Source organism: Coffea arabica, chromosome 2e (assembly GCF_036785885.1).
Source record: "Coffea arabica cultivar ET-39 chromosome 2e, Coffea Arabica ET-39 HiFi, whole genome shotgun sequence".
NCBI lineage: Eukaryota > Viridiplantae > Streptophyta > Magnoliopsida > Gentianales > Rubiaceae > Coffea > Coffea arabica.
The window spans coordinates 66,764,189-66,836,277 of NC_092313.1; the positions used below are offsets into that span (position 1 = coordinate 66,764,189).

The 72,089-nt window shown below is 36.2% G+C and overlaps 3 protein-coding genes, 1 long non-coding RNA gene and 1 other non-coding gene across 5 annotated transcripts; 3 read left to right on the forward strand and 2 right to left on the reverse strand.

The window, feature by feature from the left end:
- Nucleotides 1–239: 239 nt before the first annotated feature.
- Nucleotides 240–3,072, forward strand: LOC140036422 (zinc finger BED domain-containing protein RICESLEEPER 2-like). The gene is made up of 3 exons (XM_072077822.1): nt 240–265; nt 739–2,923; nt 3,031–3,072. Exons 1-3 carry the CDS (start codon nt 240–242, stop codon nt 3,070–3,072), a joined length of 2,253 nt encoding a protein of 750 aa, XP_071933923.1.
- A 6,887-nt stretch (nt 3,073–9,959) lies between these two features.
- LOC140036423 (uncharacterized) lies at nt 9,960–14,164 on the reverse strand. The gene is made up of 6 exons (XM_072077823.1): nt 13,814–14,164; nt 13,334–13,693; nt 12,647–12,799; nt 12,267–12,411; nt 11,253–11,786; nt 9,960–10,285 (listed from the first exon to the last, which is right to left on the reverse strand). The coding sequence occupies exons 1-6, from the start codon at nt 14,162–14,164 to the stop codon at nt 9,960–9,962; spliced, it is 1,869 nt and encodes a 622-aa protein (XP_071933924.1).
- A 14,493-nt stretch (nt 14,165–28,657) lies between these two features.
- LOC113729335 (uncharacterized) lies at nt 28,658–30,947 on the reverse strand. Its single transcript, XM_027253642.2, has 2 exons — nt 29,129–30,947; nt 28,658–28,854 (listed from the first exon to the last, which is right to left on the reverse strand). Exons 1-2 carry the CDS (start codon nt 30,945–30,947, stop codon nt 28,658–28,660), a joined length of 2,016 nt encoding a protein of 671 aa, XP_027109443.1.
- Nucleotides 30,280–30,386, forward strand: LOC113733523 (small nucleolar RNA R71). The gene has a single exon (XR_003459035.1). It is a non-coding gene; the product is annotated as a small nucleolar RNA R71 (small nucleolar RNA).
- A 17,654-nt stretch (nt 30,948–48,601) lies between the features above and the next one.
- Nucleotides 48,602–49,405, forward strand: LOC113729336 (uncharacterized). The gene is made up of 3 exons (XR_011841275.1): nt 48,602–48,710; nt 48,788–49,188; nt 49,284–49,405. It is a non-coding gene; the product is annotated as an uncharacterized lncRNA (long non-coding RNA).
- Nucleotides 49,406–72,089: the final 22,684 nt, after the last annotated feature.

Consider the following 72,089-nt stretch of genomic DNA (forward strand, 5'->3'; position numbering starts at 1 on the left):
AAAGGTCTGAATGCTGCCAAGGCACGTCAACAGCATGATACCCAGCAAAAGCTAAGAAACAACCATATTGATTAATGAGCATTGCTGATTTCATATTGTTCATGTTTCTAAGAATGGAACTCCTAAAGTTTTTCTTCAGTACGTGTCATCTGACCTCCATGTTAGCATATCTAGAACAATATTTGAACTTCCTATAATTGGTTTAGTTGGTCCTAGCTAACAAAAGTATAAAGTTAGGGATGAAGCAACACAAGTATAAGGGCAGGTATGTATGGATTTGCCAAGTATGATAAAAAGCAGGGATGAAGCAACACAAGTATGAAATTTCTTTTCCCTTTAGCGCAAGTCAAAAGATATTTGAGACAGTTGAAAGTTGTTTTTATTTTAAGCCTTTGAAAAAAATGTAGGAAGAGTATATCATAGCATCTGATTACTGTGATTAATACAGATTTATACATTTGTTGATGATCAAAGTGTGATTAATGAAATGTGGCAGGTTTAATCTTTTCATTACTGAAAAGAATTATCAGCAGAACCTCAAAAAATGTATTCTTTATTTAATTCATATGCCTAAAACTTCTCTAAATAATTATCAGAGCAAGGTTTTTTTTTTTAAATAGTTTGTTTACACCCTAAAAGTCTCTGAAATTCATGGTGAAAGCCTCCGTTAATGGATGTGTCTTTCTTTAGCTTGAAAATTTCCTTGCCCTGATTTGAAAATTTGTTGTCTTTCTTTAGCTTGGAGCCTTGGACTGCATGTGTTTATGGACTGATGTCAACCCAAGACAAGGGCAGTCAACCCGAGATTTCTTGTATCCCACTGGTTTCCAATGCTGATTCATGTACTCCATTGATATTGGACAACCCAATATTTGTCTCCAATGAGTCAACGATGAATCCAGGAGACGTGATGACTAATCCAATTACACAAAGTACTCCTTTGGGTAATATACAAGAAGGACAAGAAGCTGTGGTTGCTGACGATAACAATGAAGAAGGAGAAAATGATAAATTAGATGAAGATGATGAATTCCATATTCCAAAACGGAATAAAACTTCTGAAGCTTGGGAGGACTTCAACGAATTTGAAGAAAATGGCAATTACTATGCCATTTGCCGTTACTGCAATAAAAAGCTATCGAGGGGTAAATCAAAGCAAACAACTAGCTTGTGGCGGCACCGAAACTCATGTCCATCTAGAAAAGCAAGTTTAAGACAAGCTGCACAACAAACGAAACTGAACTTTCAGCCGGCTGATGATGCATTTCCTACTATACCACCTTTGCATACCGAAAAATTTGACATGGAGAAAATGAGAGAAGCCGCTGCACATTGGATTGTGATGCACGAACATCCCTTCACCATTCTTGAAGAAGAAGGTTTGAATATTTTCCTAAAGCGTGGCATGCCCGAGTGGCAAAAGATCACTAGAGGAGTAGCAAAAAATGATTGTGTGGCAGTCTATGAACTTGAGAAAAAGAAGCTGAAGAAAAAGTTGAGAAATGTGATAAAGGTGAGCCTCACAACCGATCTTTGGAAATCCAAAAATCAAAAGATCGAATATATGGTTATTACTGGCCATTGGATTGACTCGGATTGGAAGCTACAAAAGAGAGTGCTCAACTTTGTTCACATACCACCTCCTAAACGAGGGGTTGAGATTGCTGCTTCACTCTTCAAGTGTGTGAAGGATTGGGGTATTGAGCAAAAAATATACACAATTTCAGTTGACAATGCTTCAGCCAATGATGTGGCTATTAGAGTTTTGCGGGATGATTTTAGTAGATCGAAGAAACTATTAGGTGGCGGCAAGTTGTTTCATGTTCGATGCTGTGCGCATATCTTGAACCTTATTGTTCAAGTCGGCCTTTCTGAGATTGCGGACATTGTAAACAAAATTAGGGACAGCGTCGATTTTGTCAATCGCTCGGAGACCAGATCATTGTTGTTCGCTGAGATTGCACAACAACTTCAAATACCCGGGAAGAAGTTGCTTTATGATTGTCGAACAAGATGGAATGCCACCTTCGAAATGTTAAGCTGTGCTATGAAGTTCAAAGATATTTTTCCTCGTTTTCAAGATAGAGATCCACTCTATGATTCCTGTCCAGCTTATGAGGATTGGGAAAAAGCAGAAAAAGTGTGCTCTGTGTTAGAGAAATTTTGGGCAGCCACACATGTGATATCCGGGAGTGAATATCCTACGAGCAATTTGTTCCTTCAAGAGGTTGTGAAAATTAAGAAAGTCTTAGATTCTCGAGCAAATGATGAAAATGACTTCATCCGAGCTATGATTAGAAAGATGAAGGCCAAGTTCGACAAATATTGGGGCGAATGCAATTTGTTAATGGCTATTGCTGCCATTTTAGATCCAAGGCAGAAAATGAGAGTTGTTGAGTTTGCCTTCCCTCAAATGTTTCCATCTTTTGAGGCACAAGAACATATTTTCAGCGTGAAGAAAGCTTTATTTGAGCTTTATGATGAGTATGCAGATTTGAATGCAACTGGAAATGAAAATGCAGTCCACTCATGTGCTTCAGAAGGGCCACAAAAAAATGCAACATCTTCTTCTAGGTGGGTTGACTTTGATGAGTACTGTGACGAAATGGAGACTACTGAGCCACAGAAATCTGAATTGGTGGATTATTTAGAAAAGGCTAGCCTAAAGACTGGTTCCAACCCAAATGCCTATGATTGTTTGGAGTGGTGGAAAAGCAATAGGGTTGCGTATCCAATATTGTCCGAAATGGCGGCTGACATCTTGGCTATTCCTATAACTACAGTGGCATCTGAGGCCACATTTAGTGCCGGAACTCGAGTTATTGATAGCTATCGTGCTTCGCTTCATCCAGATACGGTTCAAGTGTTGTTGTGTGCAGGGGACTGGTGTAGAAAGCTTCACGGGATCTCAAAGAAAGTGAAAGTAAGTTTTATTGTTTTATCATTCAACTTTTGTGGCCAAGTTCAACAAGTTATGACTTCTTTTCTTTCTAAATTATTTGCCTTGGGTGGTTTTTATTGTAAATGCAGCAAGCTAAAATAATCAAAGAAATTGAATTGCCCAAGATTTGAAGGTCTATTGCAAAGGGCTCATTTTGAATCAGGTTTGGCATTGTGGTTATCTAGAGTTCTCGATAATTTTGTACCTTAATTTGATTCATTTTTTGTCTTTGGTGATATTTGACAGGACTTATATTTTTTTGGTTGGCAATAGGTGTTAGAAACTTGGAATTTTGGAATCTGAACTCTATGCAGTTAACATCTCAAATGACTTGTCTCAAATCTGTACAGCTATAGTGAATTTGGTGACTTTTTTACTCAAGCAAATGTTGACACTTGACAAGCTGTGGTTGCCAGTTGTGTTTTGACTTTTTTGACTCAAATCTGTACAACTTTGGTGAATCTGGACATTTTTTTGACTGTTGACAAGCTGTGGCTGCCAAGTTGTGTTTTGACTTTTGACTTTGGACTCAAATCTGCATAGCTATAGTGAATCTGGTGATTTCTTTGACTCAAGTGAATGTTGTATAGCTACTACCAGGTTGTATTTTGATTTTTGACTAAAATCTGTACATGAGTTGCTGTATAGAATCTTGGCAATGGATCTTAATAGAATGTTGTATAGAGAACTTGATCTCAAATCGTACAGAGTTCAGTGTATTGTGACTAAATGCTATTAATATCAAGTTCTCTATTTCTTTTGCTTACATGGCTATTTTGGCTATTGAGAAACTATCATTTTTTCTATCATATTAACTAGTTTGATACTGTTGCTTTTAGAGTGCTTGAATCACATGGTTGGCATTTGCGTTGAAATGAAGCAAAATGCATGTTTTAATATGAATTGCTATATTGAAGGATAGCACAGTTTTTTGCGCTCAATTTTTGCTGAATTCTCGTCTAGAAAACAAATGTCTTCGAGCTCATTTTACGAGCTTAGTTCGAGTACTCGAGCTCGAATCTTATACGAGTCGAGCTCGAGCAGTACTCATAACCTTCGAGCTCGAGCTCGAGTATGGTACTACTCGAGCTCGACTCGGCTCGACTCCACCCCTAGTCTCAGGTGACCTCTTATCATCACTTTGATTTTCATAAGCTTCTATTTCTTAGTCATGGCTTAGGAACAAACATCTGAACCTTATGGAGAGAAATAAGATTCTTCAGGTATCCACAACAAAATCTGGTGAGATTAGAAAAGATGTATTTAGCAAAAACATTCTAATAAACTATTTATTGAATACTATTCTGAAATAGCCATCCTATTACATTTTCTCAACAAACTGTTCTGCACAAAAGGTTTGTAACACCTTAGTAGGAAAATCTCGACAAAACACTCATAAAAATCATTACAAAAGTTCAAGAGCCGAAACACTCATGAAAAGGTGCTCTGATTTTAAAAAAATGGGTAAAGTATATTCAAAGACGAGTAAAATCTTTGAAATAACTTACATAGACACATTAGACGGGTCCAACAAGTCCACGTGTACATAATACGAAAAACAACTCAAGCTCCAAACAATTCATATTACTCAAACTTATCTCTCAAGCAGTGTTTTATCAATGTGGAATTGAAATTTAAAACAGAATCAATTTGATCCAGGTAATAATCATTACGGTATTTCCAAAACCATGACTAGAAAATCAAACATGAGGAATCAATAAACTACAGATGACTCTACAAAACAGGAATTACCTGTGTGTAGCAAAAACTTAAAATTGCTATCACAAAAAATGCAAAACCTTACATCAATCCACTCATATAAATAAAACTTAAGCAAGTTTGGTAAACAAAGTTTTCAAACTAGTTTGGATAAGACGTCAGCTGGTACAAGATGTTAGCCATTACACTACTTAAAACGTAAAACTGGACTGACTATCTGGTGACTACTACAGACTCAAATGATAAACATAGATTCAGTGGTAAAGTTAATCCAGCAAAGATGGAAAAGAGAAATATTCTGTGCCATACCTTATTTTCCAATTTGTCCATTCATACCATTTCCACACAAATGAGCTCTTCAGGGACTCTCAGACAATATAATCCACCTGCAATGATCCATTTACAGCTTTCAATACTTAATGAAGGGACTTGAAAGCAACTGTAAAACCATATCAAATAGCTTAGAAATGTTTCCTTCAGTGAAAGCCACATCAAGTAAAATAGAGAGAGTGGATGAATGCAGCACGAGACCTTCTGAAAGCATTTCATGAATATGCATTCTTGTGTCAGCATATCTATCCTCTCTGAGATACCTACGAGCAGTAAGCCCTATGCAGAGACTTTGGATGGACAAGTATATGCTTCCTTTTGCTTAAGATACTCTTTAGCTTCCTTGATCAGTTCCATTTCATAACGGCCATGTATCATCATCATACTGCAGCTACAACATCAGGATGCAATTCTTCATTCTGAAGACTTACAATGTACTTCCCCATGGGGATTGGGAGGAAACTTTAGAACTGTATCAAGAAGATTAATTCCTTCAGTGGAAACTAAATCCAGTAACACTGAAACAGTGGAGGCATCTGGAGAAAAACCTTTCCCAAACATTTCCTCAAGATGCATTTTTGCCTCAGCATATCCACCGCCTTTAAGAAATCCATGAACAATAGTATTGTATGCACGGCTATCTAGCAAGTAACCATCAGCTTTCATTTTCACAAGAAACCCTTCAGCTTCCTTTAGCTTTCCTGTTTCACAAAGTCCTTTAATCAGTGTTGTGTAAGTCACAACACTAGGATGCAATTTTTTACTATGAAGACTGCAGAAAACACTTAGTGCAATGTCCAGTTTCCCACTTTTGCAATATCCATTTATGATGATGGTGAACATAGCAATATGAAGTTCTACACCATCACTTTCCATCTTTTGTAATAATAGAAATGCTTCATCAATATGGCCATTTTTGCACAAACCTTCTAACATGACACAATAAGTGTGAAAACCAGGTTTTAGTGCAGCAGCTTGAATATCATCGAAAACTTGTTTTGCAGTGGCACACCTTCCTGCCCCATATAAACCTTGCAGCACTATGTTATAAGTAGCAATATCAGCTTTCAAACCTTTAGATGGAATTTCTCTGAAGAGCTGCATAGCTTTGTCCACTTTCTTTTTCTTGAAATATCCGTAGATTAAAATACTATAGCTGTGAATATCAATACCCGGTCCTCCGGCATTCATTAGATCAAAAACTTTTCTTGCCTCACCCATTTGGCCCTGTAAACAATATCCATCTAGCAGTGTTGTGAAGGTGATGGTAGTAGGATTTTCACCACGCTTAATCATGACACTAATAATGCCCTCCGCACCTTTAATCTGTCCCTCCTTACTAAGCATATCAACCAACATGTTGTACATACAAATATTTGGAGAAATATCAAAATCAGTCATTCCATCCCAAAGCTTTTTAGCCTCCTTCCATCTGCCATTGTTACATAGGCCTTGAATCAAACAAGTATAAGTGATGACATTTGGGGAAATGCCCTTATCAATCATCTCAGCAAAAAGGGCAAGAGCATCATCAACCATCTTATCCTTACACAAGCTGTCAATGATAGTGCTATACACGATAGTATTGGGCTTACACTTTCCTCTTTCCATTATCCTAAGAAATTCAAGGGCAACGTGAATGTTCCCAACCTTGCACAGCCCATCTATTACAGTCCCAAACATAACCTCATTGGGTTGGCATAGTCTTTCATATATTATCTTCTTGAATAATTCTTGTGCCTCGGCAACCCTTTGTTGCGCAAAGAGCCCTTTAAGTAAAGTGGTGAAGGTGGTCACATTGGGTGCATAACCGCGCTTGAATAAGGATCCCAAAGCATAAAAAGCACAATCCACCCAACCCATCAGACAGTAACAGTTAATCACTATATTCAAGGGATAACCATCAATAGGAAAGCCCAAGAAACACATATCCTTGTAAAGGGAAATTGCAGCAGAGTATTGCTTCATCTTAACTACTCTACCAAGCAATTTGGTGAATTGAATAACAGATGGCAGAGGCCTCATGCCGACCATATGCTTGTATAAATCCAAAGCATCATCAAGCCTGTCAATATTATCAAGTAACCCAGATTTAAACAACCTCCGATTGCTAGACTCAATACTCCTTTGAGACTGAAGAGGGGCAGGAAAAGCACTAAAATTTCTACTCATATAACTAAAGGGTAACCAAAAACGAGGTGGGCTTGGGGAGATATGCTCAACAGAAATACCTGCTGCGACATTGCGATCGAAAGAAGTGATGACTGGTGCTCTTCTCGCTCTAGCAGCCATCCGAGAAGTGTCTCTCCATCTTTGTCCGAGACGTAGTGAATAGTGATACATCCCTGCTCTGCAAATCAGCGATTTCATTTGCTGTTACAAGAAAGAACGGATAGTTTCAGAAACCTCCTCGAGGTTTCCAACGATTACACCTAACACTCTTGAGATTTTTAATGGGATACTTTCAAAAATCACTCCTGAGGTTTCTGGCAATTTTGCTTAGCTCTCTTAGGTTTGAAAAATTACACTTATCTCCCTTAATTTGATAGTTTTAGTAACAAAATCTTAAAATAATATTAACTTGATCAGATTTTTAAATAAATACCTAAAAATACCCTTGTATAATGAGTTTTAATTTATTTTCCTATACAATTATAAGATTATCTAGTATAAAAGGTGTCAAATGTTTTATGTCCATATCTAATATTTGATAAACAACTATAATAATAATTTTATCACTATGATAGGATACTTTTGATAATATTTTATTATGAATTTAGATTTATAAGATAGAAAATAAAATATTGAAATAATTCATTTAGAATTTATGAATTTTTCGAGTAGTGAGATTACCATAATTTAGTAGCGGTTTTAGACCATTTATTTTTTATTTATTGTTAATTTTAACACCAAAAAATAGAAAACAAAGATCAGCAAAAATATTGGATTACATATAAGTTAACTCATCAAAAAAAATTATTAGTTTGGCATTTGGTTATAATAGAAACTAAAGGCACTAGTGGTAGTTTTACAGTTTTATTGGCAAAAATTAAAAAAAAAAGAATAAGAAGAAAAAAGAATGAAAAAATTAATTTAAAAGTCATTCTAAATATAAACATACCAAACAAGGGAATTTCATTAAAATATTTAAAGATAGTATTGTCATTTTAAATAACAAGAGAGGTATGTGTAATTTTTAAAACCCAGAGGGAGCTAAATGAAATTGTTAAAAACCTCAAGGGAGGTTTCTAAAATTATCCCCTTTTTAATATTACACATACTTCGCTTGACTTTATGAAATGACCATAATAACCTTAACTTATTAATATTTTTTCATGCAATTAAATAATTTGCTTCTAATCTTGTGCATATGAATGCATCACACAATTAGACATTTAATAAAAACAAAAATAAAATTCACTTGTGGAATAACTAATTATGTTCTAACCACAATTTTAACACATTGCAAAATAATTTTAGCTTTGTTTGGACAATCTAGAAATGAATAGAAAAAAATGTAAGTTGAAGGTTTAAAAAGGATGGGGTTAGTGTTGATATTCTAACATTTGAGGGATGGAATGTTATGTTACTACAGTTGGTGAAATTTTTTGAGTTTAACAATGCTAATTTATTTTTTTTCTTTATTAACTTAGATTGAGATTTTAGAATTTAGAAATTGATGGTTGTAATGGTCATGATGATAATGGTACTATTTTGAAATATGGAGATATGAAAAATTAAACTAGTAGAGGTAAGAGTTAAAAGTGGGATTGAGATTTTATGTTCTATACATATATTTTTAAGAATTTTATAAGAAGATAAAATAAAATTCACAATTTCATGAGAGCCTTTTGGGTTATTCATGCAAAATTTTGGCCATTGAATAGTTTTTGTTGCCAATACAGTACATTTAAAAGAGGTATGTTTAATTTTTGAACTGCAAAAGAACCAAGTGAAATTGTCGAAAACTTTAAGGAAGGTTTCTAAAATTATCCCTAAAACGAAAATGGTTTTTTATGGAGTATTCGGATTTGGGAAATTTGCCAATTTGGTGCTTGAACTTTTACTGTAAGATCTTTTCTGTCCTCGTGGTTTTTTTTTTTACCAATTTAGTTCTTAAACTATATTTTTTATTTTAAGACAGGACTTCTATGGTGGCACAGCCACATTTTTATCTATTTTCCACCACCAGTTAGGGGTATTTTTCGAACATCAAATTAGATTTGCTTCCCCCATTCCCAAAAAGATTATCGCTTTTCAAGAGAAGTGCTTTTTATCAACAATGAAGACAATTTGATCCATTTTATATTATTTTCCTATTATGCCCTTACAGAACATACTCGCTAGCAAAGAAATATCTAAAAGTCACTCGATCATGCATGTAAATATGTGTGGGATTGATACGAACCTACTCGAAGGTATGAACTCGTATCCCACGTAATCCCGGATCTAGACGAAAAAAATCAAGTTGAGTTGCGGAATAACACTTGACCCTTCTAATCCTAGATTGCGAACCTTGAAATGAATCTCAACCCACAATCAATCGAGTAAGTGAACCAATGTTAAGAGTAGGAGAACGCTACAACCAAAGTGTGTACTTGATTGATAAGTTCGAGAAATACTCTCGAGTAATTCTCAAGTATTCAAAAGAGACTCTCTTGGACAAGAGAAAAGGTGTTTAACACACAAAATTTGATATATTCCAAAACTAGAGAAACGTTGGGAGTGTTTGGCTATTTATAGCCTTACATATACTCAAGGCCTAATGTGATTTGAAACCACTTATTACTTAAAGTGAAATGACAAAAAGTCGGCCCATTGGACTCCTAATCTTGGCCGAATTTATTAGATCAACTAACACTAAATTAAGCAAGGTAAGTTAACATTTAAACCTTTGCTTAGACACCAAACAAACGACTTAAATGAACTAAAATAGAAATTGAATGCTCCAAATTTGGAAAACTCCCAACTAGACTTCACTCAGCTCAAAGACTTGAATTAGGGTGTAACGAATTATTTCTTCCTTCTCAAGCTCATGAATAACGTTTGCATGGTCAACTCCATCATGTATGGTACGAACTAGGGCTTGTATTGATTCCTTAAACTTCTTGGCACTTGCTCTAGGCATTGGACCACCTAACTCCGCTTGGACTACACTTGAAGTGTCTTGGTCAACCGTCCCTCTTGCATCATTCCCCTCCTCTTGAAGGCGATTTGTCCTCAAATCAAACTCATCGTCTGCTAGATAAGGACTCAAGTCAGTCATATTGAAAGTTGCGTGGACACCGTACTCACCTGGTAGGTCCAACTTGTCAGCATTATCATTAATGCGCTCCACCACTTAGAAAGGTCCATCACCTCTAGGCAAGAGTTTGTTGCGTCGTTGTACCGGGAACTTTCTTTGCGCATGTGAATCCACATCCAATCACCTGACTCAAAAATCATCTTGTGACGACCTTTGTTAGCATGGCGAATAAATTGAAACGTTATTTTCTCAATGTTATCTCTTACCTTTTGATGCAAGGCATGCAATTGTTCCGCTTGTTTCAATCCATCCATATTAACTCTCTCAGACATAGGTAAAGGAGATAAGTCTAGAGGTGTGAGAGGGTTAAAACCATAAATAACTTCAAATGGTGAGGATTGTGTGGTGCTATGGACTATGTGGTTATAAACAAATTCAACATGTGGCAAACAATCTTCCCATGATTTAGGATTTTTTTTTATGATAGCACGTAACACGGTAGAGAGTGTCCTATTAACTACTTCAGTTTGACCATCAGTTTGGGGGTGATTGAAAGTAGAGAACAAGAGTTAGTTCCTAGTTTACTCCATAAAGATTTTCAAAAATAACTAAGAAACTTGACATCTCTATTACTAACAATAGTGCATGGTATTCCATGCAATTTGACTATTTCCCTAAAGAACAAATCAACTACATACTTAGTATCGTCAATTTTATGATAGGGAATGAAATGTGTCATCTTGGAGAAACGATCAACAATCACATAAATAGAATCATGTCCATGCCTAGTTCTAGATAATCCAAGTACAAAATGCATAGAAAAGTCAACCCATGAAATAGTAGGAATAGGTAATGGGGTGTAAAATCCATAAGGGTTTATCTTAGATTTGGCATGATGGCAAGTTACACATCATTGAGCAATGCGTTCCACATCACGCCTTATTTTTTACCAATAAAAGTGCTCTTGGAGGATAGACAATGTCTTAGCGACTCCAAAATGCCCCATAAGACCCCTACCATGCGCCTCCCTAACAAGTAAGTAGTTCTCGCATAGAACAAGATGGTATGCACAACTTGTCCTTGAAAACAAATAATCTTGGAAAATATAGTAATTCTCACGGTCAAGCCGTGGAAGATCAGTAAAGATAGCTCCAAAATCAGGGTCGTTAGTGTAAGCATCCTTAGTCAACTCAAACCCTAGTAATTTGGCATCAAGAGTGGTAATAAGAGTGTACCTTCTAGACAGTGCATCCGCTACCACATTACTTTTTTCAGCCTTATACTTGATCACGAATGGGAAACTATCAATGAAGACTACCCATTGTGTGTGTCGCTTGCTCAATTTGTTTTGAGACTTGAGGTGCTTAAACGACTCGTGATCCGTTTGTAGAACAAATTCTTTAGGCCTTAAATAGTGCTGCCATGTCTGCAAGGCCCTAACTAAAGCGTATAGCTCTTTGTTATATATGGAATAGTTCAACAATGTGCCATTTAGTTTCTCACTAAAGTAGGCGACCGGCTTTCTTTCTTGTAGTAACATGGCCCCGACACCTATACCAGATGCATCACACTTAATTTCAAATGTTTGATCAATATTAGGCAATCTAAGTATAGGTGCATGTGTGAGTTTGTGTTTGAGTAATTGGAAGGACTTAACTTGTTCATCTCCCCATTGAAATGCTTGGTTCTTCTTGATGATGCAAGTAAGTGGGGCTACAATGGTGCTAAAGTTTTTGACAAACCGACGATAAAAGGTAGCCAACCCGTGGAAACTTCTTACTTCACTAAGAGATGTAGGGGTCGGTCACTCCACTATTACTTTCACCTTATCTTGATCAACGTGTATGCCCTGCGCGCTCGCAACATACCCTAGGAACACAATTTGATCAGTGCAAAAAGTACACTTTTTAAGATTGGCATACAATTATTCCTTTCGAAGAACCTCCAAAACAGCCTTGACATGCATGACATGCTCATCTAAATTCTTACTATAAATAAAAATGTCATCAAAGTAAACGATTACAAACTTACCTAAGAATGCATGTAAGACATGGTTCATTATTCTCATAAATGTGCTAGGTGCATTAGTCAATCCAAATGGCATAACCAACCATTCATATAAATCATACTTAATTTTGAAGGCAGTCTTCCATTCATCCCCTTCTTTCATTCTTATCTGATGGATAGCCACTTTTTAGATCAATTTTAGTAAAAATTATAGGTCCATGAAGCTCATCTAGCATGTCATCTAGTTTAGAAATAGGATGGCGATACTTTACCGTTATAACATTTATGATACAACAATCGGTGCATATCCTCCAAGTTTCATCTTTCTTGGGCACAAGTAGAATTGGAACGACACATGGACTCAAGCTTTCATGTACCTATTTTTTATCCAAAAGTTCACCTACTTGGCGCTCCATCTCCTTAGTCTCCTTAGAATTGCTCTTATAAGGTGGTCTATTAAGTAAGGTTGCCTCAGGGATGAGATCAATTTGATGCTCAATTCCCCTTAATGGAGGTAAACCACTAGGTACATCCTCAGGGAAGACATCTTGATACTCCTGAAAAAGATTAGCAATAGAACTAGGTAAGGAAACATCAAGTGTGTCAGTCGCATGTACTCCTTTACATACGAGAAGTAATAGGATATGATCAGAAAACAAGGTCTTTCGCACATTTTTGACTTTTGCCATTAACATTTGTTTCCTCTCTTTTTTTATCTCTCTAGCCGAGATTCTTTCTCCATTTTCCCTTCAATTTTGCCTCGGCTTAACTCACATTTTCCCCTATTCTCTCGAACTTTATCCTTTCTTTCTTGTCTTTTCTTTTTCTCAAGTTCTAATTTGAATTCCCGTTGAAGAGTAGCTTGATTCTCATGCACTTGTTGAAGTATAAGAGGCACAAGTACAATCCTTTTATTACAATGGGAGATGGGAGAACGAATATTTATTAGTGTAACCATCCCAACTAAATTTCTTGTCGAATTTCCAAGGTCGGCCTAAGATAATATGAGCAGCTTGCATAGGCACAACATCACATAAAACCTCATCAACATATCTACCAATGTGAAAAGAAACTAGGATTTGTTTAAGTACACGTATCTCTCCACTATTGTTGAGCCATTGCAACTTGTAGGGATTGGGATGGTTAGTAGTAGCTAGGCTCAATTTCTCCACCATGTGTGCACTCGCTACATTAGTACAGCTTCCGGGGTCGACCACCAAGTTACAAACTTTGTCCTTGACATGACAACGTATGTAGAATATATTTTCACGTTGTAGATCATCCACACTAACTTGAGTAGCTAATGCACGTCGAGCTACTAAACCAACTCGATCTAGTGTAGGCTGCTCCTCCTCGGTCTCCTCTCCTCCATCATCAACCAAAGGCGGCATCTCCTTGTACTTGTTCTCGTCATCGGTTAGCACTTCTTCATTGGACAACATGAGCATGACCTGTTGATTTGGACATTGGGAAGCAATGTGTCCAAACTCTCGACACTTAAAACATTTAGTGTCTCAATTTTTTGGTTTAGGTGTTTCTTGATTGGCCTTAAATCCTCCCCTTTGTATTGCCTTGGAAGATGAAGTATTCGGCCTCAAAGCTCCACTCGAAACTCCACTTGGTTTGGCTGAATTTTGTGCAATCGAAGGGCTGATCTCACCCTTTATGGTCGAATTTCTCCAATTTTCATATTGGAAATTGGAGTTTTGGCGAGTTGTACCCCTCCTCTTGAGCTTCCTTTCCACCTCGATAGTTTTGTCCAATAGTTCCCCCATGTCAAAATAGTGTTGAAGCTCTACAACATTTACAATTTCGGCCCTTAATCCCCTCAAGAATTGAGCCATGATTGCCTTCAAATCTTCATGAACATCAACCCTCACCATTGCCATTTTCATCTCTTTGAAGTAATCTTCAACCGTCATACTACCTTGAGTGAGAGTTTGCAATTTATGGTGCAAATCCCTATGATAGTAACGAGGTATGAAGCGCTTTTTCATGACCCTTTTTAACTCTTCCCAAGTTCGGATGGTTGGCTCCTCATTCCTCCTTTGTTTGATGCGAAGTTGATCCCACCAAATAGCTGTGTAGTCCGTGAATTCTATGGCTGCCAACTACACCTTTCGAGGCTCCGTGTAGTGGTTACAATAAAAAATCAATTCAATCTTTCTTTCCCAATCCAAGTATGTTTCGGGATCCGATTTGCCTTGGAATGTGGGGATTTTTAGTTTTATCCCCTTTAGTTGATCATCTCCATGTTTAGCTCGATGTTTATCCTCCCTCGGCCTTTGCTCTTCTTCCTTGAACTCTCTCTCCGAATTGGAGTCACTGAGTTCATGCATGAGAAATTTTCCTCTAGTTTTCTCGAAGGAGTTCTTTGATGAATCTATTTGTTCGATTTGCTCCTGGATGGACTCGAACTTGTGATTGAATTTCCTTTGTATTTCGGTCCACATAGCATCCATTTTAAATGCTAATTGTGCAATGGTAAGTTCATTTTTGTGAGCCATGTTTATAATCATGCAAAACTTAACAAACGTTAGTCGAAAATGCCTCTCTCACTCCCTTACGTGTTTCACTCGCACTCGTGTATCACTCAAGTGTATAAGTCACTCTAATGATCTCACCAACACCTCTCAAGTCAGTGAATTGTCCCTCTTGAAGAAGTAGAATTCCTCAATGAGTATCAATCAAACTTCTCTCCAAGTTACACCAACGGTGCAGCGATTGTTGGCTGGAATTTTTTTTGAGGGTAGTAGTTGATTTTGATTGACTCAAAAGGACTTAAAAACAGGCTGGGAAATGACTAGACTTGGCCGAGCAAGTAGACTCGAAATTTAGAAACTTTTGGACCATGTCTAGTGACTCAATTTAGGAAACTAATTACCCAAATTAGAAAACTAGGAAATTAGATGGACGACCAAGATTGATTTAGACCTCTTTTGTGGACCTTTAGACGTTGTTAACAGTTTGGAAAGACACCCTACAACCTCAAATTCGTGGCTGGATAAATTACACCAATTTGACAAAGAAGCGGCAGAAATTTGGAAACCTAGACGTTACTCTACCCGACTTGCATTTGGGCTGGTTTTGGTAAGTTCCTACAAGGTTTTTCTTGGAATTGTTTTTGGCAAGAATAGTTGCTGGTTTGGGAAGTTTTTCACGGTGCAATTAGTTTTAGAAAGGTTCAGATTTGGTAGTATTTGATGGTGACTAGGATTTGTTTTACAGACCCAAGTCAACTTGGATCCCCAAATCAAGTTACCTTCCTTGATCCGATTCTGTTTTCTTCCTTTTTCTTGCATTTTCCTCCTTTTTTTCTGATTCTTTTTTTTTTATAAACGCAAAATAGATTTGTCTCTTTTTTTTCCTTTCAAGTCGGATCAAGCTCAAAGATCAAGAATGGGTTGGGTTATGCACACAAGCAGCCGCTATTTTGGTTCAAGAAACAAAAACTTGGGTAATGTTCAAGAATTGGTCAACCTTGTTTCAAGAATTCAAAAAACCTTAGATACCAATCCCAACACTCCAAGATATATCAAGAACTTCCAAGAAACAAGGTAAATAGCCTCGATTTTAGTGCAAGACACAAATCCTAACCCATTGGCCAAGAAAGACCCTAGTTTAACCGCAAATCTTCAAAACAAATACGATCAGATTTTTTTTTAACTCTTAGATGGCATCAAGACCTAGAAACATGAATAACAAGGAGGCCCAACAAGATCAAAACAAAAACACAATGCAACAAGGAAGACTTCAGACTAGGGGTGCAAACGAGGCGAGTCGAGTCGAGTTTTGGCCTAATTGAGTCGAGCCTTCAGTTAATTTTATGAAATTCGAACTCAAGTTCGAGTTCGACGAGCTCAAAATGTCAAGTTCGAGCTCGAGGTTAAAAAATAAAAATAATAATTTTTTAACAAATAATAAAACATTAGGGATATATATGTAATTTTACTATTAAAATAAAAAAATATATAATTGAGCTCGCGAGCCAACGAACTTAATGTTTTTGAGCTCGAGCTCGTATTCAATTGGCTCGTGAGCAGCTCGATTCGTGAACAACTCTATTTCGGACAGCCACAAAACAAACGACAACAACTACTATGCGGATTAAACAAGCATAAACGACGACGACAATCTAGTGGAACGACTAACAAAGGCAAACGACCAGATTTGAAAAACACAAGGAAAACTTACAAGACTTGACAAGATATACTTGATAACGTCAACTAGCTCTGATTACCATCTGATACAAATCCACCCGAAGGTATGAACTCGTATCCCACGTAGTCCCGGATCTAGACGAAGAAAATCAAGTTGAGTTGTGGAATAACACTTGACCCTTCTAACCCTAGATTGCGAACTTTGAATTGAATCTCAACCCACAATCAATCGAGTAAGTGAACCAATGTTAAGAGTAGGAGAACACTACAACCAAGATGTGTACTTAATTGATAAGTTCGAGGAATACTCTCGAGTAATTCTCAAGTATTCAAAAAATACTCTCTTGGACAAGAGAAATGATGTTTAACACACAAATCTGATATATTCCAAAACTAGAGAAATGTTGGGAGTATTTGGCTATTTATAGCTTTACATAAACTCAAGACCTAATGTGATTTGAAACCACTTATTACCTAAAGTTAAATGACAAAAAGTCGGCCCATTGGACTCCTAATCTTGGCTGAATTTATTAGATCAACTAACACTAAATTAAGCAAGGTAAGTTAACATTAAAACCTTTGCTTAGACACCAAACAAACGACTTAAATGAACTAAAACAGAAATTGAATGCTCCAAACTTTTGAAACTCCCAACTAGACTTCACTTGGCTCAAAGACTTGAATTAGGGTGTAACGAATTGTTTCTTCCTTCTCAAGCTCATGAATAACATTTGCATGGTCAACTCCATCATGTATGGTATGAACTAGGGTTTGCATTGATTCCTTAAACTTCTTGGCACATACTCTAGTCATTGGACCACCTAGCTCCACTTGGACTACACTCGAATTGTCTTGGTCAGTCGTCCCTCTTGCATTAGGGATCCGTTTGTTTGGTTCGTCTCAAGAATGCACATGTAACTCAAGTCAGTCGATCATGCATGTGGATAACATATTCTCAAAATTGGGTAGTGTATCTCATACACTAACCGTTGAGTTAATTTTTGGGATAATTTCAATAACCTCCCTTGAGGTTTTTAACAATTTCATCTAGTTCTCTTGAACTTTGAAAAATTACATGTACCTCCCCCGAGTTTATTGTTTCCGCAACAAAAACCATTTAATGGTCAAAATTTTGATTGAATAATCCAAAATGCCCTCATGAAATTGTGAAATTCATTTTACCTTCTTATAAAATTATTCAAAAACTATGGAACATGCACAAAATTTCAAACTCATTTTCAACCCCCATCTCTACTATTTTAAACCTTTTCATATTATCACATTTCAAATTAGTACTATTATCACTATGACTATTACTACCATCAATTCCTAAATTCTAAAACCTCAATCGAAATTTAAAAAATTTGTATTGCTAAACTCAAAAAATTTTAATAACCACATCAATATAACATCCTATCCTTCAACTATTGGAGTATCAATACCAACCCTATCCTTTTTAAATCCAATTTACATAGTCTTCTATTTATCTTCAGATCCTCCAAGTAAAGCTAAAATTAATTTTTAATATATTATTATTTTATTTAGGACATGATCGATTATTCCACGAGTGAATTTTATTTTTGTTTCCATTAAATGTCTAATTGTGTGACACATTCATATGAACAAGATTAGTAATGAATTGTTTAATTGAATGAAAAAAAATATTAATATATTAAGACTATTATGGTCATTTTATAGGGCCAAAAGAGGTATGTGTAATATTGAAAACCTCAAGGGTACTATGTGAAATTGTTAGAAACCTCAAGGGAGATTTTTGAAATTATCCCTTAATTTTTCACTAACTAGTGAGTTAAAGGCTTAGGCCCACATTTTTTTACTAGTAAGATAACTTTTGTCAGATAGAGAAAATTGAATTTTGATGAGAAATACATTTCATTTTGGATAAGTGATAATACATTTGGGACGAACCAAAAAGGAAAGCATGGTACAAACATCTTAACAAACACTAAATGGACAAGTAAACATCTTAAATGAATTTTAGCAAGAGAAAGGTTGAAATTCTCTATTTCAATCAAATTTAACCATTGTCATAAGCTAGTTTCAATTTCTCAAAGCCTACACTTCACCAAACAAACAAACATATGAAATCGGAAAATGCTAATGCTTTCGATCAATAACTTGTGTCATAACATTTCTTCTGGTTATAAATCTTAACACCTTGTAGAGAAAAAAGATGATGAGTTCACCAATGATATGGATTCACACAAATTCCTAGACTTTAAAATTTCAACCTACTCCAAGATGGTAGAGGCAGGTGGTGACCTCATCAAACAACCCGGACAAAGCCAATGGGTATGACTACCTGCACTGGTGGCTAGAAGGTGTCAGGAAGAACTGGAACCAAGTGAGGATGCAGAAGCTATCAGCAAGGAACGTGAATAGGAAGAGAAGCACAACGTTGGATGAGCAAAGGAATAAGGAGAGAAAGATAAAGAAGGCGTATCAAGAGAGGATGAAGGACCTTAAGGAGAAGATAAAGGCAAAACAAGGTGCGGAAGAGAAAGAAGATGGAGTAGAGAGAGAAGAGAAAACCTTACCATTATTGACCACATACTAGGCTTTGTGCCCTGCAACTTCTATGAGGCGTCGATTAGTGATTATATTAGGGTAATGTAAGATTTATTTAATACGTATAGTTAGATTGTTGTGTATGATAGGAGCATACATTGGATTGATTTTTTTTATAAATAGATATAGTAAAATTGATGTGATCTGTATTGTGTTTTTTAAAATTAATATGATTTAAGCATTTGACAGATAATATTGGTATTAAAAAATTAAATTGTTTTTTATTTTAATTTAGTGGTAAGTAAATGTTATTTAAATTAATGGAATATATATTATTTTTTAAAAGTTGATAGGACAAAGAATTAAGTGGAGAATTACATTGAGAGTGTTATAATTTGGACGTTGTGTGATGAGATAAATTAATAATTTGGAATAACTTGATATTGTAGATTGGTAACATATGTGTTTGTTAATTAAGTAGGTTTTTTTTCAATAAGTGAAGATGATATTGATTTAGTTATGAATGAATGTGTTTGAAATTGATGGAAGTTATATTTTTTAATTAATAGAGTTTGAATAAGTGAGGGATAATATTAATTTTGAGAGCTGAGAGATTTTATATTAATACTTTATTGATAAATGGATATTATTGAAAGTAAGGTGATGTGTATAGATTTTTTTATAAGAAACAGAAATGATTGCATATGAAAATTATAGAGTTTAATTACAGTAATTTGCAGTAGAATTTTTAAATATTTATTGTTTGATGTTTATGTGACTTATTTTATGTTACTTAAAGTTGTGGTGAATTTGTATTGATATGTAGATATAGGTATATAACATAATTTTTAATATGCATGTGTGTGTGTGTGCATGTTTAGTATTTTATTTGAGGTGATATAATGGTTTGATTTTTTTTAGTGTTTAGATTTTTTATGGTTTTGTCTGTTTGTTATATTTTATTTTTTGTTTATTTACATATGTATATATATATATGGATTTTTGATACTTTATTTGAGCTTGTATGATTGTTTAATATTGTTTTAGTGTTTATATCTTTTCTAGTTTTGTTTGTTTGTTATATTTGTGGGTTCTTATTTGTGTTGTGATCCATGTGTGAATATGAATTTTTTTTGAGTTGCATCATGTATATTTTTGTCAATATATATATAGGGCCATGGTTTTAAATATTTGTATGTAAATTTGTGGTAGTTTGGCTATTTTTGTTATAGTTTTGAAGAAAATTTTATCTTTTTTATTTTTTTTAGTAGTATATTTTTGAATTTTTGAATTTTTTAAGTGGGTTGTTTTTTGGGTATATTGTAAAGTTGGATAATGAGAGAAATTTAATAGTTGGTGAGAAAATTCTGATTTTATGTATATATTTTCCTATATTTTCTAGACAATCAATATTTTTGTCCATACATATATATATATTGTAGAAAACTAATATAAATAAAAACGCACACAAAGAAAGTACAAGGATACATAAATTATATAAATTTGTATAACGGAGGCCAAAAAAATTTGCATCTGCATCGCGGAATTGAGGGTGGCAGCTGCAGTGGTACAACAAATAAAAGGACAAAATTGACAATGAAATTACAAAGAAACCAGGACAAAAGGGCATAATTGAAATAATTGACAAAAGAAAAAATGAGAAAGGAAGCAACAACAAACAAAGCGGTTCACAGGAGGCCCCATATAATGCTAAAAGACAGGAAATGCCAAAATCAGGCCCAAAATCACACTGAAAACAGGACAATTCACTATAGGTGAAGCCTCGGCGCTTTATGTAGTTTAAGATAAGATAAGATACTATCCAACATAATAATCACACTTTCTCAAGTAGTTGCAAAATTGATACTATTCACCATCTCCGAAATTTTTACACCGCAAGCAATCTTTCACAACATAAATAGTCTACTGCGATTTACTTTGAGAAATAGAGGTGATATTGCTACGATTAATTTATTACAAATATGTATAAAAGAGGGAATGCCATGCTTCAAGAGTGTGTACTGTTGATGATGTGGCAAAACGTGATTGGTTGGAGAGTGTTCGTCCAACTTCAGCTCCAATTGGTTTCCTTTTCGTTGTTGTTGTTTCATTCTGTCCTTGTTTGTTAGTTCTTAGCAGACTAAGACTATAAGGCCTCGTTTTCATGAGTGTTTCTTTTTTGCTTTCTGCTATATATTCATTATAATTACTCCCTCTGTCCCAATGAATCTGTCGTGCTTTGGGAATCCCACATTTTTTCAACAGTGCTCCGATTTCAAAAGGTAATGGGTTATGTTCCAAGAATGCCCCGGTTGAATTAGCTATGCAGCCTGACGTGTTGCTCCATTGATGGTAGGATAGAGTAGTGATATGATTGTGGGACCCATACATATGATATATTTTCAAGCCCTTTTGGAGAAAGTGCAATGCACGAATCCTGCTGGTTCTAACGTGACACTCACACACCATCACATGAAAATTCTCTATTTCACAGGTGAACTTTGGGGCCCACTAAAATATAAGAATCTTGTTGTAAGATTTAAGGGTATCAGTGGAAATCGGTGAAAGTTTTTATTACCATTATTGGTAAGTGACACTAATTTTGGGACGGACTAAAAAGGAAAGCATGACACTTCTAATGGGACGGAGGGAGTATAATAATATATACATATAGGACTAGAACTGAGGCTGCAATATTAGGATAGTACTGATAATGTGAGGAGGAAAAGAGTGGTAAGAGTAGTTGTTATGACACATTGTAGCAGGTGTGATATGTCTTCTTGAATGACAAAGGTTACGTGGTCAACTAAATAAAGGGAAACTGAAATGACAATTTTACCCTGACTATTATGATGCTATTACGGATTCTTCACTAAAGCCCATGTTGTATTCAATGGCCTGTTAGTGTAAAATTTTCTTTGTAAACATTGTGCAATCCTGACAAAGAATGAATTGCCGCTCTTTCTTCTTTGCTTTCAGTTGATGACGAGACTGATGAAAATTTTTTCGTACAGTTTTCGTGAGTTCATCGCCGGTTTCCTGTTGGATTTTGGAAGTCCTGCATTATGGTCAGTGTTGTTTGTATTAGTCTTACTTGTTGTTCTCTTTTCTTTTTTCTTTCATGAACGATGAACTAATCTTCTTCCTGCTTATTTTCCTGGCCTTCCTTTGTATTGCTTTGTTGTTGCCTTGCTGTTTAGAAGCTTGCTTGCATCTCTGCAACTTTCGGTTAGCTGCTGGTAGGCATGCTCTGCTGCATGTTATGAATTTCCCATTGTTTTTTTCCCTTTGCTTTGTTTTCTGTTCACGCTTTATCTTTTTTTTTGCCTTTCTCACCATTTTTTATTACCTCTGTATTGCTTTTTGGAATCTTTTTCTTCCTCTTGCTTAGAAGATCCTCTGCTATACACGACTTCTCAATCCTTCTGTTCTTTTGTTGCTTTTGTTCTCTTCGGATTCTCCTGTCAATCCCTCCTTTTTTAGTTCAGGTTAGTATCTTTCTTGTTTTATGCATTGTCTACATGTTTCGAAATTGTTTGTTCCTCTCCGTTGTACTTTGTCTTATGTTACGTTTGCTTCTCACTTCTTTGTCTCTTGTTTTGACAGCAAGAGATTCTGTGCGTCTTGTTGTTGCTATTTTATTGGCTGAGGTGTGGCTGCTTGCCTGTTTGCCTGAGGTGGTGTTACTTCCCTTCTGCTTCTTTTTCCTTGACTTTTTCTTACTATGTCCCTATGCTGTTACTGGTGGGTGTCAAACCTCCAAAAATAAAGTTAAAAATAACAGCCTAATTGCCAACCAACACAATCTCAAATTTTATTCGTAAACAGGGCAAGTAGGGTCGTCTCCTCAGGGAACTGGTAGGCAAATCACACAGGAAAATGGGGGGGAATTTTTAGCAATAGTATCAACTAATTAAAAAGGAATAAAAACTGAAATTCAAAGTTGAGTAAGATAGCGAGAACCAAATTACACAAATAATAATTAATTAAAACAATCTAGTCAAGGAATTAATCTTGGAATCCAAGCACACAACTGATCACAGATACAAGGGACAATTCATATACTCACGAATAAACTGGTTATAGTGGTCAAGCGATGCGCCCAACCACCAATCTTTTCTTAATTTTATGGTAGTCAAGAGACGCTCATAAACTACCCTCTTGTGACTAGACAACCCCAGAAACGCTCACAAGATTTAATGTAGCCACAGTATTAGGAATTAGAAAGACCCAATTCTAAATGACAAACACACATGCGGATTTGTTTAGGCTAGATTAATTATCCCCACGATCCAAATTAGACCGCTTGCGAGGCGGTGCAATTGTCTCGTTTGCCACTAATCAAGATGCTTAAAGGCGACGCGCCAACATCCTAATTGGCTATCAATTATTTAGACAATCGAATAACAGGTCTAATTATCCAATAAATCTAAACAATAATAACTCAGGGAAAAAATAGAGAATAATCAAATACCCATGAACATATAAATTAAAAATAAGCAATTAAAACGATCTCACAGTTATGGTGCCCCGATCCTCGATTTATTCCTCAACTAGATAAACGATCTAGTCTTGCCGCATAGTCATGACAACAAAGTCAATCAAAGTTTTCATGGAGTTTTGTTAATTGAAGAAGGAGTAAAAGATTTTTCGCCGCTAGTCTCCTAACAAAGAAGAAAACAAAAGTAGAGAAAAAGTCCAAGTCCAAGATCCATCCCTAGTCTATTGCTGTCTTCTTTTTATTGTTTGCGCCGCCGTTTCCTTTTTGCTAGCCGAAATAATATGTGGGTTTATTCAAACAATTTGCTTCCTTTTCCCCCATTGGATTGTTACCAAAAGTCATCTTCCAATTCTATTTCCTAATCCCACGTAAGTTTAAAGTATGGCTCCAAGGAAAGGCGGTGGCCCCAGGAATAGGACCCGCAATCCGGATTTTTCACGCAACTCTGCGTTGTCTGGCGTGGGCACGCCAGAGAAGGCGCAGTCTTCTGGAATTTGCCCTTTTTTATCACTTTTAACACCAATTGCCTATAAGTAACACAAATACCCATTATGAGCAGAAATCCAATACTTTGCATAATAAACTGCCAAAATTAAGACCAAATAACCACAAATAAAATGCATAATTATATCCCTATCAAATTCTCCCACACCAAGACAATGCTTGTCCTCAAGCATTTCAAACTTTAAATACACAACCCAACGAGCAAACATTTTTACAGCAGTTGAATTCAAAACAATGGCTATTAATCAAAGCAACTATTGCCAATGTATGATTTACATAACTATCAAGTACTGATGACAAAATTTACGAGATAACTCTCCAACTAGCTTTTCAAACCAATGACTCTTTCAAATCCAGAATAACTAATCTAAGAATAGAAAATATCCAACCAACATTCTTTAATAACTGGTCCAATTATTAAGCAAAATCTCAACATAAAGACTCATGGATCCGCAGGCAATACAATTATTCACATACTTTCATGCTCGTATACTTTTTTTCTTTTTTTTTCATCATTTTCATTTTTTTTCCTGTTTCTTTTTCCATTTTTTTTTCTTGAAGGAAGTGCTTAGTCTTGAGCCATTCAAGTCTTTTGACGCGAACTCCGACATCTCTCCAATGAAGGAGCCCGGTTACTCAACTTTAACCGCTTAAAGACCACATACTCATAGTTATCGCTGCTTTTTGACGCGAAAATCGACACTTTAGGTGAAAACCCCCGGTTACTAGTCAATGATAACCAGCGGAGTATAGCCGAATATTATTCACAAAAAAACACCCAAGTAAAATTAAAACCATGCAAGCCTGCTTCATTTCCTTAACATGGAGAACTAAGATTAATAGTTGAACCAGTTCACACAAAAAATGTCAGAAAAATATTTACAATGCCTAGAAAAGTTAACCAAAAGAAATTGCAAGAGTCACAAAATCTCAAATATTTACCAAAGAGTCATCCTAAAATTTTACCATATCATACTTAACATATTATCATCTAAAACCGTAACAATAGTTAAATTTGAAAATCTAGCCATTGCTTATCAGGGCTAACCACAAAAATCCAAAAGGCATGGTAAAGGTTTCTTTTTTTTTTTTTTTGGCAGAAGGAAAAGCTAGACTACTCCCCCCACACCTAAAGTCTACATTGTCCTCAATGTAAGAACGAAAAGTTGAAGTCAAGTGAAGGGAGCAAAAAACTTCCCTGAATGAATAAAAACTGCAACAAAACACCATGGTAGAGGAGGTGTCAGGGACTGGCAGCGTGGAGCCTGCGACGGTAGTGTGGTGTAGCGTTGCTTCAGATGGAAGCGGAAGTCTTCAATCCAAGCCTGTGTCCCCAGAGTTGACTAGAGTTGCTGTAAGGCGTGACCACGCCTTATAAGGCAGAGTCTTCTGCCCAAGCATTTCTACGGTGTTCAAGAGCATCACTTATAGGGCGTGGGCATGCCTTGTAAATCCAAGTCTCCTGCCCAACACCAAAAAAAAACACTTGCAATGAAACAAAACAACCCAAAATCAACGAAAAACGAAAGAGAGCTATAACAAAAAATGGAGGCCTTGGGTTGCCTCCCAAGAAGCGCCTTTCTTTAACGTCTTTGGCTAGACGACTCCACAGTGAGCAATTAGGCATAGATAGGATCTATCAAGTGTACCTCTTCCAAAGTGACAATGTCTGAAACATCAACAAACGGTTTTAAACGATGACCATTAACTGTAAAACTCTTATTAGTCTCTAAACTCTGGATTTCAACCACACCATTGGGAAAAACATTGACTACCACATATGGTCCAATCCAACGAGATTTTAACTTACCTGGCATGAATTTCAACCGTGAATTGAACAAGAGTACCTTTTGTCCTGGAGAAAAGTGTTTCGCACGCAATAGGCGGTCATGAAACTGCTTGGTACGCTTTTTGTACAAACGTGCATTGTCATATGCTTCAAGACAAATTTCCTCCAACTCCTGGAGTTGGAGCTTTCTCTCTTTGCCATCTCTATCCGCATGCAAATTGCATTGCTTGACTGCCCAGAATGCACGATGCTCAATAGCCACAGGTAAATGACACATTTTACCAAACACCAACCTATATGGGGACATTCCAATGGGCGTTTTATACGCCGTTAGATATGCCCACAAAGCATCATCCAATCGCAAGCTCCAATCCTTACGGTTGGGGTTAACCGTTTTCTCTAATATGCTCTTGATCTCTCGATTGGAGACTTCAACTTGCCCATTGGTCTGAGGATGATATGTTGTACTCACACGATGGTGCACTCCATATTTTCTCATGAGAGCTGCAATGGTGCGATTGCAGAAATGGGTACCTTGATCACTGATGATGGCTCTCGGCGCTCCGAACCTACTAAAAATGTGAGATTTGAGAAATCCTACAACAACTTGAGAATCATTAGTCCGAGTAGCCTTTGCTTCTACCCATTTCGATACATAGTCAACTGCTAACAGAATATACAAAAATTCAAAAGAACTAGGAAAAGGTCCCATAAAATCCATACCCCAAAAATCAAATACTTCACAAAATAACATAGGCACTTGAGGCATTTCATCCCTATGAGACAAACTTCCAAATTTTTGACATTTTTCACAACTTTTACAAAATGCATAAGCATCACGAAACAATGTTTCCCAATAAAAGCCACAATCAAGGATTTTTCTAGCAGTTCTCTTAGATCCAAAATGGCCACCACATGCAAAATTATGACAATGAGCAAGGATAGAAGGAATTTTACTTTCGGGTACACATCTACGAATAATTTGATCAGAGCCTATTTTCTACAGATATGGCTCGTCCCAAATGTAGTATCGAGCATCATGGACTATCTTATCCCTCTTACTCTTACTCATGCCAATAGAAAATTTATGACTGACCAAAAAGTTCACAATATCTGCATAACAAGGTTCCTTACCTTTGAGATAGAAAAGATGTTCATCAGGAAATACTTCAGATATGGGAACTGCTTCCTCTTCTCTTATCAATCTACTCAAATGGTCAGCTACTGAATTATCCACCCCTCTCCGATCCTTGATCTCCCAGTCAAATTCTTGCAGTAAGAGCACCCAACGAATGAGTCTTGGCTTGGACTCCTTTTTTGACAGGAGGTACTTCAAAGCTGCATGATCAGAGTAAACCGTTATTTTTGACCCCAATAGATATGATCGAAATTTCTCAAAAGCGAAAACAATAGCTAGAAGCTCTTTCTCCGTAGTGGTGTAGTTGCATTGAGCTGGTGTCAATGTTTTTGACGCATAGTATATCACGTGACTACGTTTCCCATTCCGCTGTCCAAGCACAGCTCCTACGGCATACTGACTGGCGTCACACATGAGCTCAAAGGATAGCTTCCAGTCTGGGGGTTGGATGATGGGTGCCGTGGTCAACATACCCTTGAGTGTGTCAAAGGACCATTTGCAATCATCTCCAAAGTTGAATGGCACCTCCTTTTGAAGCAAGCGAGACAACGGTTGAGCAATTTTTGAAAAATCTTTTATGAAACGCCTGTAAAAACCTGCATGGCCTAGAAAACTACGAATATCCTTGACATTAATAGAGTAAGGTAGACTAGTGATCAAATCAATTTTAGCCTTATCTACCTCAATACCCCTTGATGAAACAACATGGCCCAAAACTATGCATTCCTTAACCATGAAATGACATTTTTCATAATTAAGAACCAAGTTTGTTTCAATGCATCTTTTCAAAACTTTTGTTAAATGGTCTAGGCACTGATCAAAAGAATCACCATATACTGTAAAATCATCCATGAAAATTTCAATGTAATTATCAATCATATCAGAGAAAATACTCATCATGCATCTTTGAAATGTTCTAGGAGCATTACACAAACCAAAAGGCATACGGCGATATGCAAAAGTTCCAAAAGGGCAGGTAAAAGTGATTTTATGTTGGTCCTCTTGAGCAACAATAATTTGATAATATCCAGAGTAACCATCTAAAAAGTAAAAGAAACACTTACCTACCAACCTCTCAAGCATTTCATCAATAAATGGGAGTGAAAAGTGGTCTTTCCTAGTTGCGGCATTTAATTTCCTAAAGTCAATGCACATTCTCCACCCATTTTGCAATCTCATTGGCACTAACTCATTCTTTTCATTTTTCACCAATGTGATTCCAGTCTTCTTGGGAACAATATGGACTGGACTTACCCACTGGCTGTCAGAGATAGGAAAAATAATTCCTAATTCTAAGAGTTTGAGAATCTCTTTCATCACCACCTTCTTCATTGCAGGATTGAGCTTGCGTTGATACTCTCTCACGGGTTTTGCGTCCGACTCCAAAAGGATGTGATGCATGCAAATGGATGGATTGATGCCTTTGATGTCTGCTAATGTCCATCCAATTGCTGGTTTAAATTTCCGTAAGACCCGTAAGAGCCTCTCTTCTTGCAACGCAGTTAAATCATTAGCAATGATTACAGGCAAAGTCTTGTTATCTCCCAAGTAAGCATATTTCAAATGCTCGGGCAGTTCCTTCAATTCCACATTAGGTGCCTGTTGAACAGAAGGTAGAATTCTTTCATTAGAAGTGGGTAATGGTAGAAAAGGATTTTCAAACCTGCCTGGAAACGGATGTAGTGAATGTAAGGACATGATAGCTTCTTTGACCTCCTCCTCCTCCATGTCGTCCACTTCCAAATTGGTCTTGCCTTGTTGTAAGACAAAGTCCAACTTGTCCCCCATGAAATTCTATTCAAAATTCTCTTGCACAATGGTGTTAGTCATGCCAACAAAATTTACAGACTCAGTATCCACAGGATGCTTCATTGCATCAAAAATATTGAAAGTGACCTTCTCTCCATCAAATTCCACAGATAAAGTTCCTTCATGTACATCTATTTTAGTTCTTGCTGTACTCATGAAGGGTCTACCCAAAAGAATCACTGCTGAATTAGTAGAGTATTCATCATTCATATCAACAATGTAAAAATTCACAAGAAAAATGAATTCATTGACCTTTACTAGAACATCTTCAACTAGAAACCTCAGGGTAGACATTAGACCTATCTGCTAGTTGAATGATTACCCTAATTTCTTTGAGGGGTCCTAAATTCAAAATTTTAAAAATTGAAAGAGGCATGACTTTTATTGAAGCACCTAAGTCAAGCATGCTTTTTTCAATTCTTTGATTGCCAATTATGCATGGTATAGTAAACATACCTGGATCCTTGCATTTCTGGGGCAACTTCCTTTGAAACATCGCTGAGACATTCTTCCCCACGTTCACCTTGTCATCCAGACTCAACTTATTGCGATTAGTGCATAAACCCTTCAAAAATTTAGCATATCTAGGCAATTGCCTAATAGCATCCAGCAGAGGAATATTGATCTCCACTTTCCTGAAGGTGTCCAAAATCTCTTTCTCAGATTCTTCCTTTTTAGCTTTTGTAAACCTGCTAGGAAAAGGAGGAGGAATGTCAACTTTCTTTGAGATTTCAAAGGATTGTTTCTCTTTTTCCTCTTCCACCTTCCTGGGCACTTCTTTTTCTCTGGCGTGGGCACGCCTAGGAGACTGTACCTTCTTGCCACTCTGTAATTGCATTGCACTGGCATTCTCCTTGGGATTAGGAATTACTTGAGATGGTAACTTCCCTCTATTGCTATTTTTCAGATTGCTCATGGAAGTTGCCAATTGGGACATTTGTGCTTCCAAATTCCTAATGCTAGCACGAGTCTCTTGTTGAAATCTGTGAGACTCTTGTTGAGATCTTTGAGCCTCTTGCTGTAATTGACTCGTGCTTTGGGCCAGTGACTTCACCATATCTTCAAGAGACATGTTTGAATTGGAAGTGGACGGTTGTTGCACTGGTGGCCGTGGTTGGAAATGTTGTTGAAAACTAGGGGGTTTTGAAGCATAGCTAAAGTTAGGATGATTTCGCCACCCTGGGTTGTAATTGGGTGCAAAGGGATCATTCCTTCGTGGAGGTGGTCCAGAAAAATCTCCCACTATGTTGGCTTGTTCAGGTGAATCCTCCTGGAGAGTTGGGCACATGTCAGTCATGTGTCCGGGAGCAGCACAGATACCACAAGTTTTCACAGATTGTAATTGCCCCCTTGCCATTTGACGCACCAGAGAGGTAAGCTCAGATAGTTTACCCTCTAAGTCAGAGTGATTCACTTCATTGACCCTTCTTATTGCTCCATCAGCTCTCACTCCAAATTGTTGGGAATTTTCAGCCATGGTGGAGATCAATAACGTGGTTTCGTCTGTGGTCTTGTTCACCAGAGCACCGCCACTGGCTGCATCTAACATGCTCCTATCCATGGGTGATAATCCCTCGTAGAAATATTGTATTAAAAGTTGGTCCGGAATTTGATGATGTGGGCAACTGGCACACAGTTGTTTAAAGCGCTCCCAGTACTCATATAGAGTTTCCCCATTCGCCTGCCTAACTCCACATATTTCTTTCCTTATATTGGCGGCTCTAGAGGTAGGAAAAAATTTCTCGAGAAATCTTCTCTTCAATTCTTCCCACGTAGTGATGGATCCTGATGGCAGGTAAAATAACCAATCTTTAGCCTTATCTGCCAAAGAGAAAGGGAAGGCTCTTAACTTGATGTGGTTCTCAGTGACTCCTTGAGGTCTCATTGTGGAGCACACAACATGAAATTCTTTCAAGTGTTTATGTGGGTCTTCACCTGCAATACCACGAAAAGTAGGAAGTAAGTGAATAACACCAGACTTAAGCTCAAATGCCTCTTCCGTGTTAGGAAATGTAATGCATAATGGCTGTTGGTTCACGTTAGGAGTTGCCCACTCCCTCAAAGTTTTTGGGACTGCCATTGCTACTCGGGGAATATGCACTTTGTTTTCTTCAGATTCACCTGATGAATCACTAGAAATAAACTCTTGCTCAGATTCTGAAGGTGACGTTGAATCTTGTTGCTTAGGCAACTTTGCCTCCTTAGTCAACCTTCTTGCAGTCTTCTCGATCTCTAGATCAAATTCTAATTCTCTTGTACGAGAAGATCGAGGCATAAAATAAAAAAGAAAAAATAAATAAAAATAAAAACTAAAACGTGTGCAATAAGTCACTTAAAACACTAGTTCCCCGGCAACGGCGCCAAAATTTGGTGGGTGTCAAACCTCCAAAAATAAAGTTAAAAATAACAGCCTAATTACCAACCAACACAATCTCAAATTTAATTCGTAAACAGGGCAAGTAGGATCGTCTCCTCAGGGAACTGGTAGGCAAATCACACAGGAAAATGGGAGGAAATTTTTAGCAATAGTATCAACTAATTAAAAAGGAATAAAAACTGAAATTCAAAATTGAGTAAGATAGCGGGAACCAAATTACACAAATAATAATTAATTAAAACAACCTAGTCAAGGAATTAATCTTGGGATCCAAGCACACAACTGATCACAGATACAAGGGACAATTCATATACTTACGAATAAACTGGTTATAGTGGTCAAGCGACGCACCCAACCACCAATCTTTCCTTAATTTTATGGTAGTCAAGAGACGCTCATAAACTACCCTCTTGTGACTAGACAACCCCAGAAATGCTCACAGGATTTAATGTAGCCACAGCATTAGGAATTAGAAAGACCCAATTCTAGATGACAAACACACATGCGGATTTGTTTAGACTAGATTAATTATCCCCACGATCCAAATTAGACCGCTTGCGAGGCGGTGCAATTGTCTCGTTTGCCACTAATCAAGATGCTTAAAGGCGATGCGTCAACATCCTAATTAGCTATCAATTATTTAGACAATCGAATAACAGGCCTAATTATCCAATAAATCTAAACAATAATAACTCAGGGAAAAAATAGAGAATAATCAAATACCCATGAACATATAAATTAAAAATAAGCAATTAAAACGATCTCACAGTTATGGTGCCCCGATCCTCGATTTATTCCTCAACTAGATAAACGATCTAGCCTTGCCGCATAGTCATGACAACAAAGCCAATCAAAGTTTTCATGGAGTTTTGTTAATTGAAGAAGGAGTAAAAGATTTTTCGCCGCTAGTCTCCTAACAACGAAGAAAACAAAAGCAGAGAAAAAGTCCAAGTCCAAGATCCATCCCTAGTCTATTGCTGTTTTCTTTTTATTGTTTGCGCCGCCGTTTCCTTTTTGCTAGCCGAAATAATAGGTGGGTTTCTTCAAACAATTTGCTTCTTTTCCCCCATTGGATTGTTACCAAAAGTCATCTTCCAATTCTATTTCCTAATCCCACGTAAGTTTAAAGTATGGCTCCAAGGAAAGACGGTGGCCCCAGGAATAGGATCCGCAATCCGGATTTTTCACGCAACTCTGCGTTGTCTGGCGTGGGCACGCCAGAGAAGGCGCAGTCTTCTGGAATTTGCCCTTTTTTATCACTTTTAACACCAATTGCCTATAAGTAACACAAATACCCATTATGAGCAGAAATCCAATACTTTGCATAATAAACTGCCAAAATTAAGACCAAATAACCACAAATAAAATGCATAATTATATCCCTATCAGTTACCTTGTTTGCTTTTAAGTGTGCGCTTGCATGTTTTTCTAATCAATCATGCAGTTATTTTCCCTTTTTTCTTTGTTGCATGCTTCTGTGCTTGTGGTTCCCTTCGTCCATCTTTTCCGTTTGCTTATGCGCTTTTACTGGCACATTCTTTCTCTACGTTTTTATGCTCACCAGTTGTATGATATTGCGTTGGCCAGCCTTTATTATCTTATTCCTTATTATTGCTAAATTTCGTCTTGCCATGTTTCTTTACCTAGTTGCTGCTTCCTTACTTAGCAGCTGCTTACTTAGTAGCCTTTATTATCTTATTCTCGGGTTGCTGATTCCTTACTTAGTATCTGGAATTAGATGGATAGAAACGCCTTGCGCCGAAAAAAATATGCAGAAATGGCACCTGCCAAGGAAACTAAATTTTTGCGCTCTCTGCGAAAGGCTAGAGCTGAGAAGAAAAAACAAAAACTTTTCCTTTCTTGCGTTCAGAAGGTTCCGCCTGCTTGTGTGGAATCTGCTCTTTGTTTCTCATATGGTCATGATAGACCTTCTGGTAGTGATGATCAAACTCATGTGGTTTCTAGTGCACTGGAAAATCGAGAGTACTTGGTTCCAGTTGATAGTGTTGTTACAGGAGGTGGAGAATTGCGTTGCATTCCTTCTGATGTATCTAATTTTCTCGATGATCATGCTTCATCATCTTCTAAAAAACAAACATCTTCCAGGTCTTCACCATCTCTTAATAGAGGTATTTTTTATTATCTTATTTTGCTGCTGGATTTGGATTTTCCTCCTCTTTCACATTATTTCTATTCCTCTGCCTTCCTATTGATTACTTTGCACTCTGTGTTCCTGCAAATGAGTTCCTTTTTGTTTGCGCGCTGCAGTACTCCTATTTAATATTTAGAACCTTGCACGACTTTTCTATTCAAAATCAGATTTTGATAAGTTATAACCATTTTAGATTATAGCAGCTACGCCTTCTTCAACTTATATTTCCCACAATCGAAAATGCTATTTTCCAAATATTGGCCTCTTAGTAAAAAAGCACATCGTGCATACCCCTCCTCAACATATTGTACTATTAACTAAATGTGCATATATAAAGGCCTGCGCAACTTTTCCAGTCGTCTTATTCATTCAATTTTATTATCCACAGAAACCTATTCTTTTCCAAGAAGAGAGTTTAATCAGTCTACAGCTAACTCTGCTCCCCAAGGAAGGAAAAAAATAGCAATGCTTCCCTTGATCTGTCATCTAGACTTTCTGCAGATAGCAAGAAACGTAGTAGTTCTTCCACCGCAAGAACAGAAAATGCAGGTTCGATGTTGTTTCTCGCTTGATTCTGTCTGTGTTTAGGATGCTCTCTTGCCTGTTTATACACAGCCTTAACTCAACCAGTCTACCAACCGCATGCAAAAATTTACAGGGAGAAAATGGAGGCGTGGTTAGCCAAATCTTTCACTCGTGAACAACATTCCTAATGTGTCTTTGGCTTTGCCTGATGCTCCTCATTGTGACCATTGTGGAGCCAAAAGATTTCATTTGGAACCTCCTAATTTTTGCTGCTCTGGAGGACAAATTTCTGTTGTCGCTCCTCCTATGCCTTATGATTTGAAGCGCTTATTCATTGGTAGCGATGAGGAAAGCTTCCATTTTAGAAATAATGCTCGCACTTACAACAATAACTTAGGCTTCACATCATTTGCTGCTAAATATGATGTAAGGATCGAAGACAACCGAATAGAAGAGATAAATAATGTACAGATCACAAACATAACAAAAAGTAAATAAAAAAGGAAAGAATTGCAAACCAATTAACTACTCAACTCCTCTTGAGCTTGTAGATTAATTCAAACAAACTACTTCAAGTTGATGAATTACAATCACTCTTGTGTACAAAGGAAGGTTCACCTCCTCCTTGCCCCGAACTCCACTCGGTCAAGTCAGGACGTTTTACTATCCCTCAGGACAACCCTCATAGAGCTACACTCATGAAGTATTCACTCACAAATGAAAAGCTTACAATGAACCTCACACCACTAAGATTACAAATCTTCTTTGAAGAGTATTTTCTCACTAAAATCACTCTACATCTTTTGTATTTTCAGTGTGCCAAAGTTATTTGAAATATCTGACCAGCCAATATTTATATAGCATCAAGAAAGTGCCTCATTAGTGCTTCCAATGGATAGAAAGTAGCTGAAGAGTCAACTAGCCGTTGGAGTATCGGACGTCCGATAGCCCTGTTTTATGCGTCCGACAGCAGGCAGTGAGTTTAAGTGATTTTCTTCAATTCTTTCGGACGTCCGGTGCAAGCTTTTTGTGCGTCCGACAACAAACAAAGAGATTTGAGAAATTATCTTGTTTCTATCGGACGTCCGGTAGAGACATATTCAGCGTCCGATAGTTTTGTCGACTTCGAAGGATCCTATCGGACGTTCGAAACATGAGTTCGAAGTTGTGCAATGATTATCGGACGTCCGGTACTGTCTTCTTGAGCGTCCGACAGGTTCAGCATACTCTGTCTTTTTCAAATGTGCTTAATCTTTGAACCTGATTTGTTTCATTACTAAAAAAGCCTTTGAGGAGATGTTAGCAACATCCATTTGTTTTGTAATCATCAAAAGGTAGGGACCAAGGTCAACATATGATTCTAAACTAACAAAGAACACAAAAGGTGTTTACACCTTTCGTGTTCAGGGTCAAGTTTATCATTTTCTTAATGGCCTTGTTCAGTCAGATGATAGAGCATCCGGGATTTAGCTATACTTCTTTGACACTGATGAAGAATTAGCAAAGAGGATTGCTACCTCTGATAAGTTGCGAGAAACCACATTACGATTCTTTGTGCGCATTCTTAGTGACAATCCTTATGTTAAGTTCTTCAGAAATCTTAGGCATGTTCCAAACATTGACAGCCTGAACATTGTACTTAATTGTTATCCCACTCTTGATCAGCGAGTTTATAACCTTCCTTCTGCATCCCAAGTTGCAGCAATATGGACTGAAAATCAAGGTGAATCAGGCCATATGGGATCTCATATTCAAGTTTATACGCATTCAAATAGCAGCTATAGAATTAGACATTACTATGGCTGCTATGATCCATTGCAATACCCTATTCTGTTTCCCCGAGATAAATGCAGATGGCACCCTGGGATTAAAAGAGCTCGAAAAAGAAAGAGTAGAGAGGATTCCTGTGAGGAAGATATCGATATTCATCCTTCTTCAGTTGATTCCACATCAGGTTTGATGGATTGTGAACAAAGAGGCAAGTTATTTATTGCCGCTTGTAAACAATTGAGTCTAACCATTATTTTTACATTATAAAATATCATCAAACAAAATAATTATTCATTCTTTTTCTCTAGCTGCTGATCGTGCAAAAAATGAAGAAGATACGGTGTCAGTTAGAGAATACTATTATTACAGATTTCAAATCAGGGATGATGATGAATCGATGTTGCTGCACTCACTTAGATTATTGCAACAGTATGCAGTAGATAGTTATGTTAAGATTGAAACGTCTAGGCTTGATTTTCATAGAAACCGACAAAACAACATTCATTCTGAGGTTCTTCAAGGAGTCCTAGACAGTATTTCTATAGGCCAAACCAGTGCTTCTAAAGTTGGCCGTAGAACGATATTACCAGCTTCCTTTATAGGTGGACCAAGGGACATAAGACGGCGATATCTTGATGCAATGTCCCTTGTGCAAAAGTATGGAAAACCAGACATCTTTCTTACTATGACTTGCAACTCGGCATGGAAGGAAATTCAGGCTAATTTAAAGTACCACGAAAAACCTCAGGATAGACGGGATCTTCTGGCTAGAGTCTTTAGAGCCAAATTTGAATTACTTAAAACAGAAATTTTTAACAAGCAAATCTTTGGAGAAGTTGCAGCGTATGTCTACGTGATTGAGTTTCAAAAACGTGGCTTCCCACATGCACATCTGCTATTAATTTTGAAGCCTGAATACAAACTCCTAAATCCAGAGTCATATGATAGAGTGGTTTGTGCTGAAATACCTGATCGTTCTAAGCATCCTCATCTATATTCCCTTGTTGTAAAGCATATGATTCATGTTCCTTGTGGTGCTATGGATAGAACTTGTCCTTGTATGAAAGATGGTCATTGTAAACATCGTTATCCAAAAAGTTTTTGTACCCAAATGACTCATGCTGAAGATAGTTATCCACAATATAGAAGGAGGGATGATGGTAGAAAAATAAAAGTCTGAAGGCATACTCTCGATAACAGATGGGTTGTGTCTTATAATCCCTATCTGTTTGCTACATTTAACTGCCATATCAATGTCGAAATTTGCTCGACTGTTAAATTGGTGAACTACATGTATAAGTATGTTTTCAAAGAACATGACTCAATCAGTTTTAAGATCGTTTCGCATCATGCTCCTGATGACACTGATGAAATAAAGGAATTTCAGCAAGGTAGATGGATTTCACCCCTGAGGCATTTTGGCACATTTTTTAATTCCGATTAAGTGAAATAACTCCAGCAGTCTATACTCTTCAGATCCATCTTCCGGACCAACAGTTTGTTTTTTTCGACAAAAATTCAGACCTGTTGCAATTATTGAGGAAAGTTGATTTTTCAAAAACCATGTTAACTGAATTTTTTCATATGAACAGAACAAATGTGGTTGCACAGAATCTTAAATGTCTTTACAAGGATTTCCCTCAATTTTTTGTTTGGTCTCCTAAATATAAGAAATGGACTGAAAGGAAGCGTCGAAAAGTGATAGGTAGAATGGTTACTGTTAGTCCAGCGGATGGAGAAAGATACTACCTGAGACTTCTTCTAAATCATGTTCATGGGCCAACTTCCTTTGATGATATTTTGACAGTTGCTAATCAAAAGCTGAATTCCTTTAGAGAAGCTGCTCTAGCATTAGGACTTTTGCAATCCGATACTTACATAGAGGATACACTTCAAGAAGCCGTGACCTTTCAGATGCTATCTTCCTTAAGATTGCTATTTGCCACTCTGCTTGTTCATTGTTCTCCAGTCAATCCTCGGCTGCTATGGGAAAAATTTCGCCATGAACTCTCTACAGACTATCAGCGACAATCCTCATTTTCTGTCCTTACTTCTTCAGAGATCGCAACAAGAGTCCTAAAAGACATTAACAGGTCATTGGAGCAGATGGGAAAGAGAATTACTGATTACCAATTAGTTTCGAGTGATTTCAATTCTCCTTCTCATGAACGATTGACAAAGGAGATCGAAAACGAAGAAGGCTTACATGTTCCTCCAGAGGATCTGTTACTGTCTCTCAAATTAAACTGCGAACAGAAAAATGCTTATGACCTGATTCTTGCAGCATGTTTTTCTACTCAGACGAAGCTTTTTTTATTGATGGTCCAGGAGGCACTGGTAAAACATTCTTATACCGATCACTGCTTGCTATATTAAGATCACAGGGTTACATTGCCATTGCTGTAGCCACTTCTGGCATTGCAGTATCTATTCTTCCTGGAGGAAGAACAGCGCACTCAAGATTTAAGATACCATTAGACTTTTCAAAGAATAGAGCTTGTCAACTCAACAAACAAAGCAGTGTTGCCAAGTTGCTTTTACAGTGTAAACTTATCCTTTGGGATGAAGCATCGATGGCTAAACGAGAGACGATTGAAGCATTTAATGATCTGCTTAAAGACATAATGGATTCTGATTTGTCTTTTGGAGGAAAAGTTGTCGTTTTTGGTGGAGATTTCCGGCAAACTTTGCTAGTTATTGAGCGAGAAACAAAGCAAGTCCTCATAGAATTAAGCTTTCCTAACTCTGTTATCTGGTCTAGATTACACAAGCTGAAACTCACACAGAATATGAGAGCCATGTTAGATCCTGTTTTCTCTCAGTTCTTATTAAGAGTAGGCGAAGGAAGAGAACTTATAGATGCAAATGGTGAAATCGCTTTATCGCCTGAAATAGTTATTCCTTATTATGATAAAGAACAATCTTTAAACAGGTTAACAAGTTAGATACAGTTATACTTTATCTATCTGATTCCTCTTTTTATCTCTGTCTTTCATTGATTAGCTATTTATAATTCTAAATAGGTTAGTTGAAAGTGTTTTTCCAGATTTGTAGCTGTATTCTAAAGATCCTTATAGCATCATAAATAGATGCATCCTTGCTCCCAAAAATAGCTCGGTCGATGAGCTCAATGAGCTATTGATAAACAGATTTCCTGGAAATGTTCAAGTTTATATCAGTTCAGATCGGACTGTTGAGCAGCGACACCAAGGCGACTATGAAGATTTTCTAAATTCGCAAAATCCAAAAGGACTTCCTCCTCATAAGTTGCTGCTAAAAGAAAACTGTCCTATTATGCTTTTAAGTTATTTAAATCCTAATGAAGGATTGTGTAATAGCACAAGGTTAATATGTAGAGAGCTTAGCTTGAATATCATTTCTGCAGAAATTGTGTTTGGCACTCATGCAGGCAAAAGAGTCTTCATCCCAAAAATACCTCTTCAGACCTCTGACAATGAAAGGAATGGGATTCCGTTCATAAGAACTCAATTTCCTGTCCGCCTTTGTTTTGCATTAACCATTAATAAGGCACAGGGACAAACTCTTGACTATGTTGGTCTTTATTTGCATGAACCTGTTTTCTCCCACGGACAGCTGTATGTCGCACTTTCTACAGCTAGAACTACTGCTGAGCTTAAGGTTCTTCTTGTTCCTGGAACGTTTGATGAGAAAAAGATTGACTGCAAAACGAGGAATGTTGTCTTTAATGAAAATTTTCATTTGACTCAGCAGTAAAGATTCTGTCTGCTTTAACTATATATTGGAATGAGGTGCACATACAGATTTATCTTTCTTTAACCAATATACTCTTACACTTAACTTGTCTATTTGTATTTATTTATGTATATTTTTATCTTCATACAGAATGACTAACTTGCTGCCTATCCGAGACATTGTCCCTTTCATGAAGAATTGGAGTTGCATCATCACTGTTCAAGAAAAGCAGCAGATCACTGACTCAAAGGGAACACCAACAAAGAAACAAAAATTTATCTTCTATGATGCAGAGGTTAGTAGAACTTTGTACCCGTTTTCTTCCATATGGTTGTAATAACAAGATATTCTGTTTTTAAACTAATTGTAAACTTACCAATTCTATGTTCCAGGGGTCAAAAGTTGAAACAATAATCTTCAATGCTGATATTCCTAAAATGAGTCCACTCTTAAGTGTTTATAAAAAGTACAAGATCACAAATGCTGAAGTGAAGCCTATCCCAGCAAAATTTCAGACAACTAAGCTCACTATCCAATGGGTGATCAGCACTAAAACTGTCATTGAAGAAATAAATGATGATACTAATGAAATCATGCCCGTGAAGTTTAACTATACAAAATTTACTGATTTGGTGCATCACATGGATGACAAGAATAAATCAGTTGGTAAATTTCTCAACTTATTGATATCACTGTACTTACAATATTATTAGTGCTTCTTCCATTATGCTGGTTCTCTCTTTATAGGTGTGCTAGGAGTTGTGATTGCTGCACTAGACAAGAAGACATTAAATAGAAACTCAAAAGAATCAAATGTTCAAAAGTTTGTCCTTCTTGATGAAGAGTGAGTATCTCATTTGTTATGTTAATCGTAAATCTGAATTAAGTTAATGTCTATTTATTACTTATGTTAATAATCATTACAAATCACAGACTGTATTGCTGTCTTTATGGGATGACTTTCTTGCTAATGAAGGACAGCAACTACTGTCTAACCTTCACAGCTAACCTGTCATTATTGCACGGAGAATTAAAGTGAATAATTACAATGGTACTTTTTACTTTTGTATTTTGATTTTTTTGTTGTTCACATTCTTATATAAACCTTTCACAGGATCAGTAGGCATAACATTAATGTTTTTTCTATAGGAGTTGCATTGGGTACTTGGTTTGATTCTGTCATACTTGTGAGCCGCCTATCCAGGAAGCAAGAGAGCTAAAGAACTAGTATATTGTACTCCAATGACCTATTTTTATATCATAAGGCATCAACTACACATGATTTCCCCTTCTTACATCCTTTCTGCATTTTTTCCTTGTACAGGGCACTCAGAAATTCTAAAATAATTGCAGATGTTCTTGATAAAAGAGATTACAAGAAATATAATCCTACAATTTCTCTCAGAGTTGATCAAAAAGCTACCTTCATTTGTAATGTTAGCCCATCACAGAAGGTGTTAAAACAATTTTTCCCATTTCACTTTACAATTTGCTGTCGCCATATTTACATTTTTCCCTTGTGGTTATTAATATTGCAGACAACTTGGGTCAGAGCACGCTTCTACTTTGAACACATATTCCAAAAATACTGGTATATGAGTTGTAAGAATTGCTATCGAGCCACAGCAACAGATTATCAAGTTGAATTTACCTGCAACTCGTGCAAGGAGAAGCAACCAGCTGTACCAAGGTAATGCTTCATAAGTCATCACTGTGTGATTCTTTCTGAATCCTGTATAATGATAAATTTGCCAATTACTAATTCTCTCTATATTTATTGTACTTCCAAATGTCGCTTTGATGTTGATTTAATTGATGACACCGGAGCTATACCAGCTTCCATATTTGGAAAACTGGCTGAGAAACTTTTAACATTCACCTCCCTTGAAGCAATGCAGCTTTTTAATGAGGTTTGATTTTGTTCCATAACACTTGTTGACAGACCTATTATAAAGTTGCTGATGTTTTCCCCCCCTCCCCGGTTTTCAGAATGTTGAGCTCCCTCTTAAGCTTGTTCATGAACAGCTGAAATCAAAGACTTTTCTAATTCATATAAAACCAGTGCAAGCGCAGCTAGCAGATGCTAGGCAGCGTTACATAGTTATATACTACTATGAAGCTGATAATGACACCAGTTCACCTCAGGTAGCAAGCGAAACAAAGAATGATTTGCCATTGCTTAATGATCAGTCTACAACGCTGCAACAAATTGATACAGGTAAGTGCAAGCATACTCTGAATTTAAATTTAATTTCTTGTTTAGTTATTCAGTTTTACTGCAGTTAATAGCTTTATTTTGCATCTATGTCATGTTTTCATTCCTGTTTAATAAATTCAGGAAAAAAACAAAAAAAAGTCCATAAGAATAGATACATGTTAACTTTTTTATGCTGTGATCTTTTTTTCCCCCAAGTATCTTTGCAGATTACCTCTAATTCAACTTTGAAGTTATATTTTGTTTATTGGTTTTCACAAAGTAGTTATAAGTATTACTTCTTGCTTTTCCCTTTTATCTTTACTATTTCCTTCTTAACACAGATAGTTATGCATTGAAGTTATATATGCTACTGGGAGATCCTATTTGAATTGTGCTTGAAATAGATATCCTTTGTCATTACTTTTCCATTGCAGTAGTTGTGACTTTCTATTTAGAGTATGCATAGAATGGTGTAATTGTATTTACAAGTGTGGTTAATGCTTACTGCTAAAATGACTTATGTATATCTGAGTTTTGCAGCAGAATAAAAAATTTTTATGCTGTAATTTCCTTCAGTGCAATGTTGAATTCTTTTTTAAGCTTACTGTGTCTGTTGTATCATGTTCCAAAAAGTCCTTGCTTCCAAATTACATTTGGTCAGTGCAAGAAATTCTCTTACATAGTAACCAAAAAGTAACTGCCACAACCGTGTATATTTGGCCAAACTCTTACCTCTGGTTTTTTTTTTTTTAGCCATCTCACCTTCTATTCAATTTGTTGCATCAATTCCAGATTTTCACTTCTTCCTTCGTTTATTTGTCTCAAATATTTTGTGCAGAATGCATTCAATGGGAAATTATATTGTTTCTTAATGTTTATGTGCCATCATCCTGTACAAAAAGGAAAGCTTTTTATTTATGCAAATTGTTCTCATGTTTTTAATAACTATTTTGTGTTGAGCTTATTACTCGTGATCATAGAAAGGAAGATACTTAAATCATTCTCACTAGCTTTAAAGCTACTTAAGTTTGTTCTATGTTTATCCTTTTTCGCCTTAATTACGTATATTTAGTCTTTTGATGTACTGTTGTTTACTTGCTCTTTCTTGACCAATTCTTTATTATGTAACTTGTTGCAGAGAAAAATCCTGCTCCTTCAAAGATTCGCATGCGACTTTCTGAAAAGTTTGATGAACTAGACAAACTGAACGAGGACAACTCTCCAGATGAACCTAGCAGCTCTGCCAAGAAATCAAAACTAACCTAGATCAGAGTTATTCATTTTTTGTCTTCGTAAGATAGATGCGCCTTACGAATGGTTTACACTGCTACATTTTGGCAAGTTTGTTACAAGAGTTGTTAATTTCTTCATGAACCCTCTTCTTTTGTACGTATGTATTAATGAACCAGCTTCTTTTGACGTATCTACTATCCTCAACAGTCAGCTTTATTTAGTATTAGTTGTATGTAAGACAAATTATTCCGTTGTTATTTTCTAATGCTTTCTTTTTTAGTTCAGATTGCAGCTTATGTTGCTTATAACAACAGCTTATTTGGTCACCGCTATTATCTGCTAGGTTGCAGTAATTCGAATATTCAAATAAACAGGAACAATATGATGCACTCTGTTTAATAGCATGAGTTTTAGCCTGCCAATGTCAAGAATCTGATGTATAGCTTTGGTAAAAATATCGCTAGAATTTGCTTCCCAGATTCCCTTGGAACTATTGAGAGCCAGGAACTATGCAATGCTTGTGGCTTTTCAGGTTCCTAACGCCTTAGAATCAGTTGACTGTAATTTTTGTTACTACGTTTGCTAAGGTTCTGGTAACATGTTCTTTTCCACTTTGTAGCTTTTGGGGTTATTAGTGTTTTTTCGTCAAAAATCACTTTGTAGCTACATACATACATGGACAATAACTTTAACTCATTCGTACTCATAGGAGATGCAATAACCATGGCACAAAACTTATTGTTTCGCATCTATGATTGAGGCCGGATACAAGTTCTTTCAAAAAGGTTGTTTTTTGTCTTAAAAATTATACTAAACCATTAGGCAGTCCATCACATCAGCCAGGTATCATCTGATAGAAGCTCTTTCATCTAACAACTTCAATGTGGCAAGTTTAGTTAGGTTCAGGAATGAATTAGCCTTTTGCTTGATCTCAAAAAACTTAAGGTCCTTGATGCTCATTTAACCCCTTGAGTCCAGAAACTAGCCATAACTGATAACTATCTTGCTCTGGTCTTGAATTATTCAAATAGTGGACTGTGTTGATTTGTAAAATTACGAAACCATGTTTTGGGGCATCATTCTGATTCCAAAGAGACTCATGATGGATCTCTTAAATATATTTTATACTTTTTAATCAATTGTCTCAATGAAACCTACTCTATTCAAACCAAGCAAAAAGTATTATTAGTTCTATTTTGATTGTCAATCAAAACATTATGGCCAATCAAACTGTTCAGGACCTCTTACTGTGAAAAATTAGATCTAAGGCAGTCTTACGCTCATTATAAGATTTCATTGTCGTTGGTACCACAATTGAGATTATTTTACAAATTCTTCTTCTATTATTTTTAACCTTTGTAAATTATTCACATTTATTCTTACAACATTTTTCAAAAAATGGATTACATAGTGCGAGTTGGGGCCATCTACCTCCTCTCAGGAATTGGTGCGAGCATACTCTCATGCCTTTTCATTTATTGTAGTATCTCTGCAGGAACTTCTGGTGCTCTTTTTGGTCTTCTTGGTGCAATACTATCAGAGTTGCTTACTAACTGGACCATTTATAGCAATAAGGTAGAGCAACATTCTTCTTCTTGATCTAGTCACTCCACTAACGCTACCCCTTTAGCTGTGCACCCCTTTGTATAACGATACATGAAGTGCAAAAGCCACCTCTGGTCTAAAGTCTAATCATATTAGTGAGATTTAATTAATGAAACTTACTAGCCTTATTACAAACATATGCCTTTCTCAAATTTTGGTTGGAAATGTCTATTCTTGTAGTAAATCACATGATAGTCTAATAAAATAGGCAAACTAGCTTATCCAATTGCATTTCATTTGTCTCATTCAAGTAATTATATTGATTGTTTGTGAGAAATTCTATCGAGCGTTCTTGCATTAAGTATTTCTTTTGTTTTTGTCAGGTTGCAGCTCTCTTTACCCTTGTGGTCATCATCCTCATCAACTTGGCTCTTGACATACTTCCTCATGTTGACAATTTTGCTCATAGTGGAGGTTTCATTTCAGCGTTTCTCCTTGCATTTATATTACTGTTTCGGCCCCAATTTGGTTACCTGGAAAACCGCCAACTTCGACCCGGTGCTCGTCTCAAGTCCAAATATGCAGTTTACCAAATATGTTCTCGTGCTGGTTTCCCTGGTTTTACTAATCATTGGGTAAGCTCTCTTTTACCTGAGGTTGACGTAATTTCCTGTTAAATGAATCTAAAGCTGCTTTCATTTTCTTTCACTGGATGTTAAAACTACAAAGCTGTGAATAAACTACCCCAATGAAACATCCTAAAAAAGTTTTTATTGGTCATTTGTATCAGATACTTACAGGAAATGGAACATATACTTGTCAGTTTCTGCTTGGACGGCATCCGCCAATAATGATTGTCTTTAATAGACATATATCCTTCAATATATCTTATAATGCTTGAGCTGCTATAGGTACAACAAGCATACATATTTACTTTGCTAACCATGCCTTTGTGCACGCTGCAGATTCACGGTAGGATTGGTCATGCTCTTCAGGGGAGAAAATGGGAATGATCACTGCAGCTGGTGCCATTTCATCAAAAATGTAGGACCAGAAGGTCAGTGCATACATTCACGCTCAGATGCAAGCTGCTGCACTTTCTGAAACTCCTACAACATCGTTTGCTTTCAACAAATATCATTGGGTACCTGGCTTTAATCTCCTTGTAATACATGTGTACCGAATGCATACTAATTTATATGCAACTTTATTTAATGTCCCTCATAAACTTCTCCTTGTCAAAAAAATCCTGAATGCTTCATGCTCTCATGTTCCAGTTCATGTACTTATGCTCATCAAGAGAATTATGGCAAGCGTTAACAATACTAATAAAACTTTGTTCTTTTTTTCGTTAAACATATATATAGTCAGTCCTTTATTCAACACGTGATGTACCAAAATTGAATAGCACACAAATCAAACAAAAAGCTGCAACTGTCTGCAACCAACCATCTTTGTTGTTTGCTATTTTTTCTTCATTCAAAAATTTTGCAATCTTTCTGGTATATATATTAATACCCCCATACCAACTTTTTCTCCTGTTATCTTCTTCTTCTTCTACCACTTTGATAGTAGAAAATATGTTTGCTCCTCCATCAAGTTCTCAACAGCCAACCAGCAACTTAAACCCTTGCTGTTTTCTCTTCAAATGTTGCCATAGAGGCCAGGTACACATTTTCTTTTCTTATAAAACAAAAACGTTCAGACTATCCATATATAATATATTTATATTACTCTACTTACTTTTACTTACTCCATCAACCAATCCCAGATTTTACTCGCCCAGTTTCAGCTGTTGCTTCATCAACATCAAAAGAACACAATCATCCTCAGATATGGACTGCAAAAATGGCCTCTCACAATTGTCAATGGCTGCTTTGAAGAAGGATGGGATGACTATTGCCATGACAATATCATTAACACACATGATATGTTGATGCTTCGCCATGCTGGAAATCTTATTTTCGACGTTATTCATTTCTCTGAACTCCAACAAGTTTACTTATCCTGGACAGTTCCGCTCTCAAATATTTTGGACAATAACGCTGCCTATGCACAAGGCTTGTATATGTTTTGCTCGATTTCCTATATTCATTTCTGTTATCATTATTTCCAATACATTATCTGTTTAATGACCTCAGATACCACATCCTTATCACTTAACCGCCATGATGTGGCTTCATCATTAAAGCCGGACTTTTCTCAAAACATAACTGATTCCCATTGTTTTTATCAAATTTTCCGTTCAACAACACCAAATTCAATGGTGAGTTATTATTATGTACATGTTCGTCTATTTTCTTTAGCTTATTTTTTTATGTTCAGTTTTTCATTCTAACTTTTCTTAATGATTACTAGAAAATTCCAAGATTCACTGATCGCTTCTTCAATGGTGAAAGAACTCCCACCGTACTTATCAAAACTGGCCATAACATTACAGAGATTGGTATCAGAGGGAAACATCTGAAAAAGAATTGGAGAAGCTTCGCCCTTCAACATCAATCCCATGGTATTACACTTTCAGCATTTATTCAGATGCTTATAGCTGTGATTAACCTCTGTTATGTTGTTTGATCGTGCGTCTGCGGCTTTTTAAATACTTCAATAAAATGTACTAGAACCTTTTTACTTTCAATAACACTATTCAGTTTTATTCCACCTCATTACATAAATGCAACGTTAATTATGCAGATCATTTATTCCAAATGCTTAAGTGAATACTAAATTTAAAATTTATCAATACCGATATTCAAAGGCTCCAAAACAGTTCCTATGCCATTCCTTTGAAAAAAATTACAGCAAACGTCCAAAATAGTTACTGAATCTCTGAAGATATTCCTTTTATCAGCGTTTTGTACTTTTCACTACCTAACAATGAACACACGTGAACATTTCAGATTCTGATCACTTTATCACCAATAATGGTCCTTCCTACAGCTCTACACCTTTGGAATTGGATGAAAATGACACCATGCATGTCAATCTTTTCAGATTCTATAACATATATTCGTCACTTTGAGTTAAGTACATAACCATTTTACTTTTATATGCATTCCACCAAAACGTACAAGAACAAAACAACAATATACAATACTTTCCTTCCTCTGATCCTACTTTTACCATCAACATCTTCCTTCTCGTCTCTTTCATTTTCCCTCATTATCATCTCAGATTTCTCTACTTTGTACTCTCCGGTGACTCCAAGGTCCGGCTTCATTTCTTCCACCTTTTCTTTTGCTACTTTTATCATTATAGTTCCATTCATTTAAGCATATCCCAGCTTCAAAATGCATTTTTTTTCCTAACATATCCGTTCCTGATGTTCCAATTCTATCTTTTCTGCAGCCCTTTTAACTCGTATAGATTGTACTTCACCCATTTAATTCTTTCCTTTTCTATTATAGGATATCTTACAATGCAACCTGTAATAATCCCTCTATCTGCTGTTCGCCCGCATTCATCAAACTGGACAGTTGCTCTCCAAGTTGTAGAAGTTAGTCATATTAAAAATAATTCGCACCTCCAGCAAAACTTTCGCACCTTTGTGCTTGCTGATTCACAGGTAAGACATGCTTAATTTAGATTTTAACTCATGACTATTTAGTTATGGCCTGATAACTTTTAGCAATTCTTAATATCAGGGTGTAAAAGTTAATATGCATGCTATCGGAAATATGATTGATCGCCTTACTGCATTACTGCTACCATTTAAAAAGTACTATATCTCTGGAGCTCTTGTTCACCAATTACACGATGCTTCTGCTCCTGCCGAATATCCATTTTACTGGATTGTTACTGAAACTACATCAATTCATCAAATTCAGCAACTCGATTATCCCTCTCTTCCTTCACATTTTCAATTATATCCATTTACTATGCTAGACACAATTGCTGATACTGAACAATTAATAAGTAAGTTAATGATTATACTCTACTTATTTTTCCCCCCACATTTTAATTACTGCACAATTTTTTTTATAATCTTAACGTGTTCACTTCTTTCCTTTTCCTAAGCTGTCATGGGAGTTATACTTCATGCTCTGCCTAACAAAATTATCCCTGGTCAAGGAGCACCATGTGTGGCTCGAAACTATGTGATTGCTAATGAAGAGTAAAACATTTACTTATCAGTTTAATTTCCACTTCCGTTCTTTCAAAATCGTACGGATTTCCAATAACTGATTCTATTGTTATTCATTTCACAGTACGAAACCTTTGATATTAACTTTGCAAGATGAGTTTGAAGAAAATTATGGCCCTGCTATTGCAACAGCAGAAGACCCTTTTCCAATTATCATCGCCATAAGAGTCAAAGCTACAACAAATTATTGTAATCACATACTTCATCTTTATTATTTAAAGGGTATTCTAAACTTCTATCATTTCAAAAAAATATTTCCTCTGTCACCTTTATAACTTTTACCCTCTTCTTGCCAAACGTAACAGATTTGAGTCTGTCAACTCAATCATACTCAGTGATTTTGGTAGCTCCGATCGCTCAACAAGCGATGCATTTAAAAAACTGGTAAAAAATTTTAACCACCTTGTTCATTATTATCACACTTATTATATGACAACTTAACTTTTTCCGTTTTATCATAGGCATCATGTCCATGCCCATGTGCTAGCACGAATGCTTAATGAGAGCAGTTACACTAACCCGCGCATTCTTCTTCCTCCTGTGAACGATGATCGAATCACTCATATTGCTTCCATTCTTCAACAAGTAATATTCCTAATTCAATATTTATATTTACAAATACTGTCCTTTACATTCACTGCTCTTTTTCCTCTTTTTTTTTAACACTGACTCATTTTTCTACCTTTTCTTCTTTCTCAAAGAAACCAATGACTGCTTGGATTCAAGGTGTTGTTGAGCTAGATTATATACATCATAACTTAACTTATATAGCTTGTCCGCTTTGTTATTATCCAAGCAAAGTTGCAAGCAATTTGCCAGTTACATGTCAGCATTGCCACTCTAACATAGATTTAGTTCCTAGGTAAACATAATTATTTACTTCTCTTGCTTCCTTTCATCACCAGCTTTATTCGCTTTCAATTTCTAACTGCAAAACTACCTGCTTCTTCATTACAGAGCTCTCATTGCAATTTCACTCACTGATAAAACTGGATCTTTATGTGCTACTGCTATGGATGTTGAAGTAGAGAGGCTAATTCAGTATTCAACCGCGGAACTATACTATTTACAACAAGAAGTAACCACTGATACTTTTTTAAACTAAATATTCTCTTCCTTCTTTTTTTAATCCATTACAATTTTCTTGCATTCTTTTTTAACAACAGGGCGTTGATCTTGCTCAATACCTTGCGCATCCTTTACAAGGAAAGCTACTCCTGTGCTACATTAAGCCCTCTCCTTCCAAGTTCAAACCCATGAAATGTGCAGCTTATGAAATAATCACATCCTACTCAACGGATGAAGTTTTTAATGCTGAAAATATTAACATAAACAATCTTAACATCAATGGTTGACCTTCTACTTATTTTGCATACATTACTGTTGCCTTTAATGTGTTTTCCACTGTGTATATTTAATCATAATTACTACGCATTATAACTATATTTGCTATTTTATTCTCTTTATCTTTATATTCCTCCTTTATTACATACTTATTTATTTTACAATAAATTCTCATTTCTACACTAATTATCTGTGATTATCACAATATTAAAAGAAATATAATTGAGCCAAACATCCAAATAAAATAATTTCCACTTTCCGAATCAATTTTTACTATGCAAGAAATTTAATTTAACTAGCAAATCAAAATACGGTCAATACAAACCAAAAAATCAATAAGTATATAAACAATCAAGTTTTTCTTAGACAAAATTCCTCCTAAACACTTCATGCTTTTTGACTTACGCTAAACAATCCTACACATTTCTGGGCAATCCTTAAACTTATACTGCGCATTGCGCGGTACCCACCTCCTAGTATGATATAACGCACAGAGCACCATGTGGTTGTTTTTCTTCCAATTGTCTACCACTAGTAGCTACCCTTCTGGTACAAACACTCACAAAATTCTCCACCAAGAATGTCAAAAGCCTATCAAGTAAGACCCTACCATTATTTAAATAGATAGAAAGAAAATTATTAAAATGGCAATCAACTTGATTAATCAGTTTAAGGACGGATGATGAGATGATTTTAGAGGGGAGAGTAATAATCATGGATCACTAGAATTTTACTCATGCCTTAGCACGGTCTTTTTATTTATTTATTGTGAATTTATACAAATATGAATAATTTAAATATAAAAATTAACAACAGTTGTACATGTTCATTCATATTAATTTTAAAAATTTAATGGATTTTAAATGTTCAATTATTTACTAATTTTTAAAAATTTGTTTTCACACTTTGACTATAATATGTTAATATACATCACATAATGTACCCTATATCCAAAATTTGGTAGATATTCTTTTTTATAAATTTTCTTTTGGATAATTTAAATTTTATAATGACCATAAACCTAGAATTATATATTCATACTTAATTAAGTAGAAAAAGATCTATTAATCCATTTTTCTTCATCAATAAATATTCAAATTCCAATAATATTGATAAATCTATCGGTGTAACAATTAATTCTCTTTTTTATACTAAGTTAATTCAAAATTAAGAAGAGATGATGAACAATTTAAATACTAATCAATGATATGGTGACGAAAGGAAGTAATTTATGGGATATGTAAGATTTCAATAATTGTGATTTAAAAAGGTTTTACTATATTTCTATGTAATAATTTGGTAGAAAGTAGATATCATTAGAATAAGATTAGTTATTTTTTAAAGTTATTTTAAAATTAAAGATATTTTTTAAACATATAATATAATCATTGTAATAATTTGATAGAAAGCATATATCGTTAAGATAAGATTAGTTATTTTTTAAAGTTATTTTAAAGTTAGAAATAATTTTTAAACACATTATATAATCCAAATAGGATTCAGTATGGGTAAAATCTAAGTGACCCATAATCCATTAATTCTCTTCAATTAGGCAGCCACATAGGAGTGAGAAACATTGTGATTAACATAGCTACTTATATATATATATATCTATATATATATATATATATTTGGGTTGTTATATTGGAGATACTCTTTCTCAACCAAAATATTGCATAGTTTAACTTGATGATCCAAAAATACCCTTTTGCTAGTTGTGGAAAAAGATTAAATTGTGATGGTACTGCTATAAAAGTCCTATAATAGACCCAAAAACGTAGTTTGAGGACTAAATTAGTTAATAAAATCATGAAGGACGAAATTAGTTTTGGGAAAAATGCACTTTTCATCCCTATTGTTTAGGGCGTGGAACAATTTCGTTCCTAAAATTTCAGTCAAAATACATTTCATCCTTTTAATTTTATAATTTCAACCAATTTCATCCCTAAAGTTTCATGCAAATATATTTCATCCTCATATTTTCATAAATTTGACTAATTGATTGGACCATCAAGCAATTTGAATGAAATACCATCACTTGACTGCAGCATCCTTATTAGTAAAAAAAAAATTTGGATTAACAAAAATCTCAAAAATCATATTTTAATTTACTTTCTCCTTTTCTTTAAAAAAATTAAGAAATTTTCAGCCACCATGACTATCTCTTAATCACAAATTGAACAAAAAGATCAAGAGGAAATGAAGTCATGAAGAAGAAACAACCCATTATAGCTAATTGGAGAAAATTTTCAAACAACTCATTGCAACCAATTAGAGAAAAAAATTAAAGTGAAAGAAAGAATTGTTTGAATTGTCATTTATTTGCAAAATTTTATTTTTTTTGCATCATATACATGTTTTTCAAATCATGTTTCTATCATCTAATCTTTTTTTTTTATCTCAAATACATCATATCATTAAAAAATATCCCATTTAGACACACTCATTATTATTTGTGTAATTAAATCAATGACCAAATTAATTATTAGAAATACAAATATTAATGGGACATGCTGGTGATGTGATGATATTCCATCCAAATTGGTTAATATCATTCAATTTTTTTTAATTGATGAAATTTGTGAAGTTATGAGGATGAAATGTGTTTGCATGAAACTATAGAAATGAAATTGATCCAAATTATAAAATTATGAGGATGAAATGTGTTTTGACTGAAACTTTAAGGATGAAATTGTTCAACACTCTAAACATCAGGAATGAAAAGTCCATTTTTTCCAATTAATTTTAGTAAAACTTTGGGAGCCAAAATGGTGAAATTCCCTTGGGATTTCGTATTGCATATTGTAGGATGTGGTGAGGTGGAGAATTGGGTACCAATGCCTCTAAGCCTCTTAAAAAAATAGAGGCAAAATGATACTTGAGGGACAAGAAGGGGAAAAAGAAGTTAGAAGAAGAATATGATAATTCAAATGGGAAGGACTTGAGAATCGTAGTAGGGGTCACTAGGGAACTTAGGTCTTGGGACTACTTTTTTTTTTTTTTGAGGACAATGCTATGTTATTCGGTTGTATTTAAATTTACGGTAACATCATAAATTCCTAAAAGTTCAAATTAATGCTATGTTATTCGGTTGTATTTAAATTTACGGTAACATCATAAATTCCTAAAAGTTCAAATTGGGGTTTTCACATAAAAAGTTCAAACTGGGTGATGTTAAAAGGTAATTTATGACAAAATAGATATGGGAAGTTCTACAATCATTGGGTATTGATGAGATTAAATTCACCATTAGATGTAGAATAAGAGTTATCAACTTTTGGATGATTTCAAAAGTTTAAATTATTAGATGATGTGTCAAGGTGTAATTGAATTAAAAATATTGATACAGTACCTAAAAGGGACTGTAGTATTTTTGCCTTATGAAGTGAATTTGAACTCATCTAACAATGGTAAACTATTTATGTAGTAATTTGTAATTGGCTTCTAGCAAATTCCTCTTTTGTCTTGTAGTACTTTAAATTGATACTAGTATTAACTATTTAGTCGTGCATTAGCATGAATGTTTTTTTTCAATTGTGATTGGTTATCAATTGACACAAGGCACAAATAATTCATGAACAAATTTTTAACTTACATATTATTCATATTTATATAACAAAATTATTGTACTCCAAACATTAAACTACTATATTAGTTTTTAGAAATTTTTATACGTAAATTTGTTACAATGTGATAGTATCCATTAAATAGTATAATACAAAAAAAACATATTTTCTTCGATATAGTAATTTAATTTCTCATGAACATTGTAGACAAAGAAAATTTATTTAGTCAAGATTAAATGAATTGAATTGATCTTGATTAAATTAAATTAAATTGTACAAGTCCATTATGTTTTGGACTGTCAAATTGGGCCAATATTATATGGGCTATTAAGTCAAATTAAATTTGTAATGCCCATTTAAATTGAGTGAATTAATTGATTTATTCACAATGGACTATTTAGATTGGCCCATTATTTAAGCCCAGGTTAAATGGATTTCTTGAGTAACAAGTGATCCAAAATGCAGGAAGATTCTGAGAGTTTTCTTGAAGACCTAGCCTACATATTTTGGCTATAAATAAAGGTCTTCCCTCAAGGCAAAGAGATAGAAAAAATCCCTAACGTTTGGAGAAACTCTGTCAAATTCTCTCAAGAGCTTTTCCTTCTATCCAAGTCCAAATCAAGTCAAACAAATCCTCTTGCCATTGGTGTTGAAGACTTAAGAGTTTCAAGTGTTCAACTTCATCATCAAATCAGTCGTTTTCTACGCCGAAATTGTAGGAAACACCATTTCGATTGGAGAACAAGTCTTTTCGGCCCTTCAATTGAAGCTATTCGAAGAAAAGAATCAGGGGATTAATTTCTTTGATTCAAGAACTTTCAGAGATTGTAACCCGCTTATTATTTGATTTAATAAATTTGATATTTGTGCAAGTTTTCTTGTCTTTTATTTTAGGCAACAAAATTTGTGCTTACAAATTTCTGGCACGCCCAGTGGGACCATCTCTGCCTCTCATCTCTTTTCTTCCAACAACTTACCAGTTTCAAAATTCAATGGAGTTCAAGAAGGTGAACTTTTCTCTTGAAGGCTTAGTGGCCGATGTCTCAACAATTCAAGAGACGCAGTATACTGCACCTCTGACAAGGAGCAAGGCCAAGAAGTTAGCAGAAAGAGCTAAGGCGAACGTTTTGACTGAAGAAACAAACCTCAAGATGCTTCCTAACAAGAAAGGAGCCCATGATGAATCCATTGATAGCCCAATTGATTCGGCTGCCTCTGTGGTGATGCCCGTTATGATGACCAATACCACAACTGTGGAAGACCAAATTTCCAATCTAGCCAAAATTGTCGAAGGGCTAGTAGTGCATGCTCAAAGTCAAGATGCCAAGATAGTCAAATTAATGGATATGACGGAAAATATAGGCGAAAATAGCTTTAGTATGTCCAAACAGAAATTCAAAGTACAAGATGAAGGGGACTCGTCATCAAGGAAGAAGGAAAAAGAGGATGCGAAGTTACAAGCCGCGAAGGAATTTTCAATCTCCCCTGATGGCACCATTCATGTTGATAATCTGAAGGAATTTATCGAAGGCACAATCAAGGATAAGATTGGTGGAAGCGCCAAGTCATATAGCGGTTACACTAAACCTTACACCGCTAGAGTGGAAGGTTTGAAGATGCCTGTAGGATATCAACCTCCAAAATTTCAACAATTTGATGGCAAGGGTAACCCTAAGCAACATATTGCACACTTTGTGGAAACCTGCAACAATGCGGGTACTGATAGTGACTTGCTCGTTAAGCAATTTATTCGCTCTTTGAAGGGTAATGCCTTTGATTGGTATACAGATCTGGAGTCTGGGACCATTGACAGTTGGGAGCAGTTAGAGCATGAATTTCTTAGTCGCTTCTATAGCACAAAGAGAACTGTCAGCATGACTGAATTCTCTAATACACGTCAATGGAAGAGTGAACCTGTCATTGATTTTATCGACCGTTGGAGAAATCTGAGCTTAAATTGCAAAGATCGAATTTCTGAATCTTCCGCGATCGAGATGTGTATTCAAGGTATGCACTGGGAACTCAGATACATCTTACAAGGTGTACAGCCAGAAACGTTTGATGAATTGTCCACAAAAACCCATAAGTTGAAAATTAATCTTGATGGACAAGAACCGCCAGTTCCTGACCCTCACAAGACTAAGGAGAGACAAGAAGCGAGAAAAGGAGGCAAGCCACCAATCAAAAATGAAAGGAAGGAGGCTGTGGCCACAAGTATAACACCTTTTAAGGTTGTTCCCAAAACTGCTAGGGGAGAAGACAGGAAGAGCAATGCACATCAAGAGCAAGGAAAGAGGAAGCCAACTCTCAAGGAGATGCAAGACAAAGAGTACCCTTTTCTTGATTCTGATGTCCCTGGTATGTTTGACGATCTATTAAATATAAACTTGATCACGCTTCCTGAGATGAAGCGACCTGATGAGGCCAGGAACACTGAGGATCCAAACTACTGTAAGTATCACCGATTGGTTGGGCCTCCCATTCAAAAATGCTTTGTCTTCAAAGACAAATTAATAGAGTTGGCAAGACAAGGGAAAATTCTCCTTGAAGAAGACAAGGCGAGTGTGAATCAAACGTCCATTGGTTCCCTGCAGTCCATGGAGGATAAAAGGGTCATGGTACCTGTATTGCCGACAATTCAATTTGGATCACTTGACCCTATAGAAATCAAACAAGAAAGTGCTCATTCAACTCTTCAGGAACATGTATATGAAGATGAAAAGGCGCTACAGCCTGATGTGGATGATGAAGGGTGGACTCTAGTCATGCGAAGAAGGAAGCGAAAGTCTTGTCCATCTAGTAAGACGAGCAAGGTCTTAACAAGAAGTATGGTGATCTGGAAGGAAAAAGAGAAGGACGTAAAGAAAACTAATGACTGTCGTAATCTTAGAGGAGGTCGAATCTTCAAGCAAAAGTCGTGAACTCCTATCACTTTAAAAGAATTTTTACCAAAAGAATTCTTTGATGTTGGTGTGGTCGCAAGTCACACAACGCGAGTAGATCATATCAAGGAACAAAGAAATAATACTCACAAATCTCTCTGTGAGATAGCCCGTGCGTCCACCGGTAATGAAGAAGGTTGTGTGCCTACCAGCAATGAAGAGGTGAACGTTACAAGTATCACTTTTACTAGTAAAGACTTGTTGCTTGGGTCAACACCGCATAACTGTCCTTTGTTTGTGACTGGTTATGCAAAGGAACAAAAAGTGAATAGAATGTTGATAGATGGAGGTTCCGCAGTCAATATTCTCCCTTTAAAAACTCTGAAGGAGCTTGGTATCCCGGTTGATGAACTCTCCAATAGCCAACTGATGATTCAAGACTTCAATCAAGGAGGGCAAAGAGCTCTTGGATCACTAAATTTGGAGATAGTCATTGATGACATGACGTCCAGAGCACTGTTGTATGTGATAGATGCTAAAACAACATACAATGTACTGTTGGGAAGGCTCTGGATTCATGAAAATGGAGTTGTACTTTCAACCCTTCATCAATGTTTCAAATACTGCCGAAATGGAGTGACAAGAAGTGTGAAAGCCGATGACAATCCTTTCACTGAGATGGAAGCGTATATTGCTTATGCCAAATTTTACGTCAAGAAACACATTGCGAAGGATAAATCTGAGTAACCTCTATTTGGGGATAAAATCCAGAACCCCGAATCTCCAAATGTAAAATGGGAGAAAGTGATGATTTCGAAATCAAAAGAGGAAGTTCATGAAGAAACTGATGTTTCATTGCCAAACAATGAATCAGTTGTCTTTCATTGCCCTCCCAAATCAAGAATGGAACAGGGACAGTCACCTGCAATTCAGCATGAAACTCTAAAAGATTTGACTCTTCCGGTAGCTCATCTTGATACAAAAAAGGCGTCATCTTCTCAACTTAAAAGATCTAACCTTTTAAGCAAAGAATCTGAAGTTGAACAAGACACCATACCAAAGTCAAGAACCGTTGAAGGTTTTGATCCTATCGCTTATAAGCTTCTCGCTAAAGCTGGATACGATCTCAAAAAATCTGCGGTGTTAAATGTTCCATCTCGTCAATCTACTAGTGACATGATTTATGGGTTGAATTCTACCCAAAAGATGTTGAAGGAAAAGGGATACGCCGTTGAAAATCTCAAATTTGGTCTTGGCTACTTCTCTCCTACACCAATTCGCATCAAAATCAATAGAGTTAGTAGCCAATATATTGCTGTAGAGGATGAGTCTTCTCAAATAGTTGGTAAATTTCAAGCTTTTCACGAAAAGGAGAATAAAACTCCACGGGTATCTGTTTTTAAGAGATTAGGACCACAAAGAAGACAAAAGTCTCAAAACTCTCATAAGAGTAAAGAAAAAATGGCAAAGTCATTGAAAAATCTTGAAGAACCTTCCAATTGTCCTCATAAATTTGGTAGCATCATTCCTTCGAGAATGAGAAGATGCACAGACCTTGTAATAAAGTGTGGGACTGAATTGAGGGTCAGGGAGCATATCGTGGTGTACACAAGACCAAAAGAGGATGATGAAGAGAGTGTTGCTTCATGCAATTATATAACCATAATTGACGGTGACTCGCCTGAAGAAGAAGAAGAAGCTGAAAACGCTCCACCTGAATTGGAGGAAGGTGTTAAAGCCACTATGGATGATCTAAAGGAGATCAATTTTGGTACTTCAGAGGACCCACGTCCAATATATGTAAGTGCTTCATTGAGTCCTGACGAAAAGAAGGCATATATTGAACTTTTGCAGGAGTATCAAGATGTTTTTATATGGGCTTATAAAGAAATGCCGGGTTTAGACCCAAAAGTGGCCGTCCACCATTTGGCTGTTAAAAAGGGAGTTCGACCTGTAAAGCAAGCACAACGGTGATTTAGACCCGATTTGATCCCGTTGATCGAAATTGAAGTCAATAAACTCATTGAAGCCGGATTTATTCGTGAAGTTAAATATCCCACATGGATTTCGAGTATCGTGCCTGTGCGAAAGAAGAATGGACAAATTCACATTTGTGTCGATTTCAAGGATGTTAACAATGCTTGTCCCAAAGATGACTTCCCTTTACCAATCACTGAGCTCATGATTGATGCAACTATTGGGCATGAAGTTCTGTCGTTTATGGATAGCTCTTCTGGATATAATCAAATTCGATTGGCACCTGAGGATGAGGAGCTCACTGCATTTCGTACTCCTAAGGGTATTTATTGTTATAAAGTAATGCCTTTTGGTCTCAAAAATGCTGGAGCCACATATCAAAGAGCAATGTAAAGTATCTTTGACGACATGCTTCATAAAAATATCGAGTGTTATGTGGATGATTTAGTTGTTAAATCGAAGAAAAGAAGTAATCACTTGGAGGACTTGAAACAAGTATTTGATCGATTGAGAAGGTATCAACTCAAAATGAACCCTCTCAAGTGTGCATTTGGAGTCACGTCGGGGAAATTTCTTGGTTTTGTCGTTCGCGATCGAGGCATTGAAATTGAACAGGCAAAAATTGATGCTATATTGAGGATGCCTGAACCTCGTGACATTCATGAATTGAAAAGTTTTCAAGGGCGATTAGCTTATTTGAGGAGATTTATCTCAAATTTAGCAGGAATGTGTCAACTATTTAGTCGCTTGATGAAGAAAGATGTGTCATTTCAATGGGATGAGACATGTAGTAATGCATTCAATAGCATTAAGTCTTATCTTATGAAAGCACCTGTGTTGGCTGCACCTATTCATGGAAAGTCATTACTCCTTTATATTGCTGCCCAAGAACGGTCGATGGGGGCATTGCTCGCTCAAGAAAATAATGAAGGAAAGGAGGTTGCCCTTTATTATTTAAGCAGAATGATGACCCCCAACGAACTAAATTACTCGCCAATTGAAAAGTTGTGCTTAGCCCTTATTTTTGCAATACAGAAGTTAAAGCACTACTTTCAAGCACATAGTGTGAGGCTCATTTCCAGGGCGAATCCCATAAAATATGTGATGAGCAGACCAGTGCTGTCCGACCGTCTAACTAGATGGTATCTTCAACTACAACAGTTTGAAATTATTTATGTGCCTCAAAAAGCTGTGAAGGGACAAGTTCTGGCAGATTTTCTTGCTGATCACCCGATACCTGCTGAATGGGAACTAGGTGATGACCTACCAGATGAGGATGTACTCCTTATCGAGATTCGTCCACCATGGAAGATGTATTTTGATGGTGCGGCTCATCGTCATGGAGTTGGAGCAGGGATTGTATTCATTACTCCTGATGGAGAGATATTGCTATACTCTTTTACTCTAAGTCATCATTGTTCAAACAATGTCGTTGAGTACCAAACTCTCATACTCGAACTTGAAATAGTTGTGGACATGGAACAGTTAGACATTCAAATCTATGGTGACTCTCAATTAGTGGTTAACCAAATCTTGGGAAGTTATGAAGTCAAAAAGTTTGAGTTAATTCCGTATCACAAATATGCAACACGACTTATGAGGCGGCTTGGAGGTGCAAGTGTTAAGCATGTTCCTAGAAGGGAAAATAAGCAAGCTGATGCATTAGCTGTGCTAGCCTCTTTACTTACCATGCCGAATCATGAGATACAAGTTCGTGTATTCTAAAAGTGGATAGTTCCATCACTAATTGATGATGAAGATATTGAAGGAGGCGACGCTCATGTGGTCTCAACCTATGAAATTGACAAAGAAGATTGGAGACAACCCCTCGTTGATTATCTCAAGTATCAAAAATTACCTGAGGAGCAACGTAGGAGAACTGACATTCGTCGTCGTGCCCCTCATTTTATCTTGTACAAGGATAGCTGTACCGAAAATCATTTGAAGGTGTACTGTTGCCCTGTCTGAGCGAAGACGAGGCATATCGAGCGATGCACGAGGCACATTCTAGAATATGTGAAGCTCATCAATTCGGTCCCAAATTACATTTTCGGATTAAAAGAATGGGCTACTATTGGCCTAATATGGTCAAAGATTGCATAGAATATGCTCAAAGATGTCAAGCTTGCCAGTTTCATGTAAATTACATTCATCAACCACCTGAGCCATTACACCCGACCGTTGCTTCTTGGCCTTTTGATGCTTGGGATCTTGATGTGGTGGGACCATTACCAAAGTCGTCCGGTCAACATTTATATATATTGACTGCGACCGACTACTTTTCTAAATGGGCTGAAGCCATACCGCTCAAGCAAGTTAGAAAGGAAGATGTGGTGAATTTCATTCGTGTGAATATTATTTACCGTTGTGGAGTTCCCCGGTACATTATCACTGATAATGAAAAATCCTTCTCAAATAGCTTGATGGATAAGTTGTGTGAAAATTTTCATCTCAAGCAACGCAAGTTCTCCATGTATAATGCCCCCGCCAATGGCCTTGCAGAGGCATTCAACAAAACTTTATGTAACTTGTTAAAGAAAGTGGTGGCTAAATCAAAGAAAGATTGGCACGAAAGGATAGGCGAAACTCTTTGGGCATATCGTACCACATATCGAACTCCAACGCAAGCCACACCATATGCGTTAGTCTATGATGTAGAAGCTATCTTGCCTCTTGAGTAACAAATTCCTTCTTTGAGAATTGCTATCCAAGAAGGGCTTACGGAGGAAGAAAATATTCGTCTGCGCCTTGAAGAATTGGAAGTTTTAGATGAAAAGAGATTGGAGGCTCAACAAAATCTCGAATGCTATCAAACCCGTCTCTCTAGAGTTTTTAATAAGAAAGTTCGGCGTCGCTCCTTTCAAGTCGGGGACATGGTACTTGTCGTTCGAAGGCCGATAGTTATGACTCATCGCATTAAAAACAAATTCGTCTCTAAATGGGATGGGTCATACGTCTTTCGAGAAGTCTACACGCATGGCGCGTACAAACTGGTGGATAAAGATGGCGTAAAAGTTGGTCCTATAAATGAAAAATTCATGAAGTTATACATGCCATAAAAAAAATGAAGCACTCCATGACGCATGAGTCTAAACTGCATGTTGCTCCAGACCCGTATGAGTTAAAACTGTGAAAAACAACCACCAATAGTGTAGCACGTGGTTAAACTGCTGAAACACTCCACCAAATCTAAGGTGGTAAACAAAAGGATACTCTTGACCCGCAAGAGTTTAAACTGTGAATGGTAGGAACTACGTGTGACTTGATTCCCTTTTGGGATACGTAGGCAGTTTAGAGGGCAACTTCTAAGTTCAATTACAATTGTATAAAACTAAATCCTTTGTCCGAATGATTCTTTTGTTGCAAAAAAAAAAGAGCGGTTCTCTTTAAGACAGTTCGAATTATTTTGTGACATATACTTGAAAGTGCATTATTCAGATTACTAAATTATTTGGATAATTACCTTTTCAAGTGTGATCAAAATTATGCAAAGATGGAATTGTTTGTATTGCAGTTAATAGCTTAAAATGGTGGCTATTGAAAGAATAAGAAAAAAACGGGGACGTTTGCAAGAATGTGAAAAAGAGAGATCAAGTTTCATTATGAAATGTTTGTGCTCATAGCTACACGCTTTAAGCAGCTAACAAAAGATGAAATTTGAAACAAAATAAAAGATTGCAACTATTTCTAGAATTCAAATGACGACAGCTCCTTTCGGTTGCTTTCAAGTAATGCTTGCATCTTGTCCAAAGTTTGACTCTCCTCAGCAAGTAGGGGTGGGGAATTCTCAATCTTTCGAACTTCATTTTGTAAGTCGACCATCACGCCTTGCACTCTGGTAAGCTCATCTTGCTCTTCCGTAGCCGTGAAAGTGTCTCCTTCCTATGAGTATCCAAGAACTCAAGCCGCTTCCTCAACTCGACTTCCTCGCGATCAATCTCCTTAAGTTTCAACATGTGCGTTGAGATCTTTTCCGCTTGTTGTTTCTCCTTACTCTGAGCATCTCTAAAATGCTGGGTGGCAGTAGAAAGCAACTCATTATATGATTCAACCGGAATTTTATTTGAGAGGGAAGATTTCACTGCGATGTAACGAGCTGCATTTGCAAAGAAAGCCTTTAAAAGGCCTTGCAAATTTGAGATATCCGTGGCATTGAAGCTTTGCATTTCCTCCATGATTTCACTTGCTTTCATTTCAAGAGCAGGCATGCGCTCCAAGACTGTTTGAGATATCATCACCCTCAAGTTATTCCACAACATCTGGATATAGTCTCTACGGCATGTTGAGATCACACTTTGGGGGTAAAATTCAGACACTTGAGGTGCCCTCGGCCACGATGGTGGATCAAAAATTTTGAGTTTCTTTTTGGCCGATAGAGTCATATGTTCCGCCTTCTGTGGCGTGATTTGCTGAATCGCATTTCCATCCTCTACTGCCTTTTTGGAATTCTCACTAGCACCCATTTGTTGGGTAGAATTGACCACTTGTTTGGCCAAAAGTTCAAATGCAGTAGGTCCTTCAACTAATGCTTGGCTTGGTTCTCCATCATCAATAAAGATCAAGTCTTGATCATCCAACTGTAGGGAAAATGTTATGAGACAAATCATGAATATGAAATTAACAAGCAAATTTCAAATGCTAAATTAAAGAAGGCAAGGAAGGTCCTTACAATATTGGCACGGCTTATACCAGACACAGATATATCCGGAATGTCTTTAAAGAGTTCTTTAGGATCTAAACCAATATCATCTAAAGGGAAAGTCATTACCTTGGACTTCTTACGCTTCCAATACTGGTCCGTGCTAGTGGATTGCTCATCCTCCTCATCAAAAGGCTCGCTCCTCTTCTTCTCATGTGAATTGCAAGAATCATGATCAATGACTTTCACAATTTTTGAAGGAAGACGAAATGAAGTACCCTTCGGAAATTGTTCATTAGGAATAAGGTTCTCAAGGGTAGCAACCTTGTTGTTTGAACTCTTCAAAATTTTTCTTCTCGTTTCTCACAGTCTTTTGCTTCATCTCAAGACTGTTACCAACTTTGGAGAGATTGTTCAGGTTTGCAAGTTCCTTCCCTTTTGATCTCTTCTGCTCCCCACTTGATTGGACACTCTTAATCAAAGTATCACGCCCTTTGAAGAGGTAATCATCATGCACCGTAGACCACCATGTTTGAAAGCCTGAAGATGTGTGCTTGCTAGCATTCAAGGGATAGTTAGGAAAAAGTATCTTTGACTCTGTTTTACTACGAATGGCAGTGCGCCAGAGTATTCGACTCAAGTCATAATTTGTGGAACGCACATCTGCTCCGAGTTTCTGTGGAGGAACTTGATAAAACCCGAATTGTCGCGCGAATCTATATGGACTATATGACTCAACAAGGAAATCCCCTTCAGCATGCAAAACTAAGTAATTTGAACAGGCGCTTACAAAATAACTTAGTTCGAGATTTGCTAGTTTGCCATCGTCAATAAAAAGTTCATTGCGATTCTTCACAAGAGAAGTGATTTCCCAAGTTGCTTTGTCTCCCTGATGAATGAGGTCGCGAGCACTGTTTTCATCAAAGTATCGTGCGCCACCCTCTCCAAAATAGTTGGTCATTGTAGGCCCAGTCATGGTATTTGGAGTCAAATAATGGGTAGAAAAATAACTCGCTAACCAAGCATATATATAGTGCACCGGAAAAGCCGCATGCGCACACCCCGGGGTAGTTGAGTTTGAAATTTTATTGAGCCCTCGGTATATGTTTAGCAGGACAGAAACGACAAGACAAGTCTTACGACCTGCAGCCATCATACTAGCCATTTTGAAAGTAGATGGTCTAATATAATGGAGGTCCTCATCTGGTAAAACAAAAACACAGAGCCAGCAAGATATAAATGCTGCAAGATAGGTCTCTTCCCGCAAGTGAAGTTTAACTCCGATGGTATTAAATACGCCATTGTCTTGACTTGAAAATTTGCGCGGTTGTCCAATTTCGCCATCCAGATTTTGGGTTGCTTGAGCACGAGATGTCCTCTTTATCCTTCTCTGCTTTGGCTTTGAGTACCTGGTTTTGCCTTTAAACCAGAAATTAATCCATTGGTCAGCAGAAACTCCAATTTTGTTGGATTCCCCATGTTGAAGATGATGTAAGGCTGCGAACAGATACTCACAACTTTGTGGAATATGCCTTAATTTCTTTTCATTGACCTCAGCTAGCTCTTACGCGCATGGGATTACCTCTTCATAGATACCCCCAATGATTGGAAGTCCCCCTAGCTTGTGCAAGTCCCAAAGTGAGAGAGACAATTCTCCAACAGATGTATGCAAGGTATTAGTGTCCGGACACCACGCCTCGCAGAATGCTCTAAGTACATGGGGATTCCTATCATATGTGAAAAGCGAAGCATATAAGGCATCAAACAAGCAATTTTCACGGAGCACTTGTTTGCTCCTGCCGAGGATATCCTCCAACCACTCCCAATAATTCTCGATGTAACTGAATGCACCACTGAGTTTCAAGGAAGGACCCCAGTGTGCATCTCCATCTATGATCCGCCTGCCAAGGGTTTGAAAAGGAGTTGTCCTTGGCTCCTTATCATGAATAAGGGATTTCAAGGAGTGAACCTTTGTGCCATCATCTTGAGAAAGCTCGAGTGACCAATCCTTCAACTCTGGGTACTGGTGAGAAGGCCACTTATCCGAGTAAGATCCTTGTATAGGGGAATACACCAATAATTTCGTTCCTTTGTCATCAGAGTCGTCATGACTATTGGCGATAAGGAGGTACCTTTCATTTGAAATGGTAACTTCCTTGAATATTGCCATTTCGTCAAGGCTAACCTGCATAAAAAAAAAAAGGGGTTACAATGGCGCGATCAAAGATAGTAAGCGGAGTACTAAGTCGTTAGCATAGGATAAATAAAGAGATTTCTGGGGCGCTGGTAAGCTCTTGTTGAGGTGGACATTTGCGCCTCCTTTCTATACTCCTCAAGCCATAATATGGCTCTTGTGGGAGTTTGCGGTTGCACCTTTTTCAAATTTTGGTTGCGCCACCTCCTTTGTACTCCTCAAACCATAATATGACTCTCGTGGGAGTTTGTGGTTGCGCCTTCTTCAAATCTGAGTTGCGCCTCCTTTATATACTCCTCAAGCCATAATATGGCTCTCGTGGGAGTTTGCGGTTGCACCTTTTCAAATTTTGGTTGCGCCATCTCCTTTGTACTCCTCAAGTCAAAATATGGCTCTCGTGGGAGTTTGCGGTTGCGCCTTCTTCAAATTAAATGTCCACCATACAGGATGTGTCGGGGATCCTTCTTTCATAGCAAAAAAAAAAAAATCGGCATTGACAAGAAGTGAAAATCATGAGGCATGTGAGCTACCTTAGTGTTTTGAATTCCATGAGTTATGAAGTGCCGAGCACAATTGGAGCGTCAACTCGCTTCAGTGGGTGTCAATACAAGCTGAAAAAAAAAAAAAAAACTCATGAGAAGTACGCATTTCCAAGAAAGTTGCAATGCATGTGTTGGTGAACACTTCATGTCAGTTATCAATTAAATTGACATGAAAAAAAAAAAAAAAAACTATGGACTTGGCCCGATCGTAAGTGCCGTGGCTTGCATGCAAAGCAACAAATGAAGTTTGAGTGATTTGGCATTGGACCAATTATTAATGAATAATAGCACGAAGAAACCATTTGGCAAGTTACTGTATCCAATGGTCTTGAGGCGGCTATGCCATTCGTTCAATGCAAGATCATGCAATACGGATTTCAAGGACCAAAAGAACGTGTAATATGCAGGTTTATGATGAGCCAGGTTCTGCTCGGCAGTAGTAAAAAAAAAAAAAAAAAAAAAAGGAATTGGTGCTTATAAATTTCGTATCTTCATATGATGCCAATTCACATGCAAAATGACAATGGAGTCCGAAATTGACTTGAGGCAGGGGGTCAAGCATGAATCAAAGCCAGGCAGTCCCTATGTGCACTAAGTCTCATTGGGTCAATTGAACAAGCAGCTAGTGCAAGAAGATTGAATTCTTAATGGCAACCGGTTCAAAAAAAAAAAAAAAGAGGGAGAAGAACTTTAAAAGTCAGCAGCGGCACAAATGTGAGAAAATTCAATTTCTTAGTAAGAAAGTTTCTAGGCGACCCTGCGAGTTACCTGGGGTGAAGTTCGCAAATTGTAATTCCCCAAGAAAGCTGGAAAATTTCGGTCTAAACAAAAGCTAGAAACGGCGCAAGCTAGAAGACTTCGCAAATTGTAAATTCCCCAAGAAAGCTGGAAAATTTTGGTCTCCAAGCAAGCTGGAAAACTTTGCAAGTTGTGTCGTGCAGGTTGTGTCTCCTCATATAGGAGCAAGGAAATTCATATCTTATATAAAGTTGCATGGAAAATTTTGGCAGTATTCGAATTAGGAAGCTGTTAAAATTTGGAGAGTACCACATTGCTAAGAAGCTCGGTTGCCTAAGGGTCCGCAATTAGTCTCTTGGGACATCTGGAATTCTAAAAATCAATGAAGCCATCATGCAGGCAATACCATTGGTTTGATAATTACCAAACCACTGCGATGATGCAGCTACAATTTTAGCATCTTGGGTTCAGTTTCCAAAAGTCATTCAGTTGATAGTTTCCAATGGTTTACAAGTTGATTTTAGCAATTGTCGGTTTGCTCCCATGGTGCTTGATTGAATATTCATTCTGGGCGGTGGACCTGTTTTGATTGGTACGTGAAAGTAAAGGTCTGAAGGAAAGAAATCACCTACCTTCTACACCGTCCAATAGTTGGTTTTGGCAATTAGCCAATTCATTGCAAGTGCTCAATGAATTCGGCAGCGCTCAATGAAGTTTGCTCAATTCCAAATGAATTCGGCAGTGCTCAATTCGGCAGGCACTTGCCCAATTACCAATTCATTACAAGTGCTCAATGAATTCGGCAGTGCTCAATTTGGAAATGATTGAAAGTGCCACGGCATTATGATTCTATACATGAATCAATTTGGTTCGCAAGTGTTCAACTGCATTGTGAGACTAGAAAGAAAACTTGGAAGCTACAAGTTTCGGCAGTTATACTTCTTTAAATCAAGTTTAAGAAATCAATTCCAATTTGCTTGTAAATAGGTTTCGGCAGCTGTCGATTTTGTTTCCTGGTTTGAAACCTCATGCAAGGTGGTGAAAGTTAATAGGTTTGGCTGGCGGGTTACCTAAGTTGAGAATGTTCCAAGTATTTGTGACCTGTTTCTCGTAGCATTTGGAAGTATAAAGTTCAATGGGTCTTGCTCCTTTAAATTGAGCTAGTGCCAGGTTGCCAAAAAAAAAAGAAAAAAAGAAACCAATGGCCGGCTGGAGTTTGCAAAGGCTGATTATAGCAATGCCATGGATTTGGAAGCCGCTAACTTCGAGTAACTTCCAATTACTTAAAAGGCAAATTGGAAATTATCAGTTCGATTTAGTAAGTCTGCTGCATATAATTTTGGGCGTGAAAGTGTGAAAACATTGCCTAATCCTTGCACCAAGTTTCGGTTCTCAAAAGTGAAAGTTTTATAGTAAATATTGACATTGCCTAATCCTTGCACCAAGTTTCGGTTCTCAAAAGTGAAAGTTTTATAGTAAATATTGAACGGGAAGTTTCCACCGAATGATTTGGTGGCCATGTCTAATTGTGGTAGACGTTTAACCGGTGCCGGTCGTAGGAAAATTTCCAAGTGCAACAGAAGCAGTGATGCCCAATTGGATGTTTCCACCTCTTGCTTCAACATATTGCCGAATGTCATAAGCAATTACGTGACTTTGGGAAAGTAGAGCAATTCATGATTGATTGAGCAATTTTCTATAAACTTGATGACCAGTTTCACGCAACCTTTGGAAATATGAAATTCAATGGGCCATCTTTTGAGCAATGGAATTGGTTTTGACAATTCCCAAGTACAGGTCCGAGACTAATTGCAATTGAAGCAACAAATTCATTGTGATGGCATAGGGAATGATCCTATGCATTGCACCTCGCCATAGACCTCATGTGATACATGAACCATGGGAACTTTTGGTCATAAATATGATCTTGGATGCATGTATTAATCCAAGCTTAAATTGGCCAATGAATTGGCCTTTCTTTTTAAAAAGAAAAAAAAAATCAAGTACTTCAAGTCTCAATTACAATCCTTGACAAGCAAGTCCCAATTGAGTCTTGAAGTGGGGGCATTTGTAGACAAAGAAAATTTATTTAGTCAAGATTAAATGAATTGAATTGATCTTGATTAAATTAAATTAAATTGTACAAGTCAATTATGTTTTGGACTGTCAAATTGGGCCAATATTATATGGGCTATTAAGTCAAATTAAATTTGTAATGCCCATTTAAATTGAGTGAATTAATTGATTTATTCACAATGGACTATTTAGATTGGTCCATTATTTAAGCCCAGGTTAAATGGATTTCTTGAGTAACAAGTGATCCAAAATGCAGGAAGATTCTGAGAGTTTTCTTGAAGACCTAGCCTACATATTTTGGCTATAAATAAAGGTCTTCCCTCAAGGCAAAGAGATAGAAAAAATCCCTAACGTTTGGAGAAACTCTGTCAAATTCTCTCAAGAGCTTTTCCTTCGATCCAAGTCCAAATCAAGTCAAACAAATCCTCTTGCCATTGGTGTTGAAGACTTAAGAGTTTCAAGAGTTCAACTTCATCATCAAGTCAGTCGTTTTCTACGCCGAAATTGTAGGAAACACCCTTTCGATTGGAGAACAAGTCTTTTCGGCCCTTCAATTGAAGCTATTCGAAGAAAAGAATCAGGGATTAATTTCTTTGATTCAAGAACTTTCAGAGATTGTAACCCGCTTATTATTTGATTTAATAAATTTGATATTTGTGCAAGTTTTCTTGTCTTTTATTTTAGGCAACAAAATTTGTGCTTACAAACATGATTATACACTTAATCATATTAAGAGAGATAAAAAGATTATATCAAATTACCATATGCGATTATACACCTATTCATAAGTAAAGTTACCATATATGGATAAAAAAGAATAATTCAAATTTATTAAGAGAGATAAGAAACGATTATATCAAATTACCATATATCATTATTCACCAACTAATAAGTAAAGTTACCATATATGGATAAAAAACAATAATTCAATTTTATTAAGAGAGATAAAAGTTGCTGGACGAGAGAGAAATTATAAGCATAATTGATTGGAAGAGAATTAGATGAAAATGAATGAGTAAACCCAAAGTCAAGTATCCAATGACCCATTAATTCTCTTTAATTAGGCCTGCCACCCATGAGAGAGAAATAATTGGAATAAGTGATTTCAAAAGAAAAGAAACTATATATGTGTCTATATATATATATATTATTTCTATTGTAATTTTATGAACAGTATCTTTTTTTGGTTTATATTTGAACTTTCCAATTTAGTTTGCAGCACCAATCCAAATTTCAAGGTGACTTCTATCTTGTAACACTGGTGATCAATTGCATTGATATGTAAGTAGAATAAAACACTTAACGAGCATAGAAAAAAATATTTGGATATAGATTTTTTTTCAAATATTATCTTACTTATATCATAAACACATTTTCAACCAATTTTTTAATATTTCCAATCACCTTTTTACCTTACATAATCATATCACAAAAAAACTACAATATTATACCAAATAAATTTTCAAATAATTTCCTATCCAAACACACCCTTCTAAGTCCTAACTTGCAAATAAGGCAAGCATCAAAATGTCATTTCTTACCTTAACTTTATCATGTTCTCATATTCTTCTTTTTGTCAATCCACAATGTCAATTCCTTGTGCTTATACCTAGAGGCGTGTAGGGAAGAAAAAAAAAAAAAACCTAGAGGCACTTCTAAGGTTCCAAACCCCAAATCTATACTAGATGTGAAGCTTATGAGGAGTTCCTTCTGCTAAGAACTAGAGGTACTCGTAATCCTCCAAACCTCAAATCTATCATGTATACAAGTTAAGGATAGGAGTTTATTTGGATGATTTATTTGAGATAATTACTATAGTACTTTTTGTGATATGATGTATGTGAAATAAAAAGGTGATTGGAAAGATAAAAAGATAATTGGAATTTGTGAAGCAAATTATTTTATTTCAAATCTTTTCAATCCAAACACACTCAAAAGAACTAAAGAAATTTAAGTTAGAAAAGTATCTAAAAAATAATAATTTTGACACACTACCATTAGATTTAAGCACTCTTATTTTATTTAATTAACTCAAATGACAAATACCCAAGGTTTGGACTCTTTTAACAACTTAAATGTCTAAAATACTTAGCTTTAGGGACAAAATAACTTTAATAGCTAGCATTCTCCAAATAGAGTAAAGAAAACTTACACCAACTATTTTCTATAAATAAAAATAAGCATGAAGTTATTATTTTTGTATTAATTTGTAGTGCATTAAAGAATAGTTCACAAATAAACAATCTATACCATCTATGTATATAGAAAATATATAAAATGAGAATATCACTATGTGGTGTTAGTACACATTCGTCCTCTTTTGAACTTCTTTTTGTAGTGTCCCTACCAAAAATATTTATTTTTTGCCTCAAATATAAAACTAATTGCTTCAAGGTAGTTTTGTCCCATAATCAAAATCAAGTATCAAATAACTAAACACTATACAAAAAATTAAAATTTTTACCATATCATCAAAAACTTTAGAAAATAACTTTTAGAGTGAAAAACTATTCACCAAAAAAATTCAAATGACCATAATTTTAATTGCTTACATACATAAAATGTTCCTTTACCACTAGTCTATCCATAATAGGTATAAAGATTGAGCATGCTTATGGTGTTTACAATTTTTGTGACTTATATGTGATTCCAATTTTTACCCTTATTATATTTAAGTTCTAAAACTTAATCTTCCACTTCATCTATGTCAATTTTTAATATTAGAATTTCAAACTTACATTTCTTCAACCATGATATTTTTAATTCAACAAGTTATTTTAATATACCAAAGAATATATAATATTTTTAATATCAACAAAAAATGCATTTTTCAACTAAGCGCCTACAAATAAAGGATGCTCAAAACATGGTATATAAGAACTACTAACAACCACTATGTTTAACAACAAAAAACACAATTATCAAAAAAAAAAAAAAAACAACAAAAAACACACACTCAACAAATAGATTTAAATTCTTATATGTTAACGAGGTGTTTATGCAAATGCTTCACTATTTGTTTCTATTACTCTTGGCAGCTTTGAATTTTTTTTTTTTTTTTAACTAAAGAGGATCAACAGTGGCTCCAACTTGTTACTATTACTCTTGGTAGCTTTTAAGTTTTTTTTTTTTTTAATTAAAGAGAATCAATAGTGGTTCCAACTTTCCTCATCAATGACTTGAATTTGTGATCAATATATTACAAGCGAAACGTCTTACCACCAAATTGCACTTTGAAGTATTTTGTGAGTTATTCTATTATATATCTATATGTTTTTTTTGTCAAGTTGGGAAGTAGATTGAAAGTTCCTTGTTTTATAGTAATACGTAAGTATTCCTAGCAAGGGTTGCCTTTTTTTTTTTTTTTTGGTGAAACAATTTTACTTCGTGACATGATGTACTAAAATGCTTATAAGTATTAAGGAACTATCCCAAACTGTATACTTGCATCCACATGTAAAGTCATACTTCTCGTGTTTGTCTTTTAGAAAGAATAAAACAGAAAAAAAACTAATATTTGACTTATACAAGTTCATCTTTCTACTTATATATTTTGATGTGTATTAGCAGGCAAAAAATGACATTGTAAGAATTTTTAATAGCTCTCATTTCCTTCCATTTCTCTACATATTTAGATTGAAAACTATGTGAGTTTTTCACCCTAAATTTCTCTTATATGTTCTCCATTTTGTGTTCAAATTTCAACCTTGCTTCTTCATTAAATATTGAAATTTGTTAGACCAAAAAGTTATAGCTTTTATATTTATTAGATTTCAATTGTTTTCTGATATTTTTGCTGTGTGAA

Coding starts and splice junctions, on each gene's coding strand:
- LOC113729335 (XM_027253642.2), bottom strand. CDS start 30,947: ATGCCTCGATCTTCTCGTACAAGAGAATTAGAATTTGATCTAGAGATC. Junction 28,855..29,128: donor CCAGAAATGCAAGGATCCAG/GTATGTTTACTA, acceptor CTACTAATTCAG/CAGTGATTCTTTTGGGTAGA.
- LOC140036422 (XM_072077822.1), top strand. CDS start 240: ATGAAGCAACACAAGTATAAGGGCAG. Junction 266..738: donor CAACACAAGTATAAGGGCAG/GTATGTATGGAT, acceptor GTCTTTCTTTAG/CTTGGAGCCTTGGACTGCAT. Junction 2,924..3,030: donor GGATCTCAAAGAAAGTGAAA/GTAAGTTTTATT, acceptor TTGTAAATGCAG/CAAGCTAAAATAATCAAAGA.
- LOC140036423 (XM_072077823.1), bottom strand. CDS start 14,164: ATGACGGTTGAAGATTACTTCAAAGAGATGAAAATGGCAATGGTGAGG. Junction 11,787..12,266: donor TGTCTTACATGCATTCTTAG/GTAAGTTTGTAA, acceptor CATCTGGTATAG/GTGTCGGGGCCATGTTACTA. Junction 10,286..11,252: donor ACTTGTTAGGGAGGCGCATG/GTAGGGGTCTTA, acceptor TGGACCTACCAG/GTGAGTACGGTGTCCACGCA.